The 72,089-nt window shown below is 34.9% G+C and overlaps 2 protein-coding genes across 4 annotated transcripts; both read right to left on the bottom strand.

Moving 5' to 3' along the window:
* Positions 1-19,494: 19,494 nt before the first annotated feature.
* LOC110643393 (protein PLASTID TRANSCRIPTIONALLY ACTIVE 14) lies at positions 19,495-55,999 on the bottom strand. Its single transcript, XM_058145728.1, has 13 exons — positions 55,870-55,999; positions 55,581-55,736; positions 54,866-55,003; positions 54,513-54,638; positions 54,151-54,279; positions 52,891-52,980; positions 52,655-52,805; positions 21,623-21,732; positions 21,020-21,091; positions 20,445-20,550; positions 20,170-20,367; positions 19,802-19,844; positions 19,495-19,716 (listed from the first exon to the last, which is right to left on the bottom strand). The coding sequence occupies exons 1-13, from the start codon at positions 55,924-55,926 to the stop codon at positions 19,638-19,640; spliced, it is 1,455 nt and encodes a 484-aa protein (XP_058001711.1). The 5' UTR covers positions 55,927-55,999; the 3' UTR covers positions 19,495-19,637.
* A 10,438-nt stretch (positions 56,000-66,437) lies between these two features.
* Positions 66,438-69,346, bottom strand: LOC110643379 (putative pentatricopeptide repeat-containing protein At1g74580). 3 transcript variants are annotated; one of them, XR_002492637.2, is made up of 3 exons: positions 68,528-69,346; positions 68,251-68,443; positions 66,438-66,815 (listed from the first exon to the last, which is right to left on the bottom strand). XR_002492637.2 is itself a non-coding variant. In XM_021795739.2 (2 exons), the coding sequence occupies exon 1, from the start codon at positions 69,314-69,316 to the stop codon at positions 68,534-68,536; it is 783 nt and encodes a 260-aa protein (XP_021651431.2). In that variant the 5' UTR covers positions 69,317-69,346; the 3' UTR covers positions 66,438-66,815; positions 68,528-68,533. The 3 variants fall into 3 exon arrangements, 1 of the variants encoding a protein (XP_021651431.2); XR_002492638.2 differs by having other exon boundaries at positions 68,251-68,368; XM_021795739.2 differs by lacking the exon at positions 68,251-68,443.
* Between the last annotated feature and the right edge of the window lie 2,743 nt (positions 69,347-72,089).

Here is a 72,089-nt window from a genome sequence, read left to right as displayed (position 1 = left end):
GAAATTGAACCAACACTAGACCTTTATGTCACCAGTCTTATTGTTGATCTCCCTTTTAAAAGTTTGGGGATAATCGTCTGATAAAGTTAAGGTTTCAATCCGGTTTAATGATGATTCCGATCTTAAGTGTTCAAATTAAATTTCCAATTTTAATCAAGTCCCGTTTAGCGTTTGTTCTCAGCCGATCTCATGCTTACAATGTTTTCCGACCTCTTACACTTGGATTAATAATCACTTTTAGTTGTCGTAATATGTTCATACAATCAAGTGCTTATGCAATTCAAATACTTTCCGATCCCATCCATTCATTGAACAAAAAGGGGAGTTTAATTTCATTTCAAATTAAAATTTATACAAGTCATTCGGCTGGAGGATCACCCCCAGCCTGTTCTATATTTTGTTCGCTTTCTCTCTCACCTTCAGCCTCCTCCTCGCTATCCTCTTCATCCTGGGGAGTCAGATCCACCATCCAAGAGATGTCCTCCTCGGGATACCGCTTTCTAAGCTCGGCCAAGAGATCCCCATGAGCGTTCACATAAGCACTGGCCACCCTCGTCACTGCCTCTTCTTCTTTTGCTTTAAGCTCCTCAGTGAGGCGAGCGACTTCAGCAGCTCGGAGTGCCCGAACCTCTTCAAGAACATGAGCCTGCTCGGCCAGCTTATCCTCATAAAATTTCATCCGCCCCTCAATTTCAGATAAGTAGTTTTGGGCGGACGAAAGTTGAGATCGGAGGGAAGCAGCTTCCTGACCCACCTTTTCGACATCCTGCCTCAAACGGTGAGCCTTCTCCCAGATAATATGTTGGTTCACCATACTCTCCATGCTCAGGCTCATGGTTTGTGTCAGGATATCGTCGAGGCTGTTCGGGGTTAGCCTATCCCGATCCTCCCGAAGGCAGATGGAGGACCCCAAGTGTAACAGCCCGATCCTTCTCCAGTTAGTATTGTCCGCTTTGGCCCATGGGCCTCACGGATTTGTCCCTTGGGAGGTTTCATTCCAAAAGCACGCTGACCAGGTGAGGAAGGCTCCCACATATATGGCCCAAATCTTTTCTTCCCGTTTCCGATGTGGGACACGAAGTTTCCACCCCAGTGCGTAGCTGGTTGAACAAGCACGTCCCAACCCCATCCCTGGGTCGTGACAAGCCCACGGCTTACGCACAGTGCGTCCTCGCACCACACACCGTACTAGAGGAGTCCACTCGATACCAAATGTAACCCGATCCTTCTCCGATTAGTATTGTCCGCTTTGGCCCATGGGCCTCACGGATTTGTCCCTTGGGAGGTTTCATTCCCAAAGCGCGACTGTGTGAGGAAGGCTCCCACATATATGGCCCAAATCTTTTCTTCCCGTTTCCGATGTGGGACACGAAGTTTCCACCCCAGTGCGTAGCTGGTTGAACAAGCACGTCCCAACCCCATCCCTGGGTCGTGACACCAAGACCTTAGCAAAACCCGGGTTCTCTCGAACCGTGCAGTTCTTCTCCAGTGAGTGGATCAGGATTTGGTCGCCGCGGGAAAGGGTCCTCACAAGTGTCGAAGCAACTGGAGGGGGTGGTGGCGGCTCTTCTTGACGAGGAGGAGACTGGACCACTTCTATGTCAGGGATCGGCTGTCCCGAGGGTTGAGACGAGCCTCCTTGCATTTCCCCAGGATCATGCCTGGGTGTCTGAAGCAACTCGGCCCGTTTCATGTCCCGCACTTTCCTAGAGACTTCTCTTTTTCGCTTCTGGCTCTCTTTAGAAGTCTCGCTGCTTGCCATACCTGCACAAAGAAAAGGTCAGTGAGACCGCTAAGGCCCAAAGATCAGAGATATAGAAAGTACCAAAGCCGAGGTCAGAGAGCTGAAGCCGGCATTCTTAGCCGGTGACCAGTTGCATAGTCCAATGATGCAGTTCGGCTGTCACTGCATCGAAACAAGAGAATTTTTGTCTGGCCGACTGATCTTTCAGTTCCATCACCATTAGGCCCTCTTCCCTATTCAGGGTGATGCGCTTCGGAAGTAAGGGGCCCTGGTGTAGCCAGCTGCGTGGGAAACCCTCAAAGCCGTTTAGAATTTTGCTCCTTAGAATAAAGAAGCGATTCTTCCAATTCTTCAGGGAGGAGGGCAGATAGGTAAAGAGCCCGCAATGTGGCTTCGCCTTAAAGAACCAGTACTCATCGTCCTTTCGGCGAGTTAGCCTATGTAGCTCGGTAATACCTTCGCTATTGGACTGAGTCCTTTGGCTCGGCAAAGGCCTCTGAAGGATACTAGGATCCGCCATGAGTTCGAGTAAACTTGGGCTATGCACACTTGGTGAAATTTTAGAACTTCCTTGAAGAAGTCATCAAGAGGGAACCACAGCCTGGCTTTTAATTGCTCTTCGTATACCATGATCATATCATTCTCTTCGAAGAAGTGATCGGCACGAAGATCGCCGTGACACTTAATGAATTCATATGAATTGGGCTGAATGTTATACTCTTGGCTGAATGACTGCAGGTCGGTTTCTTGAAGAATTGATGATAGCTTGTCCATGGGAAGGTTTTCTCTCCCTGAAGAATGTGTTTGCCTTGAGGATGCTGCTTGACCGCAGGCTGGAATGGAGGTCCTAGGGGGTTCAGATCGCCCGATTGTTCTGACTACCTCTACCTCATCTGACGACCACGAGACCTGAATGGAAAGGGGGCTTGTCGCTCTCTGACCCTCGGCGCCGCTCATTTTCAAAGAAAAGAGGAAATTTAAACTAAAAGAAAGATCAAAACCCTTACCGGAGTGTGATCGGTGTCGGAAGAACTTGAAAAAACGAGAGGATTTTGGAATCGCTCGCGAAAGGCTGAAAATGACATTCAACTGGCTGACCCGTCCCCTATTTATACCCATCTGAGCATTTAATGCTCACGGTGTCTCAAGCGGAGCATCGGTTCGTGGGATTCGCCAGCTTTTTCTGACACGTCTCACGAATATTCCAGAAATTCCATAATAAAAAGAGATCGGCTAGTTACAGATCGGTGAATTTAGGCGGATGTTTGGAAGTGCTGATCGGTTAAGGGGCTGTCCAGTCAGGAACCGGATCGGATAAACACATCAGAGATCGAAAAATAGTCAATGTAATAATAATAAAAATGATAGTTGTCAAAATAAAATTTTATTTCCGAAAAGGTCGGATTACATCATTTGGGCGATCTCTAGAGATCGGATTACATTAAAAGTCGGATTACATCATTTGGGCGATCTCTAGAGATTGGATTACATTAAAGGTCTGATTACATCATAGGGGCGATCTTTAGAGATCGGTGGAACATCCTATCTAATAAAGGCCTATGTCAAAGCCTAGTCTCGTGGCTGAATCAAAAGATTTATCCTACCATAGACAGCGGATAGACGTACAGCCCAGATGGGGTGATTATGACTCTCATGAGGATGGAGAGTCATCTCCACTGTTATCGACCAGAACCGAGCTGTAGTCGGGACACCCAATGTGGTGAGGAGCCAAATGAACTTCAAGGGGCAGTCACCGATGTTAAGAGGAATATTAGCAGTCTTCTCGCCCGAAATCAGTTCGACGATTATATCGGTCGAACGATTCGAGATCAACGCGATCGAGGTCTTCGATCCAAGTCGGCAAATTAGTCCGGTTCTCTCACTGTCATCAAATGAGGTTATCATAATTCTCCGATCACCAGGATCGTAAATTTTCAGTTGAGGAATAAAGAGGACAATCGGAAAAAGATCAAAAGCAACTATCATCGCCGGGATTATTACCGGAGTGGTTAGAACAGGAAATGTGAGAAGGAAAGAGGAGAAAATCAAATGCGAAGGGGTTTCCCGTTGAAGGTATATATATAGGGAAAGTCTGAGCATTTATTGCGAGCAGAAAACGAAGCGAATGCCTTGGAAATCAAAGGAATAAATGCTTTGACTGAATCAGACCGAATAAAGGAGAAGATCGGAGTAGGAGAGGTCGAAAGAGGGGAGCCCGGCATGAGAGATCGGAAAAGGATCGTGTTAGAAAGATCGGAAGGGAGGGGAGGTCGAAAAACAAAGAGAATAAGACAACTTCCGCTAACTGTCGTCATAATCAGAGCCGAGGTAGTTAAAGCGTTGCAGACGAAATCTCCACCGCACGCCTCAGAATCGCCCACATTACTGACAGATGCCAGAGTATGTCATGACAGTGCTGTACATCCCAATCTCCACTGTTGATCTTACTTGTAAGGATGAGCCCGGAGCCCTTGGATCAAAGAAGAAGACGACAAGACCAGCGCCTTTTATTCCTAGCCCTCGGATCGGCCTGGACAAGAAAATTTGGAACCGTCAGATTAGAAGAGAAAAAGGACAAAATTTCTGAAAAGGATCTCAGCCGTTCATTCTGATTCTCTTTAATTCCCAAGCGTCAGATCATGTCTTTCAAAATCCAAACCTTCCATCTCCCTCAAAATAAATCCTGACCCTTCATGGGGAGCACACGGTCCCTATAAATACTTGCATGAAAACTGTTCAAGGAAGGACGAAAAAGAGTGGTGATTATAGTGGAAAGGCTTTGAAAATTAATTCAGTTTCGCTACTCTGCTATTTTTAAGCTAGAAAGACTTTAGAAACCAGTTTTCTCAAGTATTTTCTTTGAAAAAGTATTGGACACTGGAACTCCTGATTTTCAGTTTGTTCATTGCTCTGTGATACCCTTTCTTAAGTTTCAGTTCTGTTTTCACCACCTTTATATTCACTTTTATTTTCTGAGTTCAATCTCCTTCATTATCATTCCAGTTCGATTATATGCTAACTAGGCATTCATCATTTCAAGGCAAGCATTAGTCCTCAGACTATTAGCCCGAGACTCTGCAACATTCGTCACTCCATAATTAGATCAATAGGTTCAACTTCCTGTAGGTGAGTGTTTGAACCGTTACCTTATCCAGTGTTCGTCTTTATTTTCTTTTTATTTATGCTCGTAATTTTTGTTAAAGTTTGTCTTGTGTCAAAAAGTCCCACGTAGGAGGTTATCCTCATGAGTCTATTTTTGGATACAACAGTTCATGTTATTTATTTATTCTTGGTCTTTATTTATCTCCCAACGCAGGTGTTCAGGTTACGGATAACGTATAGGTAGTTTGATAAAGTGTTGGTAGCAATATCTTAACCTAAGAGTTTTTAAAAAAAAAAGGGATAAACGTTAGGATAATAAATCAGAGAATCATAAAGTCGAACCACTAGACTAGCTCCAGAGGATGACTGGGTAAGGTGGAGAGTCAGAGTAAAATTGAATTTCAGACTAGCAAATAAAAGAGAGCGGATGTTGCTTGTCTAAGGGTACTGGTAGGCCGATCACATAAGAGATTGGCAAAAGTTCAGTCCGGTATTCCCTATTTAGTCACAAGGTACCGATGAGTTTTTAAAGAAAAAGGGGCCTAATCCGGGTCCCCAATGTCCTCGGATGCCAAAACCCTTAGCTTAAGGTAGGGTCCTTGCGCGATACGATCGTAATTAAATTTCAAGAGGTCCGAGGAAAGTTCTTACCCGATCCTCATCCAAACCAAATAAGAGATCGGAGGAGAGTTCTTATCCGATTCTCATCCAAAAATTTTAATAAATATTTAAAAGAGATTGGAGGAGAGTTCTTATCCGATTCTCGATCCAAAAATTTCTAATAAATATTTAAAAGAGATCGGAAGAGAGTTCTTATCAGATTCTCAACCAAAAATTCTAATAAACATTTAAAAGAGATCGGAGGAGAGTTCTTATCCAATTCTCAATCAAAAATTCTCATAAATATCTAAAAGAGATCGGAGGAGAGTTCTTATCCGATTCTCACAAAAAAAAATTCTCATAAAATATCTAAAAGAGATCGGAGGAGAGTTCTTATCCGATTTCCAATAGAAATTTTAATCTAAAAGAGATCGGAGGAGAGTTCTTATCCGATTCTCAAATCAAATTCTAACAAATATGCAAAGTGATCCCACAAACGAAAACCGCAACACAACACCAATTCACTAAGGTTGTCTCATTTACTTATGTATCTGGGTAATCCGAATTAGTGAAAAATCAAATATTCCTTTTTATCAAAAGGATTAACATTTCCATTCGAACCCCCCTAACTATCGATTTTAATTTATAAAGAACATAAGGTTAAATCTGCTCACCCTCATTGAGGGATGAGGTGGGGTGCTTAACACCTTCCCCACCCGTTTACGGACCCCGAACCTAGAATCTCTGTTTTTGAAGTGGTTTCATTTTAATTTGTATTTCACAAATGGTTTTCTTTAATTTCCCTCAAAATTAAAGTGGCGACTCCTCACTCTTTCCCACTTCGGTGAGTGTTCGTCCAGGCGATCGCAAAACCCCTTGCGACAACAATTCAAACTATATACATGGTAAATCATTCCTATACATTTAAACACTTAATTCAACACCTCAAAACACCATTTACATGAAGAAATAATTCATTAACCTTGATATTCCATGGCTGCCAAAAACAGTACCTTCCAATAACTCATTAATTCTTCCAATTTCTTCCATAAATCAACTCCTCTCAACACTAACACAAACTTTAATGAAGCAAAAATGGAAAACAAGCACTTACCTATCTTTGAAGCTTGTTAAATCTTCTTCAAATCTCTCCCTTTTTGCTCCCAAAATGCTACCCAAGATGTGTACTTCAACTTTAGTGAAGACAACTTGCAAGAACTATGGCTAAAAATGCAGTGCATGAAGGTTGAGTGGGGTTTGGCTATGGAGTTTTAAATGGTGGTTCACTTCGGCCATGGATAACAAATTCAAGAATGAGATGATTTTTAGTGGAGAAATCTGTCCACAAGGCTTATATAGGTCCCACAATTCATGGTTAGTGGAGCACTAACTTTGGATTAATGTTTAATTAATTTCCAAGTTCCATAATTTGCAAATTTGCCACCAAACTTTCACTATCTATATTTCATTTCTAATTTTCATTTTTCATGGGATTTTCAAACTTTAATTTCATTTATTTTTCATGGACATTTAGGTCAAAAGCCAACTTGGGGTGTTAATTGACCAAAATGCCACTATTCGGTTTGTATTCCCTATTTTTCGGTAACACCGATTTTTGTAGATTTCTCAATTTTTTTTTCATTTTTCTTTGTACTAATAAATTATTTTTTTTTTTACATTTCTAATGTCATTTATACTTCAATAGATGTTTATTTAAGTCTTAAAAATATTTTTCAGGGTTCCCCGTGATCCAGGGCTAGTCAACGGTCCTCGCCGCAACTTCCCGATGCGGTCACCCATCGCTATGGTTACCGGCTTGTTTAACTTAGTTTCATTTCATTACTATTATTTTTCCTTTGTTTTTATTGTATTTTACTTTCTTGTATTTCATTCTTTCATATCTCCTCACTAACATTTAAATGTAGTTCTAGGCATCCTAGTTGTCCGGACAGACACTGGTCACCGAAACAGTAAAATGCGCTACTGAACATAAAGGTATTACAATTCTCGCCCCCTTAAAATAAATTTCGTCCACAAAATTTTATTCAATAGCCATCTTACAATAGTCATATGTTTATTTTTTCCTTTTTATATGATCGTATAATCTTCTTTCCTTTGAATTTGTATAAGACTTTTAACAATCTAATACAACATTTAATTTGTTTGTATAACACCAATCTTCTCTTACTATTATTCTGTCTAATATTTCAATTCATGTTTCCTTTTTGAATGACCCTTGAGGTCATGTTAGAATTATTTATCTAGTCATTGGTCCTTTGACCATTCTAGTCAACAATCTTACTCACATTCATAACATTTATTTGTTATATCTGAACCAACTGTTCAAATTTTTACTTCCACAACTCTTTTTATCTATTAATATTCTATAACTTACTTCCTTTTGTACTAAACTATAACCTTTTGATATTCTAACTTTTGAGTTTTAAATCTCTAAGTAGGATTTTCAAACTTATTTCCAACAATAAAATTCTGTCCTGGCATAACTATACCAAAACAGATGTCGTTGGCAACTATTCTCATCTTAGTGTACTATCGAGTATTACGTAGCTCTACACAATAATCTCAAATCAGTACTGTAATCTGCAGCTTACAGTATAAACATCAAGAGCATTGCATAGTTACTACGATACATCCCAATAGATTAAACTTTCCTATCCTTTTATCCTTTTCGAATTCACTAATATTCGAAACTTATTCTGATTACAATATCTATTGACAATTACTAACTGTAACATCTTTGCCCTCATCTAGAGCAATTCCACTACCATAACTTACTTTTAGGTAACTAATAAATATTTTATATATATATATATATATATATATATATATATATATATATATATATATATATATATATATATATGAGGGACAACAGGAAGGCAAACAATACTGGCACTAACATAAAAGTATGCAGACCCCGGGTCAAACAATACATATATATATTAGTTACTAGTTTAGAGAGTACCAGCAACGATGTCAAAAGTCTCAGCCTATTCCCTCTGTTGTATAGCGTATACTCTAGCTGAAGCATCACCCTGTTCTGGCTGATTCATAGTACTCTGACTTCTAGGTGTACTACCCCTACCTCTACCTCTGCCTCTACTAACTGATGGTGAACTCTTTGGGGTAGAAACTTGGGTTGATCCCTCTGGTGTAGTAAATGATTCAGAACGGCGTGGATTTATACAATCCCTAGCAAAATGACCAATCTTTCCACAATTAAAACATGCTCCTATGGCTCTATAACATAACCCACTATGTGGTTTACCACAAGTTTCACAAAGTTGATCTGACAGAGCATTTCTAGGTTTCTGTTGAGTTTGCTGATCGGATCGAGGTGGTTTCTGTCCAGAAGATCTATCTCTACCGGACTTTTTACCACCTCTATTGTGTCCCCCAAAATTTTTCCTCTTTCCAGTAGGACCACTGAAACTCTATTCTACTGACTTTCTCTCTTTTTCTATCTTCTCTGATTTCTTTTTCTCAGGGACCGCTTCAGATTCAATTCTTTCTAATTCTAGTGCTTGAGAAATAAGCTCAAAGAAGTTATTATATTTGAATCCGACCACTTGCAATCTGATACTAGGCTTCAAGTTGGTTTCAAACCTCTTACATCTCTCCCTACTAGTAGAAAGTAGACTTACTGCATAATGGCTCAGGCGAGAAAATTCCCTTTCATATTCAGCCACCGATCTACTCCCCTGTTTCAGACTTAGGAACTCTTGCAGCTTCTGGTCCACATAAGTATCAGGGACATAGTTTTGTCTGAACTCCCATAGAAAATCATTCGATGTTAGCACTGAAGGTTCTACCAGACTATGGGGAATGGTTTTCCACCAGCCATATGCATCCCCCTATAGCAGAGACACTGAATATTCAAATCTGAGCTCCTCTGTGTAGTGCAGTTTCTTGAACACCCTATCCATTCTCTCTAACCACTGTTCTGCCTCTAGAGGATCTACTGTCCCCTTGAACTCAATAGCCCCATATTTCATCAATTTGTCATACTGCCTAGCAGAAGACTGTGGTTGTACCACTGGTGTCTGTAATGGGACTTGAGTAGGCACGTTACCAGCCATCTGTTGGCACATTGCGACCATCTGTGGCGAATCGAGCAGAAACTGCAAGATCGAGGGGTGCGGCTGATCCACTGACATTGCGCAGGGCTGGGGCATCCCCTTGTACCTCAGCCTCTATCGATTGATCGACTGAACGATCACCCTCTTTCATAGTCAATTCGAGGATTTTAGACCTCCTGAACAAGTAACACAAGGAGATTTTCTCCCGTTAGTGCATATTTATAATGTAGTGTATTGTATGTTTCAAACAATGACATTGAGCAGTTGTACTATGAAGAAAGAATATTCAAATTATAGGTGGAAACAGAATTTAAAAACTAGCTCTGATTCCACTAAAACATGTCACACCCTGCCCCTCGGTAAGGCATAACATGATCCCGTAGTATACCTAATGAATTATCAAACTTCGCCTACTAATAACCCATTAAATACACTACAAGGGATTTTAAACCTTTTCTTACTTCTTTTTACAGTGGTGAGCACTATTACAGGTGTTAAAAAGTTTCTTTTACTGAAGTGAAACAGCTAACACATTTGAAGAATTAATAATTTCTGTAAAAATTTTAGCAGAGTGCCATCTGTATTTTGAATAAAACAGTTCTTCAAAAACCTGTAAAAAGCACTTCAAATATATTTCTCAATCTCAAACTCCAACATCCAAATCAACACAATGAGTTTCTCAACATTTGTCTACTCAATCCACAATAATTTTCCAGCGTTTTCAAAAGCTGAGATAAAAGAAATATTTACAAACCAAAATAATTTACAAATTTAGTTTACAACTTTAATGTATAATTTTAATTTACAACTGCTCAAAACCAAGAACACTAAATACATATAGTGAACATACATTACAATACAAAATGCAAAATATGGTATACTCAATATACCCGCTGAACTCTCAATATAGCATTAGCAGCTTAGTCTGCTGCCCTATCAGTCTGTCTACCAGCGGCAGCAATAAAAAGCTATCGCCGAGTAAAATTTACTCAGTAGTGCACAATAACAATTTGAAATGCGATATATAAAACTTTTATTGACAATTCACAAATCAACCATTTCACAATTTACAAAGTTCATATAACACAAATTTGATCAAACAATTGAATAACACAGTTTTGCAAATCAATAACACCATTCGATCAAATAACTGAATAATACAGTGTTGCCAATCAATAACACCATTTAGGCCATGACACAATTTTTCCGCACATGCCGTGTTGTACACCACGATAAGACACACTCACCCCAATAATCGAAATCAATGAGGGAGGAAGCTAGCTAAATAATGAGTACTCATCCACACTCACCTCAGACTGGCAAGTCAAAGAGGGAGGAACATAATCACACTCATCCCAAACTGATAATTCAAAGAGGGAAGAATATAATAACAGTGTCATGCCAAGTGTGAATTAAAACAATTCCAAATCACAATATTTCATACAATTCCCAAATCACATTTTATCTCAAAATTTCCATTTGCAAAGTAGGCAACACAATAATTTCCAAATAAGATTCTCAAAGCCAAAAACAATCAAAAATTATTCATAACTCATTTCTCCAAATAAATTTTCTAGTAAAAGCAGTGAATATAAAAAGTATTGTGCACAGACACAATTTAAAACTATAATGTTCAAATAAATTTTTAAGTAGAAAATAAGAACTCAAAATTATTGTGCACAAACACAATTTAAAATAATAACATACAAATAATCATAATTTATTTCAATTGAAAAATTCAAAAGAAATAACTATTGTGCACAAACCTCTGACATATGCCTCTTGGCCCTGACTCAATGTTCCTTATGCTTCTCAATATCCTTTTCAACTGAAACACACAATTTAAAGTGTTTCAGTACTCAATGAATTTGTTTCTAACAATAAAATCGAATATTTAAATTTTCTTGGTACTGTTCCCTTCAATTCATTTCATTAGTCAACCTATAATATTGACCCTTGATGCACTCTAAGTGAGTCAATTCTAATGTTACCAATATGTCACATTTTATAGCCTTTTAGTGTTGGTACATGTTTACCAAATTCATTTTCAAGTATATTGCATTTTATTGCAATTTGTCGGATTTCGGTATACTAATTTGACCTAGCTAGATGACCTAGTTCCCTCGGTTTTCGAGTTTCGGTCCAAACTATAAACTTGTAGTTCTATGTCTTATTGCACGCGGGGCAAAATTTCAGGTCATTCTGAGTTGTGTAGGCCAAGTTATGGTCAATTTACCAATGCTGGACAAAATGTACCAAAATGGTAACTTTAGGTCATTTTTAGGTCACTTTTGGTTCGGCCAGTTTTGGTACCTGAACTTGTGCAAGCTATTTGGCTTGGTTCTGGCCATTTCTGGGCTTTGGTGTCTTCATAAGAATTGTAGATCTATGTCTAAACTATTCATGGTAAAAATTTCAGGTCATTTGGACCTGTTTTGAGTATGTTATGGTCAAAACACTAACTGCTACTCAAATGGTCAATTTTCAGGCTTTCAAGTCACTAATCTGGATTTGGTCATTTTTCAAGTCACCTTCTAGGCAGAATTTAGGTAAGCTTCCCTTAACCATTGGCCTCATACCAATTGGAGTCACACAATTCCATTTATAGCCTAAAACATATACTGCCCTTAACACATTTTAAAAGCATCAATCCAAATACACATTCAACAATTGCATCTTTACTTCCCAAACCATTTTGCACTTATACCATACCATGCTCATTCAATAGTTTACATTATAACAACTTTGGGCAGAATACCATGAGCTTATATACACCATAGATAACTCCTAATTTACAATATCCAATTCTAAACAATTTTCCATATATTATTCCATACCAATACATACAATTTACACTACCAATTTACATACATTATCACCATTATTTCATATACATATGCTTCCATTTTTTTATGCCATAATTCAACCACTTTTCATGAACTTAAACATTACCAATCTTCACCATGAGGCTGCCCAAGTAATTCCATTTGAACTTTTCAAACTTACAATTCAAACTATATACATGGTAAATCATTCCTATACATTTAAACACTTAATTCAACACCTCAAACACATTTACATGAAGAAATAATTCATTAACCTTGATATTCCATGGCTGCCAAAAACAGTACCTTCCAATAACTCATTAATTCTTCCAATTTCTTCCATAAATCAACTCCTCTCAACACTAACACAAACTTTAATGAAGCAAAAATGGAAAACAAGCACTTACCTATCTTTGAAGCTTGTTAAATCTTCTTCAAATCTCTCCCTTTTTGCTCCCAAAATGCTGCCCAAGATGTGTACTTCAACTTTAGTGAATACAACTTGCAAGAACTATGGCTAAAAATGCAGTGCATGAAGGTTGATTGGGGTTTGGCAATGGAGTTTTAAATGGTGGTTCACTTCGGCCATGGATAACAAATTCAAGAATGAGATGATTTTTAGTGGAGAAATCTGTCCACAAGGCTTATATAGGTCCCACAATTCATGGTTAGTGGAGCACTAACTTTGGATTAATGTTTAATTAATTTCCAAGTTCCATAATTTGCAAATTTGCCACCAAACTTTCACTATTTATATTTCATTTTTAATTTTCATTTTTCATGGGGTTTTCAAACTTTAATTTCATTTATTTTTCATGGACATTTAGGTCAAAAGCCAACTTGGGGTGTCAATTGACCAAAATGCCCCTATTCGGTTTGTATTCCCTATTTTTCAGTAACACCGGTTTTTGTCGATTTCTCGATTTTTTTTTCATTTTTCTTTGTACTAATAAATTTTTTTTTTTTACATTTCTAATGTCATTTATACTTCAATAGTGTTTATTTAAGTCTTAGTTTCATTTCATTGCTATTATTTTTCCTTTGTTTTTATTGTATTTTACTTTCTTGTATTCCATTCTTTTATGTCTCCTCACTAACATTTAAATGTAGTTCTAGGCCTCCTAGCTATTCGGACAGACACTGGTCACCGAAACAGTAGAACGCGCTACCGAACATAAGGGTGTTGCATAAGCTTAAAGTAAAATGATGTAATTAAAATATTTTGGCCAATAAAAATTAAACAAATACATATAAGAAGATAAGAGAGAGTTGAAGAAGACAAATTAAAAATTAAAAGCCATCTTCTTCATTTTTTTTCAAGATAGCCGAATCTCTTTCATGGTGAGCTTTCACCATTTTTGTCAAGCTTGAGCTTGATTTCTCCTTCATTCTTCCACCAAAATCGATAACTCCTTCCATCAAAAATTAATTCCACACTTAGACTAAGCTATTGACAACCAAGAAAAGAGCAAAAGAGAAAGTTTTTCACAAGTCCAAGAAGTGCCACTTCAAGGTTAGTGCTAAATCTCTTACTTCTCTCTTTACATTTTTTATTTGAACTTTGAGTTAAGTTAGAAAATGGAGAAAATTTGAAGAAAATATATATGTTAGGGACATTCAAATTTTCAGAAGCCATGGGGGAAGGTTGAGAATTGTTGATTTGATTAAATTAAATTGCTTGGGAATGATGTTTGATAATTATATTAGAATTAGATGTTGATTTGTGTATGTTAGATGAAGTAATGGATTGTTAGGGTTAGGGTTTTGAGATTTAATTGAGGATTTAATGCTTAGATATTTAATTTAAGTTCTAATGGTTAATTAGTGACCATTTGATGAATTTTGACCTTAAATTGGAGACCATTGTGGCATTGGAATTGAAATGGGTGTGCTGCCTTGTGTGCCCTGCAGGACTGGTTGTGAGTCTAGCAGGTTTGGGTAGCCATAAATGGAGTTTTATAGGTTCAATTGGTGCAAGGCCAATTGGACATGAAACTAGACACATAATGGCACAACGTTGGTGAAGAAGCCCTGCCCAGAAAACTAAACCAAGTTGACCTAAAAATTATCCTAATCTGGGTGACCAACATACTACCCTGGAAAATGACCACATGAACAGTATTTGTTCAAATGGTCATAACTCAGTGTAGAAAAGTTCAATTGATCTAAAATTTTACTAGTAGAAAGTTGAGACATAGCTCTACAACTTTCATGGAGAACATAAATCCAAATTCTGATCATAACCTAGTCAAATTGCCAACCAAACTTAGGTCACCAAATCTGGTAGAACCAAATTGCCCAAAAATTCTGGGTACAGGTCAATCCGGCCAGTTATAGTAAAATAACCATAACTTGAGCTACAAAACTCCAAATGGAGTGATTTAAAAAAATTAAATATAACTAGACACAATAAGAAACAACTTTCATGGAGACAATTTTATCAAATTCCTACTGTACAAATAACCAATGGAATAGTAAACTTAAGGTATGAAATCTGAAAATTTTGAATAACATGAGATAAGCTTTGGAATGGTATTGGAAATCAATACCAATAAAAATAAAATGCAAAATGTGATATCTTGGAGAACTTAGGTTCAATTAATTTATTATGTATTAAAAAGTCAACAATTTGAGTGAATAGTAATGTGAATAGTAATATAAAGACACAAAGTGTAAGAACTAAATTGGTAGAGGAAATTAAGGTATGAAATTTGAAATCCATGAAATGTTCATGGATTATTTGGAATAGAAATAGTAATTTACCTAAATGACTTAATGAACATTTAAGTTATGTGAATATATAGTTAAGATTTGTATTCCCATTACTAGTAGGTCTAATAAAACATAAGTGATACCACTTGAATAGGAAATGAAATTAACCTAGATTGATTGTTGAGACTTATACTCCCAACACCAATGGAGTTCATAATATATTAGCAATATAACTTGAAGTATGGAATATACTTTACATGAATAGATTGTTGAATGAATAAATGTGATAAAAGTGTCATTTGGGATTTAGGTTCCCATCAAGAGAGAAAGGAAAGATATTTTAAATGTGAATTGTGATCAATATGAATGATGTAAGGAATGTATGAATATTATTATGTATGTATAAATTATGGAATTTGTCATGAAATAATGAAGTCATAAAACACAATATATTAATATTTAATAATATTATATACCCTTGTATTGCCTAGACATGTGTGTTAGATTGGATAGATTGGCATGCCAATAGGGTATTGTTTTAGCAGTACTGTGAAAGAATTTATGCCTGTACTCATAGCTTTATGCTCGCACTCATGGCTTTATGCCCGCATTCATGGCTTTATGCCAATATTCACGGCTTTTATGCCCGATTATGTGTTATCATGGCTTTTTAGCCAAACTGACTGCATACGTGGCTGATATTCTGCGTCCCATGGTATGACGGCCCGAGGCACCGCAGTGTCCAATGCCAACGACCAGTTATCCAGTTTAGTCGGCCTGGCATAGGTTACCGGGGCAGAGAATAAAAAAAAATTATTGAAATAAGTTAAAAATATTAGAAACTAAATAAATCAGTGAGAAAAATCTAAAAGGTATTAAACTAGTATTAAGAATTTAATTATTATGAAATGATCCACAACACATAGAAAATATTAAGAGAGTAAATGAAAGACTAGCAAAATAAGCATAACGTAAGTAATTATTAGAAATACATCCTCCATAATAAAAAAGAAATAAACTAAATATTTAGATTTATTTATACATTATAGAAATGATTATTGTAAACTTATGACAAAAGAGATTCTAGAGAGCAACATAAATGAGGAAAAATGTACTGTATAAAAAATTTCATATGAACCCAGTAAAATTCTTGAATATAGAAAATATGCTCCAATTATTTTTATTTGTATACATTATTTCTTATTATATTATTACATCATTAAGCAGCAATGCTTAGCGCGATGAATTTGTTTCCTCGCGCAGGTACTGAAGTTAAATCCAACGAATACTAAACAGAGATTTTGGAGTCCAAATCTGCAGAGTGTCAAAGGTTGTCACCTCCTCAACAATGCATGTAGTTAGGGCCCATGTATATCACTTTATGTATTTTGTATGTTAAAATATTTCGTATGTTGTAATTCGTATGTTGTAATATAAATTAAGAATTTGTAAGTAATATTTATGTGATGTAAATTTATAAATTGATTATTTCATATGTAATTAAATTGTATATCATGTAAATTAATGAAGATTGAAAATTATCATATATGAGTTGAGAATGAATGGGAATGAATATGAAATTGATATATATGAATGAGAAGTGAATTATGAGATGGTTATGAGAATAATGGATGAGATTTTATTGTAAAAATATTGTTGAATTTTCAAGCAGGTGAAAAATAAAATGCGCCAAATATAAATAAAATAGGGGAAACTCCGCTGGTTTCTCCATAGAAAAATAATTAATATTAAATTAAACGAATTCAAAATTAATAAAGTAATAAAGTAAGATAAGATAGAGTGCTCTGGCACCGAATGTAGCACACTTTGCTCGGCTACGCTATAATCGGGTGAGGGGTGTTACACACCGTGAAATAGTTTTTTTTTTTTTTTTTTGCCAAATCATTTTTTTCCACATATAACAAGTTGAATAGAGTCCAATGAAACATCTGCTGAAGGTGACTTCATGTGCTTAACGTAGAAGCCAAACTTGCTTATTGGTTGCCCACACAAATCCTATCTTTTTATTATTCTTTTTTGGAGAAATGTTTAATTGTGAGCCATTTCCCTATGGCTTCTAATTCAAGAACTTTTCATGCTACCATTGGGTGTCAGTTGTTTGCTTTCGGCGTTGCTTTGCCTTCAACCATTGTAGTCTCTTTTTTTGTGTCTTTGTCAATTGTTTCGAAAATTTCATATGCTACACCAAGTTCCATCCTTCACTTGGTGGACTTCTATGTGGTAGCTGAAACGAGCCCTATTCTCCTTGGTTGCATTTGGCTTCTAATGCCCTAAAAACGAGATTTATCTGTCAGGTGCAATGATCCTTGTGCCCTTCATTTGTTTCCTTTTAGGAATCATGTAAAATTTATTGCCTTAGAACCCAAGCTTTCTTGAGTTTAGTTCCTTAATCCTTCAGCACCTCTATTTAGGTCTGTTTCCCTTCAAAATTGCATTTGAATCAAAGGTGACAGTGTTTATGGTTGCCATTGGTATTGATTCCTCCTTATGAGGCAATTTATAGTGCTGCTCCTCTTAGACTAGCGCTCCTCCCTCTTCATTGGATTCTTGAAGTCACTATTTAATCCCACTTACCCCTTGGGCTTCCTATCAGGTGGGTGATAGTGTTGTTCCTCTGGGATTGGCTTTCCTTACATCTCACAGGATTCTTGAATGTTAGCCATTGTATGACTAAAATTTTTTCCTGTCTGCCCCTAGTGTGTTTTTCTAGCTTCAAAAGAAACTACTTTACCCCTTAACTAGCCTGTAGAAATTGTGGAAACAATGATGTGAAGGCATTCTCAAGAATAGTTCCAATCTTTACCTCCATTGTTGAAAGAATTGAGTAAAACGCACACTGACATTTTGTATGGCCAATGCAGCCAAAGGTAGCTCATCCTTATATAATTGTTGTTCACCTGCATTGAGTTCCCACTTCCTTAGGGTCTGACCCTGCAACTTTTTTTCAATAATAACTTCTTATTTTGGCTATCAGGAATCAAGCTCACCATCCAAAACTCTTGTATGACAATGTGATCTGAATGTTGAGAAAGTAGAAACAATGCCACTAGGCATGCCAAATTACAATTTCCGCACTAAATTGATTTTACTCAATTTAAGCATATGAACAACACGTATAGCCTATCCACACGTGTGAATTGGTTTGAGGTGCACCAAGAATGCTAAGATCCCAATTATAAATGCACTGTTCTGACTTTTAATCTGAATGCTTGGCGAGAAACAAGTAACCAAATTTTCCTTTGGGTTCCTTAACCCCATTAGCATATACTTTGTCAAGCTCTTTATTGCATCAACTTTGGACATTTGAGAAAAATCAAGATGACTGCTATAATTGAAAGATCATTGTGCTTGAAAAATAAAGATTGTTCATTGTTGGAAAAGTAAAAGATCCCATTTGCAATGTAAAATATGTATAGAAAAATAGAATGAGTTTTGAGAAATTAAAAAATTAGTTTTCTTGAAATATAAATATTTGCAGGAAAATGTAAACTATGCTTAGAAAATTAAAGGGTTGATTGCTCAAAGTAAATATTTGCAAGAAATTGTTGATTGAAATTGAAGGCTAATTGCTTGAAATATAAAGAAAAAGACTGAAACTGAAGCCGAATACTGGGTAAACTAAAAATATTGTTGAACTAAAGAGAAATTGAACTAAGACATTGTCTGTGTTGATTTGGCTGGCTGATTGATTGTGTTGAAATGAAACTTTGATGCTCTATTCACAGACTTGAGTTGCTTAATGAGCAAGTACTACATTGAGTAAAACTAAATGAACAGGCATGCTATATTTAGTTATAACCCCTGCATCAGCTTCTACGCCTCAAGTTTACTATTGCATCCCTTGTTCTTAATAAAATCACATGATTTTTTTGTTTCCAACCACTTTGCTCAATATTTGCACCACTTCCACCGCTTTCTGCACTTGGTAACAATCTTGCAACAACTTCACTTATTGTTACTTAATTTTAAGAAACTAACAGGTAATGCTCCACGATCTATAACAACTTCCACAGGTAGCCATAACCACTTTAATTGCTTCTAATTCCAGAATAATTAATGCACTCTTAACTTTTGATCTTCTATCAGGTTAAACCATGGACCTGGTCATTTTAATCAGACAATTTAATTTTATGTCTAGAACCAATTAATTAAGTCAGATCTAAAATAATAAAATTAATTGTAGCGCAAACACATTAATTAATGAATTCTATATTGAATTCATTTATAAATGAAATTAATTTTATCATAGAATTAAATCTAACTGCGTCTTAACAATTTTCTAAGTTTAGGTCTCTTTTTCTTAATTCCTATCGCGTCATTTATTAATTGGTCAATATATACTTACCCTTTACTAGTTTAGTACACACACACACACACACACACACACACATTGTTCCTTTTAATGAAATTTCTGTGATTGATAAGGCTGATTATCCCTGTTACCAACTCTGTCAACTGCCTGGATACATGAACATGAACATGAACACCGGTAACAAAATTTTCATTAATACTTAAAAGCGGAAAATTCCATGCTTAGAACAATAAGCGCTCTTGATAGATATCTAATGCTTGCATAACCTTCTCAATGAACTTCTTCCGATCCAATCTATACCTGCATAAGCCCACAGTTGTTCACTTGAAACCACAAGCACATTCAAATGCATATTCTCAGGGAAAAGAGTGTAAGAGCAACATACTTTATCGCAGCTTCTAGAGGCCTCCCAGCTTCTAGCATTGAATCTGTTAGCAGTAGAACGAGGCAAGAAATTGTCAGCATAACTGAAAAAAAAGAGGGGAGAAAAAAAAAAGTTCTCAATGAAGTTACATCAACACAGAAACTATTAGTCCTACAGTCATTTAGTAACAAGTTTCAAGAATTTAAAGCCTAACAGGCACCTGACTAGACTCAAATATAAGACTTGAGAAGTCGACTAACAAATAAAAATAATGCCAACGATCCCAAATCATTTACGGGATGATAAGCACTATGGCACAGGCAAAACAGAGGTAAATAAATGATGCTGTTGCAGTTTATTAAGAACTGCATAATGAACACGCAATTTACCTAACAATTTTTGGTCTTCCTTGGAAGTTGTGGGAAATCCTGCGAGCATCTGTTGGCATTCTTCTTGCAATTCCTTCACAGCTTTCCTTTCTGCACTTGGAAGTGGAGGCACATCCCCATCTGACCAAGTAGGCAATGTTCGTGCTGCAGCTATGATAGCTCCATCAACAAAAGCATCTCTATTTCTCATTAGCTGACCTGTATGAAAATTTGCATTTGTTACGTCTGCCAAAATTCAACACCTCAAATGTCATGATAAATCATATCAATCATACTGTTATGATAATATTCTTCAGGAAGGCCAGATATATTGAATATTGACAAGAAAGAATCCAAATGAATGCGCGCATTGCCAGAGAACTGGATAACATCCCAAGGATTCTGCAATATTAAGCCAGACAAGAATCTTATTAGATTTTTGGGGATAATACTAGTGAATGCCAGATCATAATTTGACAAATTGCAAAATATAAAATGAAATTTAAGAAGCAAAAATAACTAGCTGTTTTTGTGGAATCTTTGAATAAGATAAACACACCAAGATGCAAATTAGATCGAGTACCATGAAGAATAGAATTCATAATAAAAGAAAAGGAAAAGACCCATTCTTAATTGTATCACATGGCACATGCCCCTCACATGTAATGTTAGGGCAACACCTGTTAAACAAACAGCTCAATGTAAACCAGGTTTTCAGTTGTTTAAAGCAAAAAGTTTCCACGTGCATCATGCTATAAACTGTACAGTGATCTTAACCCCATCAAATAAGCACATTTCTGGGAATATAGGAAAGGAATGAAGGAAAATGTAATTTTCCTTTTGGCATAGAGTGAAGCCAAAAGAAAATTACCACAGATGATGAAAAGCCATATCGTTGCATAAACATGTCATTCTTCTGTCCATTCATGTAATTGATAGTCATCTGCCAAGATTAAAACCATTGGGTATTAGACATGTACTAGATCAAGTTTAGAAGATTATATATTACTATTCCATGACATGCTAATATATTAAAGAAAAATGTTTAGAGAGGCAACTAATATCATGAGGGAGTGTAAATAATTGAAATAAGATGATGCATGTGAATTATCTTCCAAGTACCAAAATGAAAACGACAATCAATGAGATCAGACCAGAATATCAGACCTGTGACCTTATGCAACTTGATCTCAAGAAAGAAAAAATCATCATTTAGTCATTTTCAAGAGAAATTCTTATGAAGTCTTTAATCAATTAAAAAAAAAAAAAAAGGAGCAATGACACTAGACAAAATCCCCAAAAAAAGGGTATCTCAATAGTTGCTGATTAATCAACATGGTGCCAAACAGAGTTTCATTCTCAGTTTCAATTCTCAATTTCTCATGAATTTTATGTATGTATTTTCCATGTTACAAATACTTAACAATATAGGAACTGATTCAAAATCAAAATATTGGAAAGAAATAAATAGTACCTCTTCTCCTTTCTTAATCTGTTGACCAGCATTTATCATCACCTCAAGCATGCGATCCTTAAATCGCCAATGGAAAAAACAGTTCGGCTGGAAGGAATGGTTTAGCATATCTGCAAAATATTACTAAATTTGCCTGTTATTGTACTGAAAAAGTAAAGAATGCATCACATAACTAGTATTCTAAGAAAAATAGTGAATACTTTGATAAGGAAATTTGTTGGGTGGTATATATACATAAACAGATCAGGAAAAGAGTAAACATGAGACAATTATGAAAAGTCAAGGAACTTCTGACTTTAAAGAGGAGTAGCCTTTAAGTAGGAAACAATCTCCATAAAATCTCTGTTTTTAGTTGTTATGGAAAGTCAATCACTATATTATTTCTCTGTATATTCTGTATTCTGTATTCCTATTTAGGATTTCCTATTTAGGATTTCTTCCTAATTAGTAGAACACAATTATAGGAATCAATTGTATATATATACCCATGTACAGATTAATTGATATTAATGATAATCATCTCTTTCTACATTGTATCAGAGCAGGTCATCAATTTAGAGTGACTATTTATTCTCACTATCCAGCTTAAGAGAGACCTTGGCCGCCGACCGGCCGTTTCGACCCCGATCAACATCGCCGGCGTTGCCTCAACCCCCTCATTCCACCACTGTGTGTTGTTGCCTGATCCAGTATACCATTAAAGGACTTCTGAGGTTTAGCTCTCAGATCGTATTTCGGTATTTGCTTGATTTGTAATTTTGGGTTATTTTGCTGCTATAAGCACTTTGGATTAGCATTTCGGTTAGTTTTCTTTGTCTTAACAAATGGCAGACAATAAGAATGTTATTTCTGATGTGATTCCAGTGATGACTAAGATCACGAAACACAAACTTAATGGTTCGAATTACCTAGAGTGGAGTAAGACTGTTAGGGTCTATTTGCGTAGCATTGATAAGGATGATCATCTTACTAAAGATCCACCCACTGATGATACACGACAAACTTGGCTAAGGGAGGATGCTCGATTGTTTTTGCTGCTTCGGAACTCGATTCATAGTGAGGTAATTAGTTTAATTAATCATTGTGAATTTGTTAAGGAATTGATGTATTACTTAGATTTTCTGTATTCTGGTGAAGGGAATATCTCCCGTATTTATGATGTTTGTAAGGCATTCTACCGTGCTGAGAAAGAGGATAAGTCTCTCACGACTTATTTTATAGATTTTAAACGGGTAAATGAGGAACTTAATGTATTGTTGCCTTTTAGTCCTGATGTGAAAGTTTAGCAGGCCCAACGGGAACAACTGGCTGTTATGAGTTTTCTTGCAGGCCTTCCTTCAGAGTATGAGACTGCTAAATCTCAGATTCTCTCCAGTTCTGAGATTTTCTCTTTGCATGAAACGTTCACACGGGTCCTTCGTACAGAGAGTACTCAATCTTCACAGTCTGCCAGTAGTGCTCTTGTTAGCCGTAATCCAAATGGGCAACAGGGTAATAGAAGAGGAAGTAGAGGAATTACAGGCAACAGAAATAATCAGCGTAATGGAGAGGCTAGTCCTAATTAGAACTCAAGAGAAGTCATTTGTTATTATTGCCATTAGCCTGGCCATACAAAATATAATTGCCCGCAACTTCAGAGGAAAAATCAGCAATCACAGATAGCAAATATGGCAACAGAGAATTCTACAGTATCTTCCTTTGAGAAAACTATTTTGGTATCTGCAGAGGATTTTGCACAATTTTCCCAGTATCAGGCATCTCTAAAACCTACCAGTTCCCCTGTTGAGTCAGGTACTAGTCCCCCTGTCACTGCGATCGCTGAGTCAGGTAAATCCACTACATGCCTTGTGTCTTCCTCATCCAAATGGGTTATTGATTCTGGTGCGACAGATCACATGACAGGTAATTCTAGTCTTCTATCTGCTTTTCAGTCTAATCTCACTTCCTCTATTGTTACTTTAGCTGATGGTTCTACTTCTTGTGTCATGGGTTCTGGAACTACGAACCCGACTTCGTCAATTTCTTTGTCTTCTGTTTTGTGTCTACCAAAATTCTCATTTAATCTACTTTCTGTTAGTAAACTTACTCGTATCTTAAATTGTTCTGTTTCTTTTTTTCCTGACCAGTGTTTCTTTCAGGATCTTACAACGAAACAGATTATTGGTAGAGGACGCGAGTCAGGTGGTCTCTACATTCTGGAAAATCATGTACCGCGGTCACTTGTTTGCTCCAGTACCTTAACACCTCTTGATGCTCATTGTAGATTGGGTCATCCTTCTTTGTCTACCATAAAGAAGCTGTGTCCTTAATTTCAGTCTTTATCAGTACTAGAATGTGAGTCGTGTCAGTTTGCAAAACATCATCGTTTGCTTTCTGTGTCTAGAGTCAATAAACGGGCTTCATCCCCTTTTGAGTTAGTTCATTCTGATATTTGGGGTCCTTGTTCTGTTACTTCTAAAACTGGATTTCGTTATTTTGTTACTTTTATTGATGATTAATCTCGTGTTACCTGGTTATATTTAATGAAGAATCGTTCTGAGTTGTTTTCTATCTTTTGTGCCTTTTGTAATGAAATCAAAACTCAATTTAATATTTCTGTGTGCATAATAAGAAGTGACAATGCCAAAGAATACTTCTCAGCACAATTTCAGTCTTATATGACACAAAATGGCATTCTTTATCAGTCTTCTTGTGTGGTTACCCCATCCCAAAATGGCGTGGCCGAAAGAAAAAATCGGCATCTTCTTGAGGTAACTCGTGCTCTTTTTTTTCAGATGAAAGTACCTAAACACTTTTGGGCGGATGCAGTTTCTACGGCATGTTTTTTGATCAATCGTATGCCGTATTCTGTCCTTAATGGGGATATTCCTTATACTGCTTTGTTTTCTACAAAATTTTTGTTCCCTATTAAACCCCGTATTTTTTGTTGTACCTGATTTGTGCGTGATGTTCGTCCACAGGTTACTAAATTGGATCCAAAATCTCTCAAATGTGTCTTCCTTGGGTACTCTCGGCTCCAAAAAGGGTACCGTTGTTTTTCTCCTTCTCTTAATCGTTATCTTGTTTCTGCAGATGTCACATTTTTTGAGTCCACTCCATTTTTTCCTCCATCATCTGTGTATGAGAGTCAGGAGAGGAGGATGATCTCTTAATATATACTGTCCAACCAATGTCTAGTCCTCTCCCACAGCCTATTCCTTCTGTCTCTAGACCTACTCGACCTCCCGTTGTTCATGTTTATTCCAGAAGATTGGAGATTTCTGACTCAGATCCTCCACCAGCTACTTCGTTGGGAGATCCTGTACCTCATACTAATCATGATTCTGATCTAGACTTACCCATTGCTCTTCGTAAAGGTAAATGTTCATGTACTTACCCTATCTCTTCTTTTTTTTCTTATAATCAATTGTCTTCTTGTTCTCGGTGTTTTGCTACTTCTTTAGACTCTGTTCCTATCCCTAATACTGTTGGTGAGGCACTGTCTCATTCTGGCTGGTGTGATGCTATGAAAGAGGAAATAGAGGCTTTAGATGCTAATGGTACGTGGAAACTATTGTCTTTGCCCACTGGTAAAAAAGCTATTGGTTGCAAATGAGTATTTACAGTAAAGGTAAATCCTGATAGTTTTGTGGCTAGGTTAAAAGCACGCCTTGTAGCAAAAGGATATGCTCAAACATATGGGGTTGATTACTCTGATACTTTTTCTCCTGTAGCTAAACTTACTTCTATTCGCTTGTTTATCTCTTTAGCAGCTACATATGATTAGCCCCTGCATCAATTGGATATCAAGAATACTTTCCTTCATGGTGATCTTCAGGAGGAGGTCTATATGGAGCAACCACCTGGGTTTGTTGCTCAGGGGGAGTTGGATAAAGTTTGTAGGCTTCGAAAGTCTCTTTATGGCTTGAAACAAAGTCCTAGGGCATGGTTTGGGAGATTCAGTGAAGCAGTACAGGAATTTGGTATGCAAAAGAGTAAGTGTGATCACTCAGTATTTTATAGGCAATCTGAGGCTGGTCTAATTATCTTGGTAGTCTATGTGGATCATATTGTCATCACTGGAAGTGACTCTGCAGGTATTTCATCTCTTAAAATCTTCCTCCAAACTCAGTTTCAGACCAAAGACTTGGGATTGTTAAAGTATTTCTTGGGTATCGAAGTTATGAGAAGTAAGAAGAGTATTTTCTTGTCTCAAAGAAAATATGTCCTCGATCTATTGACAAAGACAGGAAAATTAGGCGCTAAGCCTTGTAACGCACCAATGACTCCAACTTTACAACTGTTAGCAGGGGATAGTGAGTTGTTTGAAGATCCAGAGAGATACAGGAGATTGGTAGAAAAATTGAACTACCTTACAATCACTCGTACTGACATTGCTTATGCCGTTAGTGTGGTAAGTCAGTTTATGTCTTCCCCAACTGTTGCTCATTAGGAAGCCTTGGAACAAATCTTGTGTTATCTGAAGGGCGCTCCAGGAAGAGGTTTGCTATATGGTAATCATAGGCATTTGAATATTGAATGTTTTTCAGATGCCAACTGGCTGGATCTAAGGTTGGCAGGAGGTCAACAACTGGATATTGCGTTTTTATTGGAGGAAATTTGGTGTCTTGGAGAAGCAAGAAGCAGAGTGTAGTTTCTCGATCTAGTGCTGAATCTGAATACAGAGCCATGGCACAATCAGTATGTGAGGTAATGTGGATACTTCAATTACTAGATGAGACAGGTTTTAAGACCTCCCTACCTGCGAAATTGTGGTGTGATAATCAAGCTGCTCTTCATATTACTTCTAATCCGGTGTTTCATTAGCGGACCAAACATATTGAAATTGATTGTCACTTTATTCGTGAAAAGATTCAACAACAGATCATCTCAACAGGACACATCAAAACTGGAGAGCAGTTAGGAGATATTTTCACAAAAACTCTGAATGGAGCTAGGATTGACTACATTTGTAACAAGTTGGGCATGATTAACATCTATGCTCTAACTTGAGGGGAGTGTTATGGAAAGTCAATCACTATATTATTTCTCTGTATATTCTGTATTCTGTATTCCTATTTAGGATTTCTTATTTAGGATTTCTTCCTAATTAGTAGAACACAATTATAGGAATCAATTGTATATATATACCTATGTACAGATTAATTGATATTAATGAGAATCATCTCTTTCTACATTAGTCTACTATGTTTCACTTGTTATTTAGAACTGGGCTTGACAGCAGAAATTCAACACATTTATGGTGTTGTATTTGAAAAATGATTTAAACTCATTGTTTAGGAAAACAAGGCCTTTTCTTAAACTTTGTTACAAAAACAAACTCAGTCCTTGAGATTTTATTTTGTTAACAAAATGTTCATTCAGTCTAAATTGTGGTTAGTGAGAGCTGAAATACCCAAAATAACCCAAATTAATTAATGTCTTTCCCTATATCTCCCTCACCCTCTATGCCTCCACATAGAGTTAGGAACAGATTCAGATTGTAAATATAATCAACAGATTGAGTCTGAAATTATAATGGAAAAATTCCAATACTGTTTACAGAACCAGAACTAAGAAATAGTAGAAGGAACAAAACAAGGAAATCAAAATGACTCCTAAGCGCCCCAGGAAAAAGATCCCATGCAGGAAACCAGCCCATCTATAAAAGAGAATTTTCCACTGAACAAAAACATGCCCAGCTCACCATTTTATCCCCTAATTATATTCTTCTCTTTCCCCTTCCCAGTTGTCCTACACGTGCTTCTCATACGTTGATTCTCTCTGACAAACTTTATCTTTTCAGTTACCTATAGACATTTATTTTTTGACTCTTGGAATGCATGATTTGTAAAAGCAGTGAGGAGCCCTATGATAAAATACCACTGGATAATGAGGAATCTTAAAGCACTCAAGAGACTTTAAAATGATAGAAATATCTTTAGTTAATCGATTCAATTTTATTTTGGTCTTCTAATTGGGAGCATAAAAATGTTCTTTTTACTGAAAGAGTCTAAAAGCCCAAATTATTTAACTAGGCTTAGTTTAATATTTTTAGAACTTCATGTGAGCCTAAAAAATAATTAAAGGAATTCAATTAAATATCTCAATTCATTAAATTTACTAAATTTTCTAATGTAAAAGTGGATTTTTAATGGACTTTTGACTTAATTATATTTTAAAGTCTTTTGAAAAATTTTTTAAGTTAAAAATAAAAAATAGAAAAAGAACAAAAAATATATTTGAGGGTTAATTATCCCTCTTAACCAGTTGGTTAGAGGAATAATTATTCCCCATTTATCTATTTCAGATAGGATTTTGAAATTTTTTAAGAGATAATTATCCCTCATAACCGGTTGGTTAAAGGAATAATTATCCCTAATTTATCTATTTTAGATATAATTTTGAAATTATCTGAGAGATAATTATCCATCATAACTAGTTGGCTAGAGGAATAATTATTCCCCATTTATCTATTATAATTTTGAAATTATTGCGGGATTATTATCCCTTATTGGCTAGAGCGATAACTATCCCTATTTATTTATTGAATTTAGATGGGCTTTAAAATTATCTTTCTTTTACTATAAATACCCTTACCTAGATCACCTGAAGAGTGGAAGAAGATTAATCCATAATCTACTGGAGCGCTAGGGAGATTCTCCATTAATCAGAAGACTCCCTTTTGTGCTATTAGAGCTATAATTACCCATCTTTTTGCCAAAATTATTTTAACGGCTTTCAAATTTAAGTTCATTCTAGGTGCATCTCCATTGATCTCAACATATTTCCATCATTTTGGAGTTATTTTTTAGTGCTCTAAGGGATCTCTAATCTAAGAATTAAAGACTAATTACAAGGTAAATCCGATTTGACAAATCTTGCTTTATCTATGCATTTAAATATGAGTCAATTCTATAATTTTGGATAAATATTTTTAGATTTGCAATAGCCTTAACTCAAAGAAAATGCCTGATGGATGGAGGAAGAGTATTTTAGTACCTATTTTTAAAAATAAAGGAGACATACAAAGTTGCTCAAACTATAGGGGAATTAAACTCATGAGCCATACTATGAAGTTGTGGGAGAGAGTTGTGGGAGAGAGTTGTGGAGCATCGACTACGTCATGATACTTCTATCTCTCTCAATCAATTTGGTTTCATGCCCGGTCGTTCAACTATGGAAGCAATCTTTCTTATTAGAAGCTTGATGGAGAAATATAGAGATGTGAAGAAAGATCTACACATGGTTTTTATTGATTTGGAGAAGGCTTATGATAGTGTTCCAAGAGATGTCTTATGGAATGTGTTAGAACAAAAGAGGGTATCTATTAGATACATACAAGTGTTGAAAGATATGTATGAAGAAGCAACTACTATTGTGCGCACAGTGGGAGGGGACACAAGAGATTTTCCGATCTCAATTGGATTACACCAAGGATCGCCATAAGCCCTTACCTTTTTACATTAGTTTTAGATGAATTGACGAAACATATACAAGAAAGTATTCTTTAGTGCATGATGTTTGCGGATGATATTGCTCTGATAGATGAGACACGAGAAGGAGTCAATAGAAAGCTAGAACTTTGGAGAAGTACTCTAGAGTCAAAGGGTTTTAAGTTAAGTAGAACGAAGACAGAATACATACATTGTAAGTTCAGTGAAGACCAAACTGGTGATAGGGAAAGAGTTAGTTTGAATGGAGTGGTACTGTCCCAAAGTAATCACTTTAAATATCTAGGCTCAGTCCTTCAAGTAGATGGGGGATGTGAGGAGGATGTTAGTCATACGATTAAAGCCGGATGGTTGAAGTGGAGACGTGCCACGGGAGTTTTAAGTGATGGTAAGATTCCCAATAAGTTGAAAGGAAAATTTTACCGTACAGCCATACGACCGGCTATGTTATGTGGTAGTGAGTGTTGGGCACTGAAAGAGTCGTATGCGTCTAAGATAAGAGTTGCAGAGATGAGAATGTTAAGGTGGATGAGTGGCCATACTAGACTAGATAAAGTCCGTAATGAGAGTATTAGAGAAAAGGTAGGAGTGGTGCCAATTGAAGATAAGTTGAGAGAAGGGAGATTGAAGTGGTTTGGTCATGTGAAGCGTAGACATACGGAGGCTCCAGTTAGACAAGTTGAGCACATTAGGTTAGAGGATAAAAAAAAAAAAGAGGGTAGACCTAAATTTACTTGGAGGAGAGTAGTACAACATGACCTAGAAGCATTACACATTTCTGAGGATTTAACCCAAAATCGTTTAGAGTGGAGAAAGCGAATCCATATAGCCGACCCCAAATTTTTGGAATAAAGGCTTAGTTGAGTTAAGTTGAGTATTTTATAAGCCCAATCAATTTCTTGATAATGTCACCTTTCATTTATTTATTTATTGTTGTCTCATTGTACATTAACCCATGCATTTTTTTTATTGATTTATTTTCATATTTTTGACAATTTTAGAAGTGAATATAAAGTGGTAGCCCGTACATTATAATTTCCATTTTTATATACATAATATTGTATTTGATTTATTCTTCTTTTGATTTTATACTAACTTTGCTTATTTTGTTGTGCGTAAGTTCAATGTTTGTCTTTTAATAACATTAGAAGATTGAATGAGAGAAATTTATATTGAAGTTCCAAAAGATTTTAAATAAGTTTTATTAATTTTAGGCTTTAATTTTTGTTGTTCTTTTTGTTATAATATTTTGTTCTTTTGAGCATAAAAAGGCAAGAATGAATCCAAAGAAATTTCAAAAGGAGACAAAATATGGTCAAAAGAGAAAAAAAAAATAGAATGAAGGTTAAAGGAATAAGTTGAAAATTGGAACAAAATGAGCTGCATCAGAATTCAAAGCCTTTGTATGGGATAAAAACCTAAAAGGACAAGTAATAATTGTATGATTTTTATTGGGCTTGGAAATGCCATTTTAATTTTAATTCTCTTTTCTCCTCCATTTACTTTAGTTGTAGGTTTTATTTATTTTACTTTGGGCTTTTGATTATTTTAATCATGTTGAAATAAACTTAATTAATTGGACTTAGTAAAGATGTATAATAAGATAATGTACATGCTAGACTTTAGTTAGTTAATTCTTTCTACTTGTTTTATGAATGTAAATGAGTTTGTATGAAATTAAATTAGCTAAATATGCATATAGGACAAGGTGGTAAAAGGGTAACATTACTAAATTAGCAACTTGGCATGTTATGAATTATTTGTGTATGTACATGGTTGATTTATTTGAATTAATTGTGTGTGTAACTTTAGACTTGCATTAACTGTACAGACTTTAGGAATCAATTGTAGAGGCTGGCCCTTGTTCTAAGATAAGCCCAGGCAAAGAGGGTGCCTAACACCTTCCCTCTCTCGTACTCACTATCCCAAACCTAGGTTATTAGGCTTATGGTAAAAGAAGGCCATTGGACCTCTGCAAAGGGTAAGTTGTCACCCACATCCCTTCTTAGGAATTTGTCCAGTTATTACCCAGGTGGCGACTACTTTCTTCCGCCTTTGAAGACTAGCATTGAGGTAGTGCTATGGGAAGATAATATTCAACGAGGTCCGAGGGTCCCACATTACCCTTTTCTTATAACGTGCGCGCGCTCGCGTGTGTGTGTGTGTGTGTGTATCTATGTGTGCGTGTGTGTGTATAGTTGAATGAATTAAACAGAATTTCTTCTCCCAAATGTCTCTTTCTTTTCTCCTTCCTTTCTATTTTATATGATATCAAAGCCAGAGAAAAGGCTTGACCTGTTCTTCATCAGACTTCCCCTATTTTTGTTGAAAACGGCACTGCCGTTCCTATACACCCTTTTCTAGAGGGGGGTGGACTACACCACCCATCTAAGTCATTGGAATCCTCACCGTTAACGTTCATGCGCTGCCGCAGTATCACCAAAATTATTACACGTATCGACGCGTGATAGATATTCCGGCCACCTTTCTTGCCGGAGTCAACACCGATCAGCTCGCCCTTGACCGATAAGTCTTCTCAACTACAAAACAGCTCTAGGTCTCCTTGGTCTCCCAACTCTAAAGGCAAAAGCTTCTATTTCCACACTGTTTCAAACCTGTTTCATTCAAACAATTTTTTTCAAGTGTAACTTTTCAGTAGCACTCTCAGCGTGATTGAAAAGATCAGCTCCTCCAACGCAATTGACTCTAACCTAATTTTCTCTTCTTTTTCTAATTCTCCAACAATTACTACTGTTAAACTGTAAGGTAGCAATAATTATAATGTCATTGTCAACCTCAGTAGAATTGTGGTTTATGGGACAAGGTTATGATAATCATCTAGCTACAACTAATAGAACTAGTTGCAACAAAATTGATGCACAGTTATGTAGTCTTTTGTATTCTTTGGACCCTAAATTACTCACCTTATTTCAATCATGTAAAACACGTTGTAAGGTTTGGACTAAGGCTAAGACTTTATTTACTAATGACATACGTGTATATAAAGTCATCTCAGATATTTGTCCATCTCCAGCAGAATCAGCAAGATATGGTAAGTTATTTAGGGCAAATGAAAACACTAAAGGATGAGTTCAATTCTTTTATGCCATTCTCTGATAGCATTACTGCATAGGAACACCAGCGAGACAAGTTTTTTATGGTCTTGGCTTTGATAGGACTTCAATCTGACCCAGTGTTGTTAAGGCAAAAGGCGACACTAAGGCGAAAAGGTACCCTATGGCCTTAGACAAGAGGCAAGAGGCAAGAGGCGAGGCAAGGGCCTTTGTGAAGCAAGGCATCATAGCTTAAATTTTCTAAATTATACATATATATGTATAACACCTTACACAAATGTATTCAGATTTCAATAGTTACCTAGTCTTACTCTTTTACAGCAAAACAACACCTACACAAATGTACTCAAATTTCAATAGTTATTAATTTCCTCAATAGCTATTAGCCTACAATGACACATAAAATACATGTGATATTCACCATAAATTTGTAAGGAGCACCTCAATGTCAATTTTAATTTCTAATTACTAGTAAAACTACATACAGATATTAAAAAATGACCATATAACAAAAAATTAAACAACAAATTAAAAAAAAAAAAAACATATCTAACAAAACAATTAAAATAAAAATTAAACAATACCCATATAACAAAAAAAAATAGCAACAACCATATAACAATAATAAAATTAACAATGATACCCATATAACAACAAATTAATAAGAAACATTTCATATCAAACAAAACAATTAAAAAAAATAAAAATAAATAAAACAATATGACCAGCAGAGTAAAAAGAAGAGAGAAGAGGAGAGATTCTGTTTTGAAGAAAAAGACCAAAGAAAAGAAAAAAAAAAAACAGAGGTTCTGTTTTGAACTACAACAAAGTATAAGAAGAGAGAAGAAAATGAGACTTTGCTGTGTTGAAACTTGAAAGAAGAAAATATAGAAGAAGAGGAGAAGTGGAGAAGAAATAAAGGAATGAAGGAGTAGAGAAGAGAGCGAGGGGAAGATAAGATATACCCATAGTCCCATACAGCAAAATTCATTAAAGAGAGGAGGAGGGGAAACAAAAAAAAAAAAGCATGCAAAGATACTATTGCATTTTAGAGAAGAATAGAATAGAGAAGAGAACAAAGAGAGGAAAGGAGAAGAAGAAGAAGAAGAAAAGGGGAGAGAGAGAGACAAGAGAGACATACCGTTGTTGAGAGAAGTGAGCTACGTTGTGCGCTTCTTCGTTTCTCCTTTCTGCTTTTTGTTTACATGAGGTAGCCAAGACCAGGTAGGGTTTTGCTTTATTTGGGTTACAAAACAATTAAAAAAAAGAGAAAAAAAATTTACTTCAAAGAGGCGTCGCCTCAATGTCTCAAAGCCCCTCGCCTCACCTGCTGGAGAAGCTTGCCTTATTGACGGCTAGCTAGGCAGTAGTGCCTCACCTTGGCGCCTCTGGCGCCTTTAACAACACTGATCTGACCTTAGTTTTGTTCGGGATCAAATCTTAACTAGTTTTGTTATTCCTTCTTTGGAAGATGTCTCTGCTCAATTGTTGTGCATTTCTTTAAGTGCATTTGAAACTAATAAAATTAAACATCCATTTTAGCTATGCAAACTAAAAATATCAGCATGGACATGGCGATTTCTGAAAAAGGAAAGGAAAAGGCTCTAAATCACATTGTACCTACTGTGACAAAAGTGGCCACACTCACGATACTTGTTGGGCTTTGCATGGCTCTAAATCCCATTATACCTATTGTGACAAAAGTGGCCACACCTGAGATACTTGTTAGGCACTGCATGGTCGACCACCATGCATCAATCAATCCAACACAAGCAAACCCACAACTCATGTGGCTCAAACCCATGGTGATGGACTACTTCCATTACCAGATGCAAAAGATCAACAGTCCAATTCCATTTTCTTAACTGGAGTTGAATACAATGAGTACTTACAGTATCAAGCTGCTAAACAACAGTCATCCTCATCTGGCACTTCTCATTCTAGTAATTCCTTTGTTTATCTAACTAAGTCTACACCCATTAGCCCATGTATATTAGACTATGGTGCATCTGATAATATCTCTGGTAATAAGAACCTTTTCTCTAACCTTAGTTCCCCTTCAATTCCCTCTAGAGTTATACTTGCTAATGGCACACATGCTGTGGTTAAGGGAATAAGAGAAGTTTGACCTCTTTCTTATGTTTCTTTAAGTTCAGTTTTATTTGCACCTAAATGTCCACACAATTTGATTTCCATAAGCAAATTAACCAAAAATTTTGATTGCTCTGTCACTTTTATGGCTAACTCTGTTATTGTGCAAGACCGGAGTACGAGAAAGACAATTAGAATAGGACATAAGTCATAAGGATTGTATCATCTATCTACCTCAAGATCACTAGTTGCTTTCACTTCCATTGCATCTGCTAATCTTCTCCATAGCCGTCTGGGTCATCCAAGTCTTACAAAACTTAAAAAACTTAATACCTACTCTTTCTACATTGTCTTCTTTAGAACGTGAGTTGTGTTAACTTGGGAAACAAACTCGAGCTTCATGTCCAAAGCGCTCTATGTTTGATATTGTTCATTCAAACATATGGGGATCAAGTCATGTCAGTTCAACTTTAGGATTTCATCAATTTATTACCTTTATTGATGATTATTCTCATTGCACTTGAGTACTTTTAATAAAAAAATCATTCTGAATTGTTCTTTACTGTTCAAAAATTTTATGTTGAAATTCATAATAAATTTGGTGCTACAATTAAGGTATTGCGTAGTGATAATGCAAAATAATACTTATCCTCTTCCTTCACCAATTTCATGTCTTCTCAGGGAATCACTCATTAAACCTTTTGTGCATATACTTCACAGCAAAATGGAGTTGCTAAACAAAAAAATCGACATCTTATTGAATTTGCCCGTACCTTACTTAAACACCATCATGTTCCCCTTCATTTTTGGGGAGTTGTTGTTCTCACTACTCGCTATTTAATTAACCAAATGTCTTCCTCTGTGTTGCAGCATCAAAGTCCTCACTCAATTCTATTTCTAGATAAAGATTTCCATCATTTGTCATGGCGTGTGCATAGCTGTACTTGTTTTGTCTATGATCAAACTCTTGGAACAGATAAACTGCAGCCTAAACCTGTTATGCGTGTCTTTCTCGGATACTCCCACTTTCAAAGAGGTTACAAATGCTATAATCCAACAACAAACAAACATTTTATTTCAGCAGATGTAACCTTTTTTGAAACATTCCCATGTTTTGTCACCAAACATCAAAACCAAAAAATGCATTTCAAAAGTTTTACTTGTTCCTCTTCTTTCCCCAGCACAAGTCAATGTTCCTAGTCCTCATTCTTCTGTTAACACAATTAATCCTTTTCTTCATGATATAGGTACAATGGCTGCTCCTAATGACTCATCACCTATTCCTCCGTCACCTACTCCAGTCATGCCTTCAGTAGAAACAGCATCTCCTCCCATTGCCTGCTGCAAAGGTGTTCGTTCCTTTTGAAACTCACATCCTATTTATAATTTTTTTACTTATAATCGTTTATCACCATCCTATTATGCCTTTGTTTCCGCCTAGTTTAATATTTCAATACCCAAGATTGTTAGAGAAGCATTGGATCATCCAGGGTAGAGAGGTGCAATGATAGAGGTGTAGAAAGAGATGATTCTCCTTAATTTCAATTAATCTGTACATGGGTATATATATACAATTTATTCCTATAATTGTGTTCTACTAATTAGGAAGAAATCCTAAATAAGAAATCATAAATAGGAATACAGAATACAGAATATACAGAGAAATAATATAGTGATTGACTTTCCATAACACTCCCCCTCAAGTTGGAGCATAGATGTTAATCATGCCCAACTTGTTATAAATGCAGTCAATCCTAGTTCCATTCAGAGCTTTTGTGAAAATATCTCCTAACTGCTCTCCAGTTTTGATGTGTCCTGTTGAGATGATCTGTTGTTGAATCTTTTTACGAATAAAGTGACAATCAATCTCAATATGTTTGGTCCGCTCATGAAACACGGGATTAGAAGCAATATGGAGAGCAGCTTGATTATCACACCACAATTTCGCAGGCAATGAGGTATTAAAACCTGTCTCATCTAGTAATTGAAGTATCTACATTACCTCACATACTGATTGTGCCATGGCTCTGTATTCGGATTCAGCACTACATCGAGAAACTACACTCTGCTTCTTGCCTCTCCAAGACACCAAATTTCCTCCAAGAAAAACGCAATATCCAGTAGTTGACCTCCTGTCAACCTTAGATCCAGCCCAGTCGGCATCTGAAAAACATTCAACATTCAAATGCACATGATTACCATATAGCAAACCTCTTCCTGGAGCGCCCTTCAGATAACACAAGATTTGTTCCAAGGCTTCCCAATGAGCAACAGTTAGGGAAGACATAAACTGACTTGTCACACTAACGGCATAAGCAATGTCAAGACGAGTGACTGTAAGGTAGTTCAATTTTCCTACCAATTTCCTGTATCTCTCTGGATCTTCAAACAACTCACTATCCCCTGCTAACAGTTGTAAAGTTAGAGTCATTGGTGCACTACAAGGCTTAGCACCTAATTTTCCTGTCTCTGTCAATAAATCGAGGACATATTTTCTTTGAGACAAGAAAGTACCCTTCTTACTTCTCATAACTTCGATACCCAAGAAATACTTTAACAATCCCAAGTCTTTGGTCTGAAACTGGATTTGGAGGAAGGTTTTAAGAGATGAAATACCTACAGAGTCACTCCCAGTGATGACAATATCATCCATATAGACTACCAGGAGAATTAGACCAGCCACAGATTGCCTATAAAATACTGAGTGATCACACTTACTCTTTTGCATATCAAATTCCTGTACTGCTTCACTGAATCTCCCAAACCATGCCCTAGGACTTTGTTTCAAGCCATAAAGAGACTTCCGAAGCTTACAAACTTTACCCAACTCCCCCTGAGCAACAAACCCAGGTGGTCGCTCCATATACACCTCCTCCTGAAGATCATGATCCATGAAGGAAAGCATTTTTTATATCCAATTGATGCAGGGGCCAATCATATGTAGCTGCTAAAGAGATAAACAAGCGAATAGAAGTAAGTTTAGCTACAGGAGAAAAAGTGTAAGAGTAATCAACCCATATGTCTGAGCATGTCCTTTTGCTACAAGGCATACTTTTAACCTCGCAACAGAACCATCAGAATTTACCTTTACTGTAAATACCCATTTGCAACCAATAGCTTTCTTACCAGTGGGCAAAGGCAATAGTTTCCATGTACCATTAGCATCTAAAGCCTCCATTTCCTCTTTCATAGCATCACACCAACCAGGATGAGACAGTGCCTCACCAACAGTATTAGGGATAGGAACAGAGTCTAAAGAAGTAACAAAACACCGAGAACAAGAAGACAATTGATTATAAGAAACAAAAGAAGAGATAGGGTAAATACATAAACGTTTACCTTTACGAAGAGCAATGAGTAACTCTAGATCAGAATCATAATCAGTATGAGGTACAGGATCTCCCAACGAAGTAGCTGGTGGAGGATCTGAGTCAGGAATTTCCAATCTCCTGGAATAAACATGAACAACGGGAGGTCGAGTAGGTCTAGAGACAGAAGGAACCGGCTGTGGGAGAGGACTAGACATTGGTTGGACAGTATATATTAAGAGATCATCTTCCTCTCCCTAACTCTCATACACAAATGATTGAGGAAAAAATGGAGTGGACTCAAAAAATGTGACATCTGCAGAAACAAGTTAACGATTAAAAGTAGAAGAAAAATAACGGTACCCTTTTTGGAGCCGGGAGTACCCAAGGAAGACACATTTGAGAGATTTTGGATCTAATTTAGTAACCTGTGGACGAATATCACGCACAAAACAGGTACAACCAAAAATACGAAGTTCAATAGGGAATAAAGATTTTGTAGGAAACAAAGCAGTATAAAGAATATCACCATTAAGGACAGAAGACGACATACGATTGATCAAAAAACATGTCGTAGAAACTGCATCCGCCCAAAAGTATTTAGGAACTTTCATCTGAAAAAGAAGAGCGCGAGTTACCTAAAGAAGATGCCTATTTTTTCTTTCGGCCACGCCATTTTGGGATGGGGTATCCACACAAGAAGACTGATGAAGAATGCCATTTTGTGTCATATAAGACTGAAATTGTGCTGAAAAGTATGTTTTAGCATTGTCACTTCTTAATATGCGCACAGAAATATTAAATTAAGTTTTGATTTCATTACAAAAGGCACAAAAGATAGAAAACAACTCAGAACGATTCTTCATTAAATATAACCAGATAACACGAGAGTAATCATCAACAAAAGTAACAAAATAACGAAATCCAGTTTTAGAAGTAACAGAACAAGGACCCCAAACATCAGAATGAACTAACTCAAATGGGGATGAAGCCCGTTTATTGACTCTAGACACAGAAGGCAAACGATAATGTTTTGCAAACTGACACGACTCACATTCTAGTACTGATAAAGACTGAAATTGAGGACACAGCTTCTTCATGGTAGACAAAGAAGGATGACCCAATCTACAATGAGCTTCAAGAGGTGTTAAGGTACTGGAGCAAACAAGCGACCGCAGTACATGATTTTCCAGAATGTAGAGACCACCTGACTCGCGTCCTCTACCAATAATCAGCTTCATTGTAAGATCCTGAAACAAACACTGGTCAGGAAAAAAGGAAACAGAACAATTTAAGGTACGAGTAAGTTTACTAACAGAAAGTAGATTAAAAGAGAATTTTGATAGACACAAAACAGAAGACAAAGAAATTGACAAAGTCGGGTTCGCAGTTCCAGAACCCATGACACAAGAAGTAAAACCATCAGCTAAAGTAACAGTAGAGGAAGAGAGATTAGACTGAAAAGCAGATAGAAGACTAGAATTACCTGTCATATGATCTGTCGCACCAGAATCAATAACCCATTTGGATGAGGAAGACACAAGGCATGTAGTGGATTTACCTGACTCAGCGATCGCAGTGACAGGGGAACTGGTAGGCTTTAGAGATGCCTGATACTGGGAAAATTGCGCAAAATCCTCTGCAGATATCAAAATAGTTTTCTCAAAGGAAGATACTGTAGAATTCTCTGCTGCCATATTTGCCATCTGTGACCGCAGATTTTTCCTCTGAAGTTGCGGACAATAATATTTTGTATGGTCAGGCTCATGGTAATAATAACAAATGACTCCTCTTGAGTCTTTATTAGAACTAGCCTCTCCATTACGCTGATTACTTCTGTTGCCTGTAATTCCTCCTCTACTTCCTCTTCTATTACCCTGTTGTCCATTTGGATTACGGCTAATAAGAGCACTACTGGTAGGCTGTAAAGATTGGGTACTCTCTGTACGAAGGACTCGTGTGAATGTTTCATGCAAAGAGGAAATCTCATAACTGGATAGAATCTGAGATTTAGCAGTCTCATACTCTGAAGGAAGGCCTGCAAGAAAACTCATAACAGCCAGTTGCTCCCGTTGGACCTGCTGAACTTTCACATCAGGACTAAAAGGCAACAATATATTAAGTTCCTCATATACCCGTTTAAAATCCATAAAATAAACCGTGAGAGACTTATCCTCTTTCTCAGCACGGTAGAATGCCTTACAAACATCATAAATACGAGAGATATTCCATTTACCAGAATACAAAAAATCTAAGTAATCCATCAATTCCTTAACAAATTCACAGTGATTAATTAAACTAATTACCTCAATGTGAATCGAGTTCCGAAGCTGCAAAAACAACCGAGCATCCTCCCTTAGCCAAGTTTGTCGTGTATCATCAGTGGGTGGATCTTTAGTAAGGTAATCATCCTTATCAATGCTACGCAAATAGACCCTAACAGTCTTTCTCCACTCCAGGTAATTCGAACCATTAAGTTTGTGTTCCGTGATCTTAGTCATCACCGGAATCACATCAGAAATAACATTCTTATTGTCTGCCATTTGTTGAGATAAAGAAAACTAACCGAAACGCTAATCTAAAGTGCTTATAGCAGCAAAATAACCCAAAATCACAAATCAAGCAAATACCGAAATAGGATCTGAGAGCCAAACCTCAGAAGTCCTTTAATGGTGTACTGAATCAAGCAACAGCACACAGTGGTGGAATGAGGGGGTTGAGGCGACGCCGGCGATGTTGATCGGGGTCGAAACGGCCGGTCGGCGACCAAGGTCTCTCTTGAGCTGGATGGTGAGAACAAATAGTCACCCTAGATTGATGACCTGCTCTGATACCATGTAGAAAGAGATGATTCTCCTTAATTTTAATTAATCTGTACATGGGTATATATATACAATTGATTCCTATAATTGTGTTCTACTAATTAGGAAGAAATCCTAAATAAGAAATCCTAAATAGGGATACAGAATACAGAATATATAGAGAAATAATATAGTGATTGACTTTCCATAACAAGAGGAAATGACAGCTTTTCACAATATTGGTACTTGGTAGTTGATTCCATTGCCACAGGGTGGATGCTGCTAGATTTATAGTGTGAAGTAAGGTCCGGATGGGAAGATTGATAGATTAAAGGTTCGTCTTGTTGCTTAAGGCTACACTCAAATTTATGAGACTGATTATGGTGACAACTTCTCTCCTGCAACTAAAATTGCATCAGTCCATCTACTTATCTCTTTGGCAGCAATGCATCACTAGACACTTTATTAGTTGGATATTAAAAATGCCTTTTTGCATGGGGAACTGGTTGAGGAGGTATATATGGAGCAACCACCAGGATTTGTTGCTCATGAGGAGTCTGGCCTAGTATGCCGTCTACGACGTGCACTATATGGTCTCAAACAATCTCTAAGGGTATGGTTTGGTCAATTCAGTGTAGTTTAACAGTTTGGAATGACTCAGAGTGGAGCTGATCATTCAGTGTTTTTTTTCATGATAATCATGGTAAATGCATTTATATAGTAGTCTACGTTAATGACATTGTCATAACAGGAAATGACCATGATGGGATTGTTCGTCTCCAACAACATTTGTTCAGTCACTTACTAAAGATTTGGGAAAACTGAAATATTTTTTGGGAATTGAGGTGGCACAATCCTCAACGGCTATTACAATTCCCGAAAGAAAATATGCTTCGGACATACTTGAAGAAACTAGCATGATAGATTACAAACCTATAAACACTTCTATGGATCCAAATGCCAAACTTGTTCTAGGACAAGTGGAGCCATTGAAAGATCCTGGCAAATATCGAAGGCTGGTTGGTAAGCTAAATTATCTTACTATTATAAGACCAGATATCTCATTTGTTGTTAGTGTCGTAAGCCAGTTTTTCTAGGCTCCGAGTAGTGATCACTAGAATGCAGTAATTTGCATTCTCAAGTATATTAAAGGATCTCCTAGACAAGGTTTGTTGTATGAAGACAAGGGTCATTCACAAGTTGTTAAGTACTCCGATGCAAACTGGGCAGATTCTCCTGTAGATAGGCAATCTACTGTAGGATACTGTGTTATGATTGGAGGGAATCTAATATCCTAGAAGAGTAAAAAGTAGGACGTAGTCGCTAGAACAAGTGCAGAAGCAGAATATAGAGCTATGGCCCGAGCAACTTGTCAGCTTATCTAGTTAAAAAAGCTTCTCCAAGAATTAAGGTGTGGGGAGGTTAAACAAATGAAGCTAATATATGACAATCAAGTTGCCCTTCATATCGTCTCAAATCCAGTCTTTCATGAAAGAACAAAACATATAGAGGTGGATTGTCATTTTATTAGAGAGAAGATCGAATCAGGGTGTATTGCTACTAGTTTTGTTAATTCAAATTATCAACTAGCAGATGTCTTCACTAAGTCTCTTAGAGGTTCCTGGATTGAATATATTTGTAACAAGCTCGAAGTAGATGACATGTACGCTCTAGCTTGTATTATCCTACAGTAGAGTTAAGATTATCCCGTGCTATTGTATTATCCTAAATCTAATAGGAGAGCAGTGTTTGAGTTGGTTTAGGATTAGTTTTCCTAACCTTTCTCTTCTTGTAACGTGAATATTTATATATATATATATATATATATATATATATATATATATATATATATATATATATTTGTGTATAGTTGAATGAATTAAACAAAACTTCTTCCCCCAAATCTCTCTTTCTTTTCTCCTTCCTTTCTATTTTATAGTCAAATTAGTTATTTTTGACGAGAAAGAACTTAAAGCTTGGATTAGGAAATGTATTAAACATTTTGAAGTGTTTAGGATTCCTAAGGATCAAATGGTGGGAATTGCTAGCATGTTTTTGATTGACAGACAGGGCTGATTCTTGGTAGTTTGTATCATAATTGGGCTAAAGGGGATGGATCTCATTCTTGGGGGGATTTTGAAAGGAAATTGTGTAAGAGATTTGGGCAGGATGGATTGGAGGATGTAATTGAGGAGTTTATGTAGATAAAACGAGGGAACCATTGAGGTGTATCAACGTAAGTTTGAAGATATTAGGATTTGGCTAGGAAAAGTTATGCCTAATCTAGAAGAAGCCTATTTCTTGTCTATTTTCATAGGGAGATTAAGGGAAGATATCAAACTTATGGTTAGAATGATGAGGCCTACTTCTTTTTCCCATGCTTTGGAGATTGCTAATTTTCAACAGCAGTTTCTGAATAGTAACAAGAAAACAAATGCTTGCGCTAGACCATTGTTTCAAATAACGACCACTACGTAACGTAACAACCGTTGTTTACAGGTTTTGAAAGGGCCCATTACGCAATACACCGTTATTTACAAACAAACCTAGAGTTGCAGGTGTAACGGCCGTTACGTAAAGGTAACGACCGTTATTTACTGTTATGTAATTGTAACGGCTGTTGCATTAATTATTTCTCTGTTACAATGACATTGAAACAATATTATTTTGCTTTTCATTTCTTTGCCTACGTATTTTCTTTTTCATAACTGCTATATCTCTCATATTCTCTCAAATTTTCACCCAAATTTCACCTTTCCTCTACAAAATGTCTCCCTTATTGTTTGCTAAGCTAAAATCATCATTAAATATCTCTATTCTAGCTATAAATTATTTAATGCTAATGATATCTAAACATGATAGATTTAATGTTTTTATTTGATATATTTGTGCTTATTATATAGTTGTGTATCTTAATTTTACTTGTATCTACTAATATATAGTCATTTTATGAATTTTGTAAATATTTCAAAAGAATTTGCGTAGCGTCAAGCTGTTACCGTTACGTTACAGCTGTTACAAGATTATTTTCGTTACTTGTGACCGCAATTTGAAACCATGCCCTTGACCTTACTAAAGTAATTTTATATCTACTTCCTTTGGTTCAGTATCTACTTATTTCAAATTTATCCCATCTCACTCAAATTACCCTAATGCACCAAGACCACCCATTACTGACCAAAACACTAACCTGAAACAACCTACACCTATTTAGAAATCATTGCTTACAACCGGTCAAGCCTCCATGAACTAACCTGCAACTAAGACAACCACTAGTATTAGTAATTACTCCAATACCATTAGACAACCAAGACCATGTTTTAAATGTGGAGAGAAGTTTTTCTCTGGCCATCAATGTAAGCAACAAAAGGCTGTTATGGCTATTTGGGTTCGTGATAATGAAGGGGCAGCTTTTCTATCGTAAGGGCAAGAAGTATAAGATAGTGAGGAGGTATGGCATGATGCGTTAGATGGAGATGTGATAAATTCCATGGATGAAATGACCCTTTCAGTTCATGCAATCGAAGGGATGCAAGGGAACTGACACTATTAGAGTTAAGGGCAAGTATAGAAACAGGCAGTTATTGATTTTATTAGATAGTGAGAGTACCCATAGCTTCCTGGATGTGAAAGTGGCTAAGTAATTGAAGCTTCCATTAATGGATGTACCTCCATTTGTTGTATCAATAGCAAATGGGAGAAAATTTTCTAGTTCCAGTATGTGTCCCTCCTTTTCATGGAAAACTCATCATGATTCCTTTAGCTTTGATTTCAAGCTGTTAGATATAGAAAGTTTTGACATTATTCTTGGAGTGGATTGGATGAAAACTTTCAATTATGAGTTTTTGATTTCCAGAATTCAACAATGAGCTTTTATAGGGCAGGAATGCTAGAGTTGTTGAAGGGAATTACTAAGACAGAGCTCAAATCTGAGTCTCTAAATTATTTGGATGAAGAGCTATTAAGTCACAACCAAGGTGGAGACTTCTAGGCAACATTATTTTCTGTTCAACTATTTCAGCTCCAGTGTGTTGACCATGGTTTTAAATCACGCTCGCAGGTAAAGAAAACAAGCCTATAACGGCCCTAACGTAATGGTAATGGCCTGATGCTATGCAAATTTTTTTTGAAAAATTTGCAAAGTTTGTAAAATAATTATATATTGATAGATACAAGTAAAACTAAGATACACAACTATATAGTAAGCACAAATACATTAAATAAAGATATTAAATTGTATAAAACAACAAATAACTCACCACTTTTAGTCTTTTTCTAAGAATTAGATTTGAAGAATAGAGTAAATTATTAATCTTAGCCAAGATTCTTAAAAAATAATGAAAGGAGAGTTGTTGTATGAAGGAGGAAACTTTGAGTAAAAATTTGAGAGAAATTGAAGCCAAACAGCAACTGCTAAAGTGCTGCACACAAAAACAAGAAAAGGGCACCAAACACTGTGCACATATGAAAAAATGGCAGAGGAATTTTCAAAGTAACAGCCGTTACCATTATTCAACAGTCGGTAACAGCCGTTACCATTATGTAACGGCCATTACACCTACAAATACCTATTTACCTGTAAATAATGACCTCACACGTAATAGCCCCCTCAAAACCTGTAAATAACGATAGTTACATAACGTAATAGCCGTTATTTGAAACCACGGTATTGACTCTCATGCTTCTGTGTTGGCAAATTTTCTTCTTCCTCTACTTATCCTATTGATTTGTAGCAATTATTGGCTAAATACCAGTGTATTTTTTAGGATTCCAAAGGATTTCCACCCATGGTTTCAAATAATGACTGTTACATTATTTAAAAGTTTTGAAGGAGTCCGTTATGCGTGAGGCCATTATTTATAGGCAAACAGATACTTGCAAGTGTAACGGTCGTTACGGCCATTATGTAACAGTAACGGACGTTACCTACCATTAAATAGCAATAACGACCGCTGCTTTAAAGATTCCTTTGCCATTTTTTTACATGTGAACAGTATTTTGGTGCCTTTTATCTTCTCTCTGCATGCAGCACATTAGTAGCTAATGCTTGACTTCAATTTCTCTCAAATTTTCACTCAAAGTTTCCTCCTTTCTTCATACATCTCTCCTTTCATTGTTTTCTAAGAATCTTGACTAAGATTAGTAAATTACTCTATTCTCCAAAGTTAATTCTTTAAAAAAGACTAAAAGAGATGAGTTATTGGTTGTTTTAATGTTTTTATTTGATATATTTGTGCTAACTATATAATTGTTCATCTTAGTTTTACTTGTATCTACCAATATAGTCATTTTACGAAATTTGCAAATTTTTCAAAAAAATTTGAGCTGCACTAGGCTGTTACCATTACATTATGGTCGTTGTAGGCCTGTTTCTGTTACTCGTGACCGCAACTACGATTTGAAACCATGTTTCCACCCTTCAGAAGCCCTAATCATTCTATTCCTCTAATGCCTACTGCTCAGCCTGTTAATAAAAAGCCATGAAGGTATCCCCACTTTCAAAAAGCTGAGATAAAGAAGCTTGTTAAGGAGATGTTGGATAATAGTGTAATATAATCAAGCACTAGTCTCTATGCCTGTCCAGTGCTATTGGTTAAGAAAAAAGATGGGTCATTGAGGTTTTGCATTGACTACAAAAGGCTTAATTATATAACTATTAAGGACAAATTTCCAATCTCTATTATAGATGATCTATTGGATAAGCTTTATGGGGCCTCTATTTTTCTAAGATTTATTTAAAGGCTGGCTATCATCAGATTTGAATGAACCCTTTGGATGTCCACCAAACAACTTTAAGACTCATCAAGGGCATTATAGTTTCACTATCATGTCCTTCGGGTTGACTAATGCCCCTACCACTTTTCAAGCCCTTATGAACCACATATTTCAGCCATTTTTAAGGAAATTTGTCCTACTTTTTTTTTTTTTTTTTTGATGACATGTTAATATATAGTTCATCTCGGTCTGACCACTTAAGGCACTTGGAGGGGGTATTTAAAGTGCTGCAACAACAACATTGTTTGCTAAGTTGAGTAAGTGTTCATTTGGCAACCTGAGATTGACTATTTAGGACACATAATTTCAACAAAGGGTGTTGCTACTAACACTGCTAAAGTCCAAGCAATGGTTTCCTGTCTAGCCCCAAAATCAATAAAGGAATTAAGAAGCTTTTTAAGGTTAACTGGTTACTATAGAAAGCCTATGTTGCACTATGGTATCATCGGCAAACCATTGACTGCTTGCTTAAAAAAGATGCTCTTTAAAAGGATGAAGTGGCTCAAAATGCTTTTGAGCAACTTAGGGAAGCTATATCCAAGGCTCCTATGCTGGCTTTGCTTTAAAAAGCAGTTTAATATTGAAACTGATGCAAGTGGTATTGGCATGGAAGCAGTGTTGCAGCATTGTGGGCACCCTATAGCCTTCATTTCTAAGACTTTTAGGCCAAGAACTAAAGCATTATCTATTTATGAGAGGAAATTATTAGTAATTACCTCTGTTGTCTCTAAATGCAGGCATTATTTGGGGCAGGGTCCCTTCTTCATTAAGACATATCATGAGAGTATTAAACACCTACTAGAGCAAAGCTTGCACACTAATTTGCAACTCAGCGAGGGTCTCTAAATTGTTGGAACTGCAGTACAAAATTTTGTACAAGGGAATGGACAAAAAAATTGTTGATGCATTGTCCAAGAGGCTTGCACCTTCAGATGGTCAATGTTGACTCTACAATCTTCAATACAGCCTACTTAGATGACTCATTTAATTCAGAGCTATGTGAATGATAAGCAAGCTACTGAATTGATTTCCCATTTATCTTTTGATGACAAAATCCATCTTGGGTACTCTTTCAAAAATGGTCTTCTATTTAATAAAGACATGCTTTATGCAGAAGATAATGGGACTTTGAAGGAACATTTATTAGCTTTGTATCATGATTCTTAATTGGGAGGGCATTCTGGTATTAATGCTACCTATGTTTTCTTTTGGCCTGGAATATTGATAATGCAAAATAGGAAGTTTAGAATTTTATTTAGGAATTTTAATTATTATATAATTAGAAATTTTAAAGAGTTTTTATTGTTTAGGAATTTTATTATTATTAAGTCTATTATTTTTTAATTTATCTTATTTAGTATTCCTAATTAGAGTTGAATTAGGATTTCTATTTCTAATTTGATTAGGGTTGTAAGCTCTATAAATATAGCTAATTGTCTATTATTCAGTGGCTTTATATTACGATTATTATTGAGATTAAATAAAATTATTGAGGATTAGTTCTCTTTTTCAAAGATTGGTTCTTGTTTTATTCTTTGTTCTTAGCTATTTTACATCAATTTTGGTATCAGAGCCTAAAATCGAGCCAAATTTGCATCGCTTTTCACAAAATTATCAGACTTCTCATTCAAGTCCTCCCATTCGTTAGATTACCACCGGTATTTTTGTCCTTCGAAATTTTTCCTTGTTGCCTACAATTCAAAAAAAATAATAATAAAAGAGAGTCGAAAACCAAAAGAACCTAGAATTACTATCTCTATGTCATTGGATAGATAATTATAGATATAAATGTGATCGTGAAATGTGTTCTTTCTTACATAGTGAATATCGAGAAGTTGAACAGATTTTAATAGATAAAGAAAGGAAATATGAAGTTTTATAATAATTCTTACAAGCTAAGGAAAAAGAGCTTGAAGAATGCAGGAAAGAACTTGTGATTTCAAGTGTAAAAAAATTAAAAGCACGGCTTGATAAGTTATTAAAAGTAGAAGTACAAGTTGATGAGTTATCAAAAATAGAGCTTAATAAGTTATCGGTAGCTGTGCAAGAACTTAAAGAAGAAATTCAAATTGTAAATCAAGGAAAGAAGCTTGACATTAAAGATGAACAAGAAGAAAAATTCGATGTGCAGCTTGTAGATGAGAATGAGGAACAAAAAGAGCAACCTAAGGAAATAAAGGTTGAAGAGTATGAGATTGAAGAATCCAACGATTCAAGTCTTGAGCATTCACATGTTGAAGAGCCTTTTCCAGAGCAAGAAATTGAAAAAACTGCACAACCAAAGCTTGAGGAAGATATATTGGGGAATGAAAAAGATTCTATGGAGACATCAATGAAAATTGAAAATCCTTTTGAGTTAAAGGGCATTTCAACTATTGTTGTAACTGATTTTATCTTCCCAGATGTTTCTAAGAATACAAAAGCAAGTGCAAACTTCTTCAAGTCATTCTTATTGCTACCATCCAAGAAGATTGTACTGTGTGTTCTCCTTACTTGGTTCTTGATCCTTCAATACTTTAGAACTCGAGGTCGAGTTTTCTTCAACTAGGGAAGCATAATGCAGAATAGGAAGTTTAGAATTTTACTTAAAAATTTTAATTATTATAGAATTAGAAATTTTAAAGAGTTTTTATTATTTTGGAATTTTATTATTATTAAGTCTATTATTTCCTAATTTATCTTATTTAGTATTCCTAATTAGAGTTGAATTAGGATTTCTATTCCTAATTTGATTAGGGCTGTAAGCTCTATAAATAGAGCTAATTTTCTATTATTCAGTAGCTTTGGATTATGATCATTATTGAAATTAAATAAAATTATTGAGAATTAGTTCTCTTTTTCAAGGATTGGTCCTTATTTTGTTCTTTTTTCTTAGCTATTCTACATCAGTTGAAGGCAGTAGTGGAATGGATCAAGGGCCGTGATACATGTGCCAGGTGTAAGAGTGAAACCTGTGCGTCTCCAGGGCTGTTACAACCAAGCTTGGTAACATGTTACCATGGATTTTATAGAACAATTGCCAAGATCCACCCACTTTATAGCATTACATCATCCTTTTTCCACTAAAGACATTGCTAAACTGTTCTTAGACAATATATTCAAGTTACATGGATTGGTCCTTATTTTGTTCTTTTTTCTTAGCTATTCTACATCAGTTGAAGGCAGTAGTGGAATGGATCAAGGGCCGTGATACATGTGCCAGGTGTAAGAGTGAAACTTGTGCATCTCCAGGGCTGTTACAACCAAGCTTGGTAACATGTTACCATGGATTTTATAGAACAATTGCCAAGATCCACCCACTTTATAGCATTACATCATCCTTTTTCCACTAAAGACATTGCTAAACTGTTCTTAGACAATATATTCAAGTTACATGGATGTCTTACCACTATTATTTCTGACAGAGATAAAGTATTTACTAGTTTCTTTTAGAGGGAGCTCTTCAAGTTGATGGGTACCAAGCTAGACTATAGCACTGCATACCATCCACAATTAGATGGTCAATCAAAAAGGTTGAATCAAAGTTTGGAGGGTTATTTGAGGTCCATTTGCTTTTAGAAACCACATTCATGGTATAAATGGCTCTCTCTAGCTGAATGGTGGTAGAATACTTATCATCATAATGCTTTGAAAATGTCCCCCTTTGAAGCATTGTATGTGTATAAACCTCCTCCCTTGGTATTTTTACCGGTTGATTCTACTGCAGTTGGGGTTGTTTTTGATTTTGTGGAGGAAAGACAGCATATGTCTCAATTGATCAAGGAAAATTTATTGAAAGCACAAAATAGAATGAAGCAATATGCTAATAGAAAAAGAACAAAAAGATAGTTTGAGGTTGGTGATTGGGTATATCTCAAGTTGCAGCCTTATAGATAAGTGTCTGTGGCTGTTAGGAAGAATTTTAAATTTCCAGCAAGATACTATGGTCCTTTCCAAGTGATTTCCAAGGTAGGTTCAGTAGCATAGAAGCTTCAATTGCCTGACTCAGCTACCTTTCACCCTATTTTTCATGTCTCTCTCCTCAAGAAGAAAGTAGGGGATGGTGCGACATTGGTCTAGGACTTACCCTCTTTTCAGGATGATATCATTTTGGAAGCCCCTAAGAAAGTCCTTCAAACTAGGGTGATTACCAGAAATGACCAACAAGTGCTTCAAGGCCTCATCAAATGGGTCAACTTGCCTGTTACAGAAGCAACTTAGGAGGATCAATCTTTCATTCTACATTAGTTTCCTGACTTCTAATCCTCTTGGGGACAAGAAGATTCTCTTAGGGAATATATTATTACAATTATAGGAAAGGGAAGAAAATTAAAGAGAGAGAAATTGGGAGTGTTGGATAGAATAGAATTTGGGGGGGAAAAATATTAGTCTGTTAAAAAATCAATTGAGACAGCTTATTAAGTTAGACAGCAGTTATGCTACTTGTTAAATAGGAAGAAACTCACTTGTATTCACTCATTCCAGTTGATGAATCAATAACAAGATTTCTCCTCTCTCAGACTCCATTTCTCTTGTCATCTAAGTCTACTTCTCTTCTCACCTCCTCTATTTCTTCTATTCTTCCTAAATTCAATTACAATCTTTGTATTCAGAGATTGATCAGTGGTGATACCTAACAGGAGGCATTGACGTATCTTGATTAGCGTGGGTTGTTAAGCCTTAGGGCAGTTATTTTAAACTGATATATAAAAAGAACTCCCAGGAACTTGCAAAGGAGTGTTGATATCTTGCATTCTCTATAAATCTCTTCTTCCCCAGTAATTCTTATGTGTTCTTACCTTTCTAGTTCAATTCTTCCTTTTGTTTGCATCATAAATAAACAAAATTCACAAACCCAATTCAATTGAAATCAAAATTCTCCACAATCAAAAGCTAAAAGTAAATTTAAAAAACAATTAAAAACCAAGAAATTGAACCTTAATTCAAGACTGTCTAAGGATAACATTGAAATTGAAGATAGGTTATGTTGACATTTATGATTACCTTTCTTGGCTAGAGGTTTCAAATATGGTAGTCAAGAAGTGAGATGCTAGGTGGTGAGGATTGTGGCAACTAGGAAAGTAGAATGTGGCAAAGCAACGAATCGTTGAGACAGCGAGGCAATGAACGAATCGGTGAAATGACGAGGCAGTGAGATATGATATGTGGCTATGTTGGCGAGGTAGGGCAACGAGAGGTGAGCTTCCATTGTGAGTTTGAGACTGGTGGAAGGTGAGGTTGTGTGATACAATTTTCATCTTCAAATGAAGCTGAAGTGGATTGGGGATTGTTGGGTTGTGACAAGGAGGGTTGGGCTTGTTGTATTTGCAACAAGGAAGGGAGGCTTTTTGCTTGTTGGAATGAGGATGGGTGGGTTTACTAGTTCTTGACAAGAAAGTCTGGGTTCTGGCAACCATAGGGTGAGTGAAGCGGGTGAGGAAGAAACAGTCCACCTTTGGGTGAGTGATGCGGGTGAGGAAGAAACATCTTATACATGGCTCTATTTTTCTCTCTTGAACAGAAGATGGAGATAGAAAGAAAAAACCAAGGAGAGAGAGACATTGGAGAGCGGGGAGGGGAAACAGGTAGGATAATTTAGGGATTTAAATTTTATTTTCGGGGTTGACTTAAATATTAAGCTTTGACTAATAGAAATTTGTGTCCAATTTGGATGGAATGACCATTCTGTTGGCAGAATAAAATAATATTTTGCTGATGTAATCTGGACTATATTGTTTCAAATTACGCAACTCCAGAATAATTTAATTAATGTGGACTAAGACTATTTTTCCTTATGAAGAACATATTATTAAAATATCAAGGTAAGTGCACTAAATACAACCAATCTTGCATTGCAGATTAAAAGGCTTGCTTAATAACTTCAAGGATAGTTGCCTCTCGGTTCATCCAACACTAAATCTCTTCATATCATGAGTCATTTATAAATGGAGAATTACTTCAAGGAAAAGTATAATGGGACTTTAACAGATATCTATGCCATCCAAAGCAAGAGAAAACACACATTATAAATATAATTTACCATATATAGTCAACAATCAAGTGACACAGAGCAAATACTTAATGAATATCGTAGACCCAAACTATCTAAGAATGTCTCCACATTATGTATTAAGGAACTGACTAACATCAAAATTCTCTCATTCGATCTTTTTCTATTGCCAAGGAGTTACAAAATATACCATGGCTTTTCAGTTTCAGTTAAAACATCAAAACTATATTTTTGAATCAAATAGAACATATATATTATCACTCTTACAGAACCACAAAGGACTTCTACATTGGCTTAACTGAGTTATAATAACATTAGGAATAAAGGTTTTAATGAATTGAGTGTACAAATATAATCAAGATTCAATTAGGCAGTTGGCAAAGGTAGCTGGGAACATTTAAGTCAAATAACACACTGAAAAAAAAATGATATAGCGGTAAAAAACATATGATACATTTGATTGTAAGAAGCCTCTGTGGTTCTGCTTTTGTAACTGACCATTAATATCAAATAACTGTACCAAAGATAAGGAATATTAGAGATACTGAGATAGAAGCTCACCAGCATAAGGAACTAGCATGTTTGCATCTTGAACTAAAGCACCAATTCTCATTTGCATGTTAATGCACCGAGATTGCGCCATACTAACAGCCCAAATGAATCTCTCAGGATCACGTGCAAGGCGCTTTATTTTGAGGGGAACACCAGAGTGCTGTGTGGTTGAATACATAAAATGTTTGTCAGAGGGTAACATCAACGGAAATAGGACATTCGTAAGATAGGCAGGTTTCTTATACCCAATTTTTTTCCCAAAATTCCAAGGCTCGGCGTTGCTGTTTTCTCATATTCAATGAAAGATTCTCATCCTGCAACTCCAAAAGCTCCTCCTATACCACATATCATCCAACAGGAAAGAGAAACACGGTTGGTTGGTTATGCTTGATACGCCTTTAAAGAAAAAAGCTACACTAAACAAATTAATCAGAGACAAAGAGCTATCAACTAGAAATTTTAGAATGTGAAACCACTGAAAACTAGTAAAACACTACTGAGAGTTGAGTGTACATAGCAAATATCATTTTGGCATATAAACTATTGCTTTTAGGTGATGGAAAAATAAAATTTGAATGTAATGGCCACTTGTAGATTGTGAGTCTTCATCCCTCATGCAGTCATGCCCCCATTTTTCAAATTTAACTTTTGAAGTGAGAAGGCTGAAAGTGTTCAATTCATACAAGTTGAAATACTAAAAACAAACACCAAATGCAAACATAATTCATTGAATCAAACTAGATTCTAGTGTCATCCTATAATTTAATGGATCAAATCAACCATGCAACTTAAAAATTCTAAATGAAAATAGGTATGCATTACAGTTACTGGAAGAAGTAATACAATTTACATGAAGAATTCTATTGTATGTATAATGAACTTGAGGCAATAGGTATACATCAAACATGGATTTAACTCACTGTTGTGGCTACAACAGTTACAGTCATGAATAACGGAAACTGGATTGTCATGGAAGCTTGGAAAGGGGGCTGCTGTAACAAAAATTAAAAATAATACCCAAAAAAAAATTTTATATGGCAATGGCCATTACTTAATGGAAAACCTATGGGTAACGGCCTTTACCTTTACATAACAGAAGTAACGACCATTACAATAACAGAAAAAAAGAAATGTCCTTTACATAATGGAGGTAATGGTAAAGGTAACCCCAAAAACCTTTATATAATGGCCGTTATTTAAAACCATAGCATCAAAGCTTCAATTGTATATTCATTTGCATATTTGAAGCATGAGCCTTAAAGTGGATTTCTAGAGTTTTGCTTACTCCTTCCCAAAAGCTGAGACTAAGCTTTAAGGTATAAGAATAAAACACATACTAAAAACCATCTCTTCAAGATAATTCTTAGAAGAAGGTATGGCCCAGAATTGACTCAATATGAAATTGAAAGCTGGTAAAGGAAACAAATCTTAATCCATGATTATTAGAGCAAAGCAAGTCATACGAAGGATCACATAACAATACAGTCACACATTTTTGCACGCACCTCTGTGGCTAAAAGCAAGCTAGTGCACTCTTCCACACTAGGTAAGAAGTCACCATATAGCTGCCAAAAGTTATCCTTACAATCAAATGCATATAAAAGAAGGCATGCCAACCTCAGGTCCCAATCTGTCTGGCAGAGAGAAACTGGTATAAAAAAGACCATTCATAAAATTCTTTTAATAAAAAAGATTAAGAACTATCCCAAATTGCAGCAAATATATCTGCCATCAATTAAATTGAACCCACAAAGAATACATAAAAAGAAGGGATCAGAAAGAAATACCAAAAACATATAACGTATAAATGAAGTAGTAAATTAACTATTAACAGTAAAAACATAACTTTAAAGACAAGGAAAAATACCTCTGGGTCAGTTGAGTTGATAATATCGAATATTGGATGACCAACAGGTATTATGTCAGGAAAAAACATCCATGGGAGCTTCTTGCTTATGGTTAACATCAACTCAATAGGGATTTCCATTATGATCTGTTCATATAAGTTCAAAACCTCAGATAGGAAAAACCAAAACCACAAATGCGAGTCCATTTTATAATTTAGTGCAAATAGGAACAAGAATAGAATTAGCACTGGAATAATGAAGTTTGATAATTTATACAACAGCATGGAGACACAAATACACACGAACAAATGGATAAGGATAGATATAGTGCTGCCAATTACACATAGTAAACTGCTGAATTGAAGCAACTCACCCTGGCACGGCGAAGTGGTTCAACATCCTTAGAAGCATAGACTCCAAATCCATCTGGCCCTTCCTTAAACTCAACTCCATAAGCACGCATACTTCGAACATAACCTATCTTGTAGAAATCAGGGTCTGCTGGTTCCAACTGTTACAGAGAAAAAAAAAATGAGGAAAAAAAAATAATCACAGGCTTTATCCTATTCTTAAAAAATAAATTAAAAATTTGCCTAAGGTGTCCTAGTTTATGAGGCTCCCTGAATTATGGGTTCTAGAGAGGGTCGGATGTTCGCAGCTTAATGCACAGTGAGTTTTTAAAACAAATAGATAGAGAAATTTTAGTCTCTTAGGAAGGAAACCTGAGGAAAGAACATGTAGAATCTCATTTATGACCTTTTATGCGTTTCTACTATAAATATTAAAAAGCAAAAACAGAAAATTTCTCAGAAACTTTGCAGCACTCTCCGTTGGACTTAATTTGCTTTCTTGGGTACCATTTCCCATTAATGATACAATCCAATAGCAAATTGTTCAACATTTTAGGAATCACTAATTTTCTTAATTCTACAAACTGCCTATACAAGTTTTAGGATTTCATCAACCAGACCGGCAAACCTTTAAGAAGCCCCAGGTGAATTGCGCTTTCTTAGTCACATAGCCCAAAATTACTCAGCAACCAAACAGTAAATTAAAAGAAATATATTAAAATGAGGATAGCATTTCACCTCAGACGGAGATTCCTCTACTTTGGGAGGTTGAAAGAGAGGAAACGGAGGTATTTCCACTAAAGAAGCTTTGATGGGTCTGATAAGATTATTAGTGCTGCTGCTTCCTCTGTTTCTGGTGATTGAGTATCTGGGTCTTGCAGACCATAAAGCAGACTGTTTCTTTCACGTATATACACCAAAAATAAAGAACTTCGTATATGCAAAAATCAAAAGATTTGCACAAACACACACACACAAAGAAAGAGAGAGAGAGAGAGAGAGAGAGAGAGAGAGAGAGAGATTGGACCTGGGAGTAGATGAAGAAGCAGTGAGCGAGCTGATGAAGAGCAACAGACGAGGCCATTTGCCCAGTAGCTATTACACTTCAGTGTTCAACTCTGACTCCGCCAAACTAAAAACAAGGTTGCACAACGTTATCTACTTAAGGAAAAAAAAAAAAAGCTTACGGATTTTACCGCTTTTTATTTTTGACGCCGTTACACCACTAAATATGGTTAATGTGTCATTAAATATTTAATTAAAAATAATTTTAAATTATATATTTAGATCATACTTATAATAAAATTAAAAAAAAAATAAAAATCACTTCTAGTGAAATGATCTAAACCTTATTTGGCAAACAAATGAATGATTTTTCTAGTCCCAGACAATCGTCTTGAAGGGCACTATTCAATGGATATTACCTATAAGGTATCTACCGTTGGCCTTGCTTATTCACAAAACCTTTAACGACTCAAATTTGAATTTGTTACACGCGATAAAACTTTGGTCAGCATATAAATTTATAATAAGTTTAAATTACATCAAAATTGTATTTAAAGTACATATTTTTATATAAATATTTTTTTAACTATAAAAGGTAATTACAATTTTTTTATATTACAAATAATTAAGTTGCAAACTACAATAATACAATAACAAAAGTACATGTCAGTACAAAAAAAATCTACAAAATGTATATATATCTTTAAGCAAAGTTAAGACTTGAAATTCAACTAACTAAAATTCACTAACTATAACTTCTATACTAAAAGGTAATATAAACAAAGGGATGAGCTAAGTGCTCAATAAGTAAAAACCTACTAAGAGAAAGAAAACGTGTATAAAACAATTTATAGTCAAGTACATGAAATGTAACAATCACATGAGATTTATAAAGCACAAATAAGCCACATCAAAGTCGTTCATGTCATTAGTGATTCTCATGTCATTAGTGATTCTCCAACATCTAAGAAGTCCAGCCTATTAAATAAACTATTTAGCACTTCCTCTTTCATATCATATCAAACAATGGTACTGGAGACACAAAATTTTCTTACTTGGGCATCCCACAGCATAAATACAGTGAGCTCATAAATGCATGCATGCCATAATCTTTGCTTTCCTTTCCTTTCCCAATAGAAACTAGTGGGTCATCTATGAACTACCAGCACATTATAAGTAACAAATGCAATGCAACATTTTTGTGATATGCATTATTAACCTATGTAGTTATGCAAGTATAATTAATATAAATAATAGCTAACATGATGTATGAATGTGCCTGTAACACCCTCATTGTAGCAACTCCGTACATTCTACTGTTCCGGTGACTGGTGTCGGTCCGGACAGCTAAAACGTCCGGAAAAATATTTAAACTAAAGTCAAGAACCATAATTAACTCAAATATTAATAAAAAAAATTTAGGAAAAATTTTAGAAATAAAATACAACCAAGTTAAACGAGCCGGTGCCCAAGCGATGGGTAACCAGAAGGAAGTTGCGGTTCTCGCAACGAGGAGCCCTAGACCTGGGGAAAAATTCATAAAATAATTATTGGGACTCCAGAGAAGGGTCATTGAGGTTCCTATGGCATTAGAATGCCAAGAAAATATTTAGAAAAATTTTTCAATCGGTACAGACAATTTTGACCCGTTAAGCCAAACGGAGGGCATTTTGGTCATTTCGCCTTCAGAGGTGATTTTTGGCCGACTTGTCCAGTTGAGTAAATAATTAATATGACATAAAATATGAATAAACATTACTAGAAATTAAATTGAAAATGAGTAGTGAAGAAAGGAAAAGAAAATGAGGAAAAAGGCCCATTATGACATCTTTATGATGTCATTTAAAAGTTCTAACCAATCATATTTAAACAACCTATTAATTAACAAATAAAAGAGATAAACATGGCCAAAGGAATTAAAATACCAGCTGCCTTCTCTTCAGCCAAAAACGTGAGTTTCTCTTCTTCCTCCCTCCATGAAAATTTTCTTTCATTTCCTCCATTTCCCATGAATTTTCACTACTAAACCCTAGACACCTTTCATTAAAACTTGTCCATACCTCTTGGGGAAGTGTTTGGCAGCCTAGAAAGTGAAGGAAAGTGAAGTTTAATCTTGGAAAATTCTGCCATTAAAGAGGTTAGTGCCTATTATGCATACATCTTTCTCTTTCCATGATTAGAGACCTAAAATAAGCAAGAATTTGTGAATTAAATGAATGGAATTTATGTGTATGTATACAATGAATTTTGGCAGCCCTAGGGAGGAACAAGATTAAGTGTTTTTGATGGACTTAGAGTGGACTAAAGATGATGTTTAAGGTATATATATATATGTATGATGAATTGGTGTGCTAACTAAGGTAATTGGTGTAATCCTTGAAAATGAGCTAGGGTTTGGGAGTGAAACTTGGATTTAGCTTGGGAAATTGTTAGAGAACATTTTAATGGTCAATTAGTGACCATTTTAGGTAAGTTGACCATAATTAGGAGTGAATTATTGCATGGCAAAGTGGAATGGGCAGGCTGCCCCATGAGTGCAAAGAGGTGATCAAATTTCAGTCCACTTGGACCGCCATATCTTGGGCTGTGTTGGTTCAATTGGTGTTTGGCCAATTGGACATGAAACTAGGCTTATAATGGCACATTTTTTCTGAAGAAACCATGCCCAAAAGACCAAAGCAAGTGGACCAAAAGTTGGCCCCAATCCGGATACCCTGCAACCAGCACCTGCAGAAATGACCAAATGAACAGTAACTGTTCATTTGGCCATAACTCACTGTAGAATGGTCAAATTGACCTGAAATTTTTACAGCAATAAGATAAGATATAAACAAACAACTTTCATGAAGAACATTACCCCAAATTATGCCATTAACCCATTCAAATTATTGAGCAAAATTGAGTTATCAAACCTGCAACTCTGCAGATTTTCATTTGAGCAGTAATGTTTGGATGGCTATAACTCTCTTCAGAAAACTCGGATTTAGGCGATTCTTGAACCGATGGAAACCTAAGGCATAGTAGAACATTTCATATGAAGAAAGTTAGACCAAATTATGAACTTAACTTGATCAAATTATTGACCAAAGTTTGATCAAAATCTGCCAGAACCCAAGATACCAGTATGAATAGTGCACGTGAACAGTAAACTTATTTTGGCCATAACTCACTGTAGAAATGGTCAATTGACCTGAAATTTTTACAGCAACAAGTTAAGACATAGACAAACAACTTTCATGAAGAAACCTACCCCAAATTATGACCAGAACCTAACCCAAATGGCACTCACAATCACTGTTCATGTGACTGTAGATTTGGTAAAATTCTGCAGAAATGAAATCCGGCCAGCTGTGGTTTTTGGACCATATCTGGAGCTACATAACTCCAAATCGAGTGATTCAAAAAAAGAAATTCAACTAGACAAAATAAGGAACAACTTTCATGTTTGCCATTTCCTCAAATTACCACTGCAACAGTGCTTAATGGAACAGTAAAATTAAGCTTCAAAAACTAAAAATTCTGCCCTCTTGGTTTTAAGTTTAGAAATGGTATGGGTGCTCAATGCCAACAAGTTTTAAATGAAAAATGTGGTATGTTTGAAGTGCTAAAGTCAATGTACCCACTTTCTATGCAAAAGTCAACTTTTTTGTTGACCAATGAAATGAATAATGTTGACCAATGAAGTGAATAGTGACACCAAGACTTGAAATATAAAATTTGTAATTACATAAATAGATTCTTGAATGTATAAATGAGAAAAGAAAAATGTTTTGAATACAATGGTACATGTGAACCATTGTTTAGAATTGTGATCAATATGAATAACATAATGAATGAATAAATGAACCATATTAATGTATGAATGAGACATTAGTTCTCATTATTGTAGAGAGGAGAAATATTTTGAGTACAATGGTATATGAATACCATTATTGTGAATTATGATCAATAGGAATGATGTAAGAAATGTATGAATATGATGATCAATGTACAAATTATGAAATTTATCGTGAAATAATAAAGACATAAAACACAACATATTAATATTTGATGATATTATATGCCCTTGTATTGCCTAGACATGTGTGTCAGATTGGATAGTTTGGCATGCCAATAAGGTATTGTTTTAGCAGTACTGCGAAAGGCTTTATGCCTGTATACATGGCTTTATGCCCGTATTCATGGCTTTTATGCCCATATTCATGGCTTTTATGCCCGATTATGTGATATCATGGCTTTTTAGCCATACTGACTGCATACATGGTTGACGTTCTGCGTCCCATGGTATGACGGCCCGAGGCACCGCGGTGTCCAGTGCTAACTACCCGTTATCCAGTTTAGTCAGCCTGTCGTAGGTCACTTGGGCAGTGTAATTTATTTAAATAAATTAAGGCTATTAGTAATTAAAAACATTAGAGATCAAATAAATGAGTTAATAAGACTTCAAAAGAATTAGTTACAATTATGAAATGATCCAAACCACATAAAAATTGTTAAGTAAAATGATAAGAGAGTTGCAAAAATAGGTATAACTTAACTAAATATTTTAAATGTACCTTCTATTGCCATATGAATATAAATTGAGTATTTTTATTAATTCTGTATATCGTACATTATCACTATGAATTTCGGAATTAAACGCTTCCAAAGCGAAACAAATGAGAACAAAAGATAATTAACATTAGACACATTGTATTAAATTAAATTGATTCTTAAGCATTCAAATTATGCTCTGTTCTTTCTTTATTTGTATATATTATTTCTTGTTATATTATTGCACCACTAAGCAGAAATGCTTAGCGCGATGGAATTGCTTCCTCGCGCAGGTAATGAAGGTAAAAACCAGTAGACTGTCGACTGAGATTTTTAGAGTCCAGATCTGCAGAAGTGTTAGAAGAGTTCAAGATTGTCACCTCCTCAGCAATGCAAGTAGATAGGGCCCATATAGATCATATTTTGTATTTAGTATAAAATGCTAGATATTGTATTATAATATAGATTATGAGCAGGTAATTAATAGAAATGTAATGTAATTTAATAAATTAGCTTTTTCATATGTAATTAATTTATATATCATGTAAATTATGAAATTATGTAAATTAAAGAAATTTGAAAATTTTACTTATGTGATTTGAGCATAAATAAGATTGTATGGATTCGAAGACAGATTTGAAATATATAGATAATGCATGGAAATGAATATGAAATTGAGATATATGAATGAGATGTGAATTATGAGATGGTTATGAAAATAATTGATGAGATTTTATTTGTAAAATATTATTGAAATTTTCAAACAGGTAAATAGTAAAATACGCCAACCGTAATAAAATAGGGAAACTCCAAAACTTTCCGTCGAAAAACAATTAATATTAAAATATAATGAGATCAAATTATGAAAGGAATAAAGTAAGATAAGATAGGGTGCTCCGGCACCGAATGTAGCACACTTTGCTCGGCTACACTGTAGTCGGGTGAGGGGTGTTACAGTGCCAGAATGCTATAAACATTTATTTGAGGAAATTTAGTTAAAATAATTAAAGTAGGTTGTACTGATAGAATAGTGGACCTTGTATTACTATTGGATTTGCTAAGGCTATTACCACTGTTGGTTGGATTGTCCTATAAAAATGTACCAATATTTATTATACACTAATTATTATTTAACTGTGTTTACATTATTTATTTAAGTGTAATGTCAAAAATTCGACAGAATCTCCCTTATAACTAAACCGATCCTTATTGTGTAAAATCTCACAAGTGCATGAATCGTGATAAGTAAAGTATCGTTACTGAACTAAACAGTAATTTTAATTATCTAGATGATTGAATTAGAGAATAATAATAAAATCTAAATTAAAGAACACTAATGTAGAATCTAAAATAGCTAACTAAATTTGAATATCAATGAATAAAAACATTACAGATCTAGGGATTCACACTCTAATTAAGTACATATTCAATGTAGCTCACTCAATAAATGGGAATTTATCTTTTAAGGAAATTAACCCTAATTTATTTCAAGCTCTCTCTCAATACTCTCAAGCTGTATTTTAATCAACTCAAACCCTAATTTTATAGTGATTAAATTAATTAAAACCCATTAAGTTTTATGATTAATTATTAAATCTACATAGAATTTCAGCCTATCTGTAAATCAAGACCTAAGTTTAAAATCCTATTTATCCAATATTAACTTTCATCTTTCAATCCTTCAATTAATATTTATAATCAATACTAAGTGAAACTCAACACAAAGCAAGTATTAAGAATACAAGATATTGAATCAAAGAACAAGAAATCCCAATTTATTGAATAAAAACATATTAGATCCATAATTAAATTAAAAGTATTACATCTCTAACTCTAGAATAAAGAAACTACTCATTTTTTACAATCGAGTTCGAAAAATATGAAAGAAAGATCATGAAAAGAAATAGAACTAAGGAACCCAAATGGAGAATTGCAACCTTGAACTTTTAGAACTTCAGCTGGAACTCCTTCCAGCAATCTTGCATATCCCTCTCTTCTCTTACCTCTCTCAAGACTTGTTTGCTCTCTTAAAAGTAAAAAGGTCGATCCCTCTTAGAACTTAGACTTTTTGTATTTATATCTGAGGAAATATCTTGTTTTATAGTCTTAACAACCTTAGAAATTCTCCAAGAAGGCTAAAAATCGTGAGAGGTTAGGTATGAAATTATGTCTCTGACCATTACATGGCCATTGTAACTACTTTTATTTGCACGGGTCAGACCCATGTAGCTTACTGCCTTTTGTTTCTCAAGTTCTTCTAGCATAGACAGTTGCAACGGTTATGGAGGTTACATGGGTCAAGTTACATGGCCCATGCAATTTTAATGGCTCTGAGTTTGGCTTTGCACAAGCCGTGTACCCATTTAGGAGTTCATGATGCTTCATTTGGTTTCAATTCATAGGCCTGTGAGTTATGGGCTAATAATACTTCAGTTATGGGCTAATTATACTTCTGCTGTATAACTCTAATGCTACTTCTCTGTAACTAAAGCTTTATTTCTTTCATTCCCTCCCTCTCTATTTCAAGGAGAAGTATCTTACATTCCCTATTTACCCCTTACATACTTGTACTAAGTATGGGTATATAGGCGTGTGTTGGCTCTGATTAGTTATATATAGAGATAGGTATTTAGCTAAGATGGGATCCATTACCCTAAGTGAATGAGGATAAAGTCCTTCGCCTATCTAAATTGTTCTTGATAAATAAAGTTCTTGGCCAGAATAGAAATCAGATCCCTCCCCTTTCTGTGTTTTTTCTTCACCATAAATCACTAGTTAGATAATTTTATTTGTAAGGGTAATTATCACACTCAATCACTCAACTTTATAAATGTTTTTATAAAAGTCACTAGAATTTAATTTCTTTAATAAAACTCACTTAAATTCAATTTGATTTTATAAAATTCATTGTAATAAGAAATTAAAATTTTTTAGGTTAACTGACTTGTCAATTATTTTACAAATAAAATTAATTAAATAGTTGTAATGACCCAAATAAGAGCTGTTACTGGCGCTAGGGATCGGGTCAGCTTAAACTTGCCGAAACCCATAGTAAGCTTAAAACCTATTAAATATAAGCTTGTTCCATATACACCAAAACCTAAGTAACTCATAACCAATCACATTTTAGCATTTACACTAGACCATAATTCATTTTCTTTTTAAAAAGTTCAGAATTTAAACCTTCTCATTTCATTCATAAACGCTAAAGTGTAATTCTTTCATATGTTCATGGATACTAAAAAAATTGTGCTTAAAAGGTTAAGGTAAACTTACAAACATATCTTAAACTTTAAACAATACATAGTAAATTTCTTTATAACCAATCACAGTATCTAACCATTATAATTTACATGTCCATTCTATAACTCATCACACTTAGTCTCTCTAAAACACCACTTTTGACCTATCTTGTCCCCTAAACTTTACGATCTTATTCCTATAGTCTAATGTAGTATAATTAGCTGAGAGTCAATTCATCCCTAGAATGACATCAAAATCAATCAATTCTAGAACCACTAGATTAGTTGGAAAGCATTTGTCCTCAACCATTACTGGATAGGAGTAATAGATGATCTCTGTCATTAAAGGGGTCAATACTTGGGTCCACTAACAAGCAGAGGACAATCTAAATTGGACACCATCAATCCTAACCTTAGGATTGTATCAAGGGTAACAAAAGAGTGAGAAGCACCCAGATCAACCAAAGCATACACATTGAAGCTTCCTGTGTGAAGTGTACCTGATACTATAATGTTGGAGGTATTTGCTTTCTGCATCTTTCCCCCTTTCTCCTTCTTAAGTGTAGGCTAGTCAGTAAGTTAATTTGAAAATCTTTAATTTTCGGTCACAATGACTATTATGAAATCAAATTAAAATTTAGTGAGTTTTATGAAAGAAATTAAAGTTTAGTAACTTTTATAAGAATACTCATAAAGTTGATTGACAGTGTATGATATTTACTCTATTTATAAAATAGTTGATAAGTTAGTAGATTAATCTGAAAATCTTTAATTTTTAGTCACTATGATTTTTATGTAATCAAATTAAAGTTTAATGAGTTTTATGAAAGAAATTAAAATTCAGTGACTTTTATGAAAACACCCATAAAGTTAAGTGATGGCGAGTGATAATTATCCGAAATGTCAAGGTTGAGGCTTGCTATGAGTTCTAGTGGCCTTATGCCTCTCAATGCTCTAACGTCGATGACAGTCCAAATTTAGGTTGTTACACATGCATTCATTGAAGTTGTTAAAGTTTTCTTATGTTAGTAATAGAAATTGTTTACGTATGTGTTGTAAATTTAAAAGAAGAAATTTAGAAATTGAGATAAAGAAATAGCTAAATCTCTTTATATATTTATATGCATAACTGTTTATTATAAGAATTAGATGCTATGTCCGTGTTGCGAAATCAAATATGCAATTAATCGAGAATTGGTAGGTTATGAGTTTAGATTATTGATTGCGGTTTTTGAGGAGCATACCATTTACAAGTAAATTAAAGTTCATTTCAGAAGAAGCTCCACCAAAATTTCAATAGAACATTTCACTATTGAATAAAACTTTAAATAAAGAAATGGATTAGGTACTCAAATGGATAAAATTAATTAAATCATAAATAAGTGAAAAGAATAAGAACATATTTTAGCTTTAGACGTTACACAATTTTTTTTACAATATTTACATACATATTGATTAATTTTTCATTTCTTTGTAATTAAAAAATTACATAATTTTTTATCTAAAAATAGCCAGTCCTAAAAATCGAACCTGTAACTGCCTATATTCAAAATCGTTGCAATTTTAGATTTGAGCTGGCCTAGTTCGTCTAATCTCAATTTGGCCCCCTCCCAAAACATTCTTGGAGCAGACGAACAGCAGGCCTACTCTTGATGGATTTGTGAAACTAAGCCCAAAAGTGACTGAAGACAAATTCTAAACCCCGCCCGTAAGACCGTCAGACATGACATAGAATCAACGGTCTTAATCCCATTAAATATACACTATAAATAGTTTCATTTATTATGCATTGACATGATTTTTGAAATTATGATTAGAGATGGTAATTTTAAACAAGATTCATGAATACGATACAAAATAAATGGTTATAGTTAAATTTATTCATTTTATTAAAGATTAATTTATGAGACACTAATAATTATGTTGTGTTGTAAATTGATTCATTAACTTGATTTGATATATATATATATAATTGTTTATATAATTGTTTATAGTTTCTATTAAAATTTATGTAATTTATGAATTTATGTAACAAATTTAAAATTATATTGTTTAATAATTATATTTTTAATTTTTTAATTAAAATATTGATTAGTTATATGTTGAATTATCACTTGCTCATTTGATGTTAGAATTCGTATTCTATATATTATTAAATTTATACATAATTAAAATTGTATTTTAAAATTGTTAAATCATTTCAAAACATGTCAAATAAGTTGTTGAACATTTTAAAATGAGTCAAATTGTATTAAACGAGTTATAATGTTAAATAAATGATATTACATCGAATTAATTCAAAATGATTTAATTTATATTGACTTATATAATACCATAGAAGGTCGTGTTAATATTTACATATTAACTATTAATAATGTTTTTTTCGTGTCAACCCCCTCAATGTACTCATATCTAGCAGAACATACTTATCAATCCAAATCATCACCCCTAATTATGTCCACATTTCTCTCTCTCTCTCCCTCTCTCTCTCTAGAACACTCCAGCTCACTACATTCTTTGCCACAATAAAATTCTCCTGGATAATCCTCATTATTATCTCATCTAATTCCACTAAACCTATCCCGTGCATCAAATTCACCAGAGTGCCCATCTTTCTTCCCACCTATCTCTGTCTCTCTACCCCATACCTCTTTTAACTATATCCTAATTGACACTATCCTAAGTGACACTTACCATTTCCCCTTTTCCCTCATCGTATTAAGAACCCACCTACACCCACAATACCTGAATATTCTTGGATGGAACAACACAAGTTATCCAAGAGTAGGGAAAATAAAAACCTAGAGCTTGTAACTGGCAGAAAACTCATTTGAGAGCAAATTCTAATTCAAAAATAAATACAATATTCACAGTAGTGAGAACAAAAAGAAGGTGAAACCATAGCTTGATGCCCTGGGGTGGGTATGGCAACACTAAACAACCTGCATTGAGAGAGCAAATTGCCTCACAAATATGTAGTATGAACTAGGGAAGACTGTCGATTTCAAAGATTGACACGTGACGGCCAAATAAGTTGGAAAGTAATTTGGGAACCTCCATGTCAATTTGGCTTTAGGCAAGCGATGCTAAAAATTCACATAATAATTTTAGCTTCCCATAAGCTGAAGACAGTTTGGCCACGACGAGATTTCAGCTGCAATTTGGTCAACAGACACTTTCAATTCTCCATTACCTGGGAAAATGAATGAATAGTTTAGCAATGCAACAGAAAGAAACTCTGCTCTATGTTAAGCATCTCATGTCCACAGGTGGCATTCTGAAAATTTGCCCATTTGATTTAAGGTGGCATGAAAAAACATTTGACAGTCCTACATAAATTGAAGAGATAGTTTATAATCTATTTGCTAAATTAATAAAACATCACAATAGGGACTTATAGCCATTTTCACGTGAACATAAATAGGATAAAGAAACATCATCATGGCATCAATGGAAAAATGAAAAGACATGAAAACATTTATAGGCTCAAGAGCAAGCCTTTCATAGCTATATGCAAATCTGGTAACAGGTCAACCTCGTTGGTTTCGGGATTGTTATTTTAACAAATGTCACTTGGGTTTGTGAATTGTTACTTCATCACATTCTACTTAAAGTACTTCATCTAGACATTGGTTTTGAACTGTTTTCATATCATCTTATTTATGAGCTAATAATTTAGCATCGAATGACTCCCTAAAAGGTGGTTTGACGTTATATCCAACTAACATATGCCAAACCGTTCACAGGGCAAGACAATCAGAGCTAAGCAAGAGTACCCTGTCTTTTGCTTTATACGATAGGTCACATTCACACCTATGGCCTACTAAATGCTCAAACCCCCTATTTTACAAACCATGCCAAGCTCCTCGCTACTTCAAACAGATTAAGATAATAAAAGAAAATAAAAGAGTTTCACTCAGTAAAACCAAGATAATTTTGTTTAATGTTCTACAGTGGGTAATGACATACATCATAGACCAAAAAACAAAAGTATGCATAACTACCGCATATCCTAAACCAAAATGATCTAATTTTCCAAGAAACCAGAAACCTTTCAGTATCATTTGTTTAACTGTTCTACTCTAGCAGACCAAGATATCAATCACTATAAAATATCTTCCTCTAACACCCAAAGGCTAAAAATAAATAAAGAAATAAATTTCTACAACAGGAAATGGACACTGATGCTACTACGCCCGAAATCGAGTCAAATAGTCAATGCTGGTTGGAAAAATCCAACCCCATCAAAGAGTGAAAACAAAGAAGAAAATCATCACTAGAGTGCAAAGAAGAAAATCTTGGCTAGTGAAACAGACCAACCAACATGTGCCTTGAGTTAGCTGTACAGACCAAATAAGGTTCCCACTATCAGACTGAGTAAAAAATGGCTTGAGTCACCCAGACCGAGCATCCAGTCAATGATAATAATGCCGTATAAGGAAATCTAGTTTATTAACCGAATATTGATATTTATGCAGATAGCTACAATAGCTACTTAGCAGAAACAGTCATTAATCAGTTAAGCTCTGAAACTCTAATTATTCAATCCTTCATTTTCACAAATCTCTTGAGCTTAGGAGAGGCTACCACAAATCTCCAACTTCTTGTGCGTAGGAGAGGCTACTGACCTCACTATTTTCTTTGTTCACACGCTGAATGGGCTGTCTGACTGGACATCTGGACTCACGGCAGCATCAGATACCGCATAGATACCATATCAGAATCTTAGTTGAAGAAGGTCTCATCCTTATAGAGAAAAAATTTATCTTTCATTGTCAAAGCTTAAAGGACGATTTCAACATACTGAGTAAATTCTACAATCTGGAAATTAAACATTCACAAATTCAATTCTAAAAGAAAATGAATGTTCATATAAACCGAAGGTTAACAATCAATAAGGTGTACCTTTTCCTACTCTGTCCAGCTCCCAATCGTAGAATCCAACAATTCCATCACCTTTTTAACACCCTCACTATTAGCATCACCAAAATAACTGCGCAAAGCCTCATCCAACCTAACTGCCTCCCATACCCTAGCCTCTCTCAACAAGCTCCTATAAACCCTTCTCCTTAATCCAGAACCAGGCACAAAACCCACACCCACCATATCCCTCAAAACCCTGAAAGCCTCAAGAATCAACCCACATTCGCAAAACCCATTAACCAAAAGCTTATACACAATCTTTTCCACTTTACATGGAAAGCCAGGCCTGAGCATCCATTGGTACAATTTGTAGGCTTCTTTGGGTCTCTTCTTTTTGACATATGAGCTAACGAGCATGACAGTGATGCGAGTGAGATGAGGATGGGCTTGTGGGGTGTGTCTAAGAATGGTAAGAAGTGACATGGATTTGGTCATGTCAGGTTGGGAAGTGAGGGAATGAATCAGAATGGAGAAAGATATGGATTTGTAAGCTGGATTTGTGAGAAGGGCAGTAGCAGTTAGGTGGATTGCTGTGCTTAGATGGTCAGAAAGGCATAGGCGAGGGATCAAAAGATTGATTTTAGTTAGCTCTTGTTGTGTTAGCGCTAGTTTTGAATTGGTGGGTTTCTCAATTTCACTCGATGATGATGATGATGATGCATAGGCTTGTTGAAGTAGAGGAGAGATGATAATCGATTTCTCTGACGGATGAGAGAGAAATTGAAGGCGGCGTTGTGCTTGTTTGAGGGATTGCATTTTCAAATTTTTCATCTAGTCGGTCTGATGGATAAGAGAGAAACTGAAGGTGGCTTTAGCTAATTTAGGGCCGGCCACTGTTACCGGGCGAACCAGACCGGCGGTTCAACTATTGTTAAAATAATAAAATACAATTTACCGTATAAGATTTGATAAATCTTATAATTTAATATTAATAAAAAAAATTAAAATATCTTTATTTTTTAATTTAAAAATAATTTAATTTTTAAAATTTTATTTTTATAATAATTCAGTCTTTAAAATTTTATTTTATTACTAATTTAACCTTTATAACTTTAAAATGTCAATCCATTAAATTAAAAATCTAAAATTTAAATTATTAAAATATAAATTAATTACTTTAAAGTTTTCAAAAATTTTGATTAATTACAAAATTATCTATATATTTTAAAATTAATTTCTAAATATTATAACTATTTATAAATAAGTCTTTATAATTTTATAAAATTCTATTTATATCATTATTATTTTAATAATATGTAAATAATTATATATATATATATATTATCAATTTACAATATTTTAATATATTATATTGTTATATATAAAAAGAGAAAAAAAGAAACATAAACTCAAATTTTTATTAAAATAAAATTTTAAGAACTACATTATTTTCAAATTGAAAATAGAGTTTAGTATTTTAATATTTTTACTAAATTTAATAAGAAATTAATATATAATTCTAGCACTATGAATTAACTTATAGTGTTACATCTTATCCCCCAATAAAACATAACATGATTTCATAGTATACCTAATAAATTACCAAATTTCATCTATCGATAATCTATTAAATATACTACAAGAGATTTTAACAAAACAATTTCATTTTTAAGTTAAATTATTGTAAAAAGGTGAAGACATTAGTTTATAATAATTCAGTCTTTAAAATTTTATTTTATTAATAATTTAACCTTTATAACTTTAAAATGTCAATCCATTAAATTAAAAATCTAAAATTTAAATTATTAAAATATAAATTAATTACTTTAAAGTCTTTAAAAATTTTGATTAATTACAAAATTATCTATATATTTTAAAATTAATTCTTAAATATTATAACTATTTATAAATAAGCCTTTATAATTTTATAAAATTCTATTTATATCATTATTATTTTAATAATATATAAATAATTATATATATATATATATATATTTTTATCAATTTACAATATTTTAATATATTATATTGTTATATATAAAAAGAGAAAAAAAGAAACATAAACTCAAATTTTTATTAAAATAAAATTTTAAGAACTACATTATTTTCAAATTGAAAATAGAGTTTAGTATTTTAATATTTTTACTAAATTTAATAAGAAATTAATATGTAATTCTAGCACTATGGATTAACTTATAGTGTTACATCTTATCCCCCCATAAGACATAACAGGATCTCGTAGTATACCTAATAAATTACCGAACTTCATCTATCGATAATATATTAAATATACTACAAGGGATTTTAACAAAACAATTTCATTTTTAAGTTAAATTATTGTAAAAAGGTGGAGACATTAGTTGGTAAATTAATTAGACATTCTATAATTCAAAGAAATTATTTTAGTTTATTTTACGAAAAATTTGCGTGGTTATGGCTAAAAGTTTACTAAATTACAATTTTAAAACCTATTAAATTCATCTGTGGCAGTTTATACAACATAATTAAATAAATCATCATTCAAAAAATTTTCTTTCTTTCATCCACAAACCAAAAAGGATACAACTTTTACATTTACAATATAAGAGATATTTTATTTCAAGTTGACATCCATTGGAATTAAGGAAATCGATTACAAAATTTACAAATGTTCAAACTTACAAGAAAGAATATTACAACAATTTACATTTGATTACAAAGTTTTTATACAACTGCTCGAATGTAATTATATACATATAACTACATAATTATATCAAAACCTAATATACAAGGGTATACCTATAATATATCCAAAGATAATCCCTGTAAGGCTTCGAGTCACAACTTCAAATAATCTCACTCAACTGTTTTATCCTTTCTTTCACCTGTGACAACATACAAAAATTATCGCTGAGCGGTGAACTCAGTGGTGCACAACTAATAATTTAAAACTCAATATAAATCACAATTTACCAAATCATAATAAAGCATTTAAAATATTCACATTTTTCTTGAACCATGAAAACAATATAATATTTTTCAACCATTAATAAGCATTTGTTTCAATCACATTTTATTAAAGTATGAACAATTTAAGGGTGTTGCCAATAATTCACACAGTTGGACCCATGACACAAAATTTTCGATCAATGTCGTATTGTACACTACAACAAAGTAAACTCTTCCCAATAACCGAGGCTAAAGGGAGGCACCAAAGGCTAGCTGGCTAATGAGTCCTGATCCAAATCAACCTCAACTAGCAAGGCAGAGAGGGAAACTCAACCTCACAAGAAGAGAAGATCGCATCAAATATTATCTCACTAGACAAACTAATGAGGAACACAAATCATATTGCCATGTCAACTGTGGTTTCAAAACATATTCAAAATAATTTCTATTCACAAAATGCATTTACAGATTAATAAACATGTTTAATTGTTGTAAATTCATACACATGGTTGGCAACACATCAAGTTCTAAAAAATACTTTAAAACACATTCAAAACCAGCCCACCCCCTTGCTACAATGAAATCAAGGGCCAACATCTGTCTTTCCATAATATAAATTTATTTCATAATTCATAATCTTCAAAATAATGCATTAAATTCTTAAAAGCATAAAAGA

The sequence above is a fragment of the Hevea brasiliensis genome, chromosome 4, assembly GCF_030052815.1.
Source record: "Hevea brasiliensis isolate MT/VB/25A 57/8 chromosome 4, ASM3005281v1, whole genome shotgun sequence".
Classification (NCBI taxonomy): domain Eukaryota; kingdom Viridiplantae; phylum Streptophyta; class Magnoliopsida; order Malpighiales; family Euphorbiaceae; genus Hevea; species Hevea brasiliensis.
The sequence above is the reverse complement of the archived record's forward strand: the minus strand, read 5'-3'. Positions and strand labels throughout refer to the sequence as shown.

What these genes read in the sequence shown, in the direction of transcription:
- LOC110643393 (XM_058145728.1), bottom strand. Translation starts at nt 55,926, where the DNA reads ATGGCCTCGTCTGTTGCTCTTCATCAGCTCGCTCACTGCTTCTTCATC. An exon ending in CATGCTAGTTCCTTATGCTG is followed by an intron (nt 21,733 to 52,654) that starts GTGAGCTTCTAT and finishes AATATTTTGCAG; the next exon opens with ATATGCTAAACCATTCCTTC. An exon ending in AGATTAAGAAAGGAGAAGAG is followed by an intron (nt 21,092 to 21,622) that starts GTACTATTTATT and finishes TAATCTTGGCAG; the next exon opens with ATGACTATCAATTACATGAA.
- LOC110643379 (XM_021795739.2), bottom strand. Translation starts at nt 69,316, where the DNA reads ATGAAAAATTTGAAAATGCAATCCCTCAAACAAGCACAACGCCGCCTT.